At 40.8% G+C, this 72,089-nt stretch overlaps 1 protein-coding gene across 1 annotated transcript; it reads right to left on the bottom strand.

Moving 5' to 3' along the window:
- Nucleotides 1–26,964: 26,964 nt before the first annotated feature.
- Nucleotides 26,965–66,470, bottom strand: hrh2a (histamine receptor H2a). Its single transcript, XM_061930122.2, has 3 exons — nucleotides 66,396–66,470; nucleotides 33,088–34,410; nucleotides 26,965–27,140 (listed from the first exon to the last, which is right to left on the bottom strand). Exons 2-3 carry the CDS (start codon nucleotides 34,091–34,093, stop codon nucleotides 26,965–26,967), a joined length of 1,182 nt encoding a protein of 393 aa, XP_061786106.1. The 5' UTR covers nucleotides 34,094–34,410; nucleotides 66,396–66,470.
- Between the last annotated feature and the right edge of the window lie 5,619 nt (nucleotides 66,471–72,089).

Here is a 72,089-nt window from a genome sequence, read left to right as displayed (position 1 = left end):
CTAGTGTGCCGTGAGATACAGTCTCATACTTGCCAACCCTCCCGGATTTTCCGGGAGACTCCCGAAATTCAGCGCCTCTCCCGAAAACCTTCCGGGACAAATTTTCTCCCGAAAATCTCCCGAAATTCAGGCGGAGCTGGAAGCCACGCCCCCTCCAGCTCCATGCGGACCTGAGTGACGTGTCAACAGCCTGTATTCACGTCCGCTTTCCCACAATATAAACAGCGTGCCTGCCCAAACACGTTATAACTGTAGAATGATCGAGGGCGAGTTCTTGGTTTCTTATGTGGGTTTATTGTTAGGCAGTTTCATTAACATCCTCCCAGCGCAGTAACAACACACAACAACAGCAGTCATGTTTTATTCTACCGTAAAGCAGTTTGTCTGCCGTAAACAGCAATGTTGTTGTAATATATTGAGTTGGAGGCAATAACCAGGCGAGGTGATGAAGTACGTCTCTTTACTGTAGACTTCAGAACAGACTCACACACTTGACGTCAGGTGCGCAACACCACGTAAATCGTTGGCCAACCAAAAAGTAACCCCAGTACGCTATAGCCAACATTCACCAGGAGATGGCAACAGACAAACATAGATCACTCTATTACATTCCTCCCCTTTTAGAAATGTAGAAGTTACTCAAAATAAATAAACAACCCAACCAAAAAATGCAGCAGCTCAATTAAAAAACTGTACTTAAGCCACATTCTTTTCTTTTTTTTGAGTACTGAACTCTTAACCCTCATTTGTAAACAATAACATGCTTATTATACAAACAGTATTTGTACACCTTTAACACAGATTTTTATACTGTCTTCAGAGATTCAGTTTTTTTGGTGGTACTCGAAACCTTTCTGGGTACCTGCGAAAGGGTGTTCAGCATGGTTTGAAAAATAGTGACAGAGAATAGAACAAGGATGGACAATTCAACCCTTAACTCAACAATGAGTAGATGAGTGTTATGTGTGTGTATATGTGTAAATAAATGAACACTGAAATTCAAGTATTTCTTTCATTTATATATATATATAATAAAATAAATACATACATAGCTAGAATTCACTGAAAGTCAAGTATTTCTTTTATATATATATATATATATATATATATATATATATATATATATATATATATATATATATATATATATATGTATGTGTGGGGAAAAAAATCACAAGACTATTTCATCTCTACAGGCCTGTTTCATGAGGGGGGTTCCCTCAATCATCAGGAGATTTTAATGGGAGCATTCACATACCATGGTTTATATAGGGCACAGAGTGGGTGGGTACAGGCTGGCGTAGGGGCGTGGTGATTGGCTCATGTGTTACCTAGGAGGTGTTTCCGTCTGTGGCGGCATGCTGTTACAATTTCGCTGCGCTTGTTGAGGGATGACAGGTCTGGACGGTAAATAATAAACAGTTTCTCTTTCAAGCATAGGTTGCATCTTTTATTACCACTATTGTAAGGTGTGCTGGATGCAAGAATTTGCTATGTTATTGAATATTCAACATTATTGTCTTTGAGGTCCCAAATGTGTTTGCTGAGTTCTGTGGTATTCCGCAGGTTTGTAAGCACCCCCCGTTGAGAGGGCAACGGGGGGTGCTTACAAACATCAGTTGTCTACCAATCTAAGGTAACACGCAAGGACATTAACACATCCGACACATATGTAGGATTAACCGAGGGAGAGTTCAAAACCAGATGGAAAAATCACAAGGCTTCTTTCAGGAACCAAAACCTGCGGAATACCACAGAACTCAGCAAACACATTTGGGACCTCAAAGACAATAATGTTGAATATTCAATAACATGGCAAATTCTTGCATCCAGCACACCTTACAATAGTAGTAATAAAAGATGCAACCTATGCTTGAAAGAGAAACTGTTTATTATTTACCGTCCAGGCCTGTCATCCCTCAACAAGCGCAGCGAAATTGTAACAGCATGCCGCCACAGATGGAAACACCTCCTAGGTAACACATGAGCCAATCACCACGCCCCTACGCCAGCCTGTACCCACCCACTCTGTGCCCTATATAAACCATGGTATGTGAATGCTCCCATTAAAATCTCCTGATGATTGAGGGAACCCCCCTCATGAAACAGGCCTGTAGAGATGAAATAGTCTTGTGATTTTTTTCCCCACACATACATATATTGCGCTCTACTACGGTATCGAGCACTATTTTTTGGATAACCTTATTAAGACATATATATATATATATATATATATATATATATATATATATATATATATATATATATATATATATATATATATATATATATATATATACATATATATATATACTGTATATATACATATATATATATATGAAATACTTGACTTGGTGAATTCTAGCTGTAAATATACTCCTCCCCTAATAGCCATGCCCCCAACCACCCCCCCGCCCCAACCCGACCACGCCCCCCACCCTCCACCCCCAACCCCACCTCCCGAAATCGGAGGTCTCAAGGTTGGCAAGTATGCAGTCTGGTGTGCCGTGGGAGATTATGTAATTTCACCTATTTGGGGTAAAAATATTTTTTGCAAACAAGTAATTATAGTCTGCAAATAATGTGCCGTTGTTGAGTGTCGGTGCTGTCTAGAGCTCGGCAGAGTAACAATGTTATACTCTTCAATCAATCAATGTTTACTTACATAGCCCTAAATCACGAGTGTCTCAAATGGTTGCACAAGCCACGACGACATCCTCGGCTCAGATCCCACATCAGGGCAAGAAAAAACTCATCAATACTCTTCAATATCAGTAGGTGGCAGCAGGTAGATAATTGCTTTGTAGATGTCGGAACATGGTTTGTCGTGATCCCAATATGCAGATGACAGTTGAAGGCAGCATGCAGGTGAAAATGTATCTAATGCTAAAACCAAAAATAAACTAAAAGTGAGTGCCCCTAAGAAAAGGCATTGAAGCTTAGGGAAGGCTTTGCAGAACGGAACTAAAATTGAACTGGCTACAAAGTAAACAAAAACAGAATGCTGGACGACAGCAAAGACTTACAGCGTGTTGAGCAAAGATGGCGTTCACAAAGTACATCCGAACATGACATGACAATCAACAATGTCCCCACAAAGAAGGATAGCAACAACTGAAATATTCTTGATTGCTAAACCAAAGCAGGTGCGGGGAATAGCGCTCAAGGAAGACATGAAACTGCTACAGGAAAACACCAACAAAACAGGAAAAGTCATTATAATAGGAGCGCAAGACAAGAACTAAAACACTACACACAGGAAAACAGCAAAAAACTCAAAATAAGTCACGGCGTGATGTGACAGATGGTGACAGCACTTTGAGTCAAGAACTATAGTGATGCATGCTTGGTTATGGTTTAAAGCAGACCTGGGCAAATTAAGGCCACATGCGGCCCCTGAAGCTTTTCAATCTGGCCCGCTGTACATTACCAAATAATTGTTTTATATCTTTAAAATGGAAAGTGTAGCTGCCAATATGATGTGCAGTCATGTTTTCTAATAACCGTAAGTCTTCAACTATACTAAGTCTTTCAATGGTTGGAATCTGCGCTTTTGCATGATATACTAGTTACTATGGTAACCTAATTAGTTACTACGGTAATCTAATTAGTTACAATTATCATCTAATTAGTTACTATGGTAATCTACGTCACAGCAGCTCAGACGAGGCACCAAGCAGTGTGGGCGGGAAGCGTTTCCACAGACGTGGAAGGAGATTTTCAAAACAAAGTTCTAAAGTTTAGTGATATATCAGATGTATCAGATTGTAGGTGGGTTTATTTTGTACCCTTCGCGTTCATATTTCACTGTTTGTTGCATTTCTGTTGCGTTTCACTTGATTGTAAAATATGTGGATGGAAAGGGGGTGTGACATTCATATTTTGTCAATATTCAGTGTTTTATCCTTCATAGAAAATTGTAAAATTCCATTACGTTTTTTAAGGCAGTCTGTCATAATGTTTTTAGCATTCAATTAGACATTATTGTGAGGTTTTGTATTAGTGTTCTTAAAAATAGACATTTTTTTCTCCAAACGTGGCCCCCGAGTCAAAATAATTGCCCAGGCCTGGTCTAAAGTCATACCCAACAATTGCAACAACGACTTTTTACTCTCAATATCGGCTGCCGAGTTTCATTTTTTAATGATTTCTGCTGGTGGTGTACCTCCGCATTTTTTCAATGAAAAAAATGTGCCTTGGCTCATAAAAGGTTGCAAAACACTGCATGGGATGACAATGGAGGGATGTCTGCATGGCATCGTAACACTTCAATGCAATGAATTATTGCCAGACTGACAATAAGAAGAACAAATCACGTGTGAGCGGTTGAATTTCCAAAGCAGTGGTGTACCTAATAGAGTGGCAAGGAAGAAAAGGGGAATATTTTATGACCGCAATAAAAGGTAACAACTACAAATGTACCCTATAAGTGCCCTGAAACAAGGTTTATGTGGAGAAAACGGCAAACGCTTGCAGAAAGCGCTTCATGTTCAGAAAGTCTCGCAAATTTTCTCCAATGCACACACACTATATTTTACAACGCTTTAAACTTTAACAGCGACTACTTCATGTGTGCGGCTAGGGATGAGCACCGAATTCGGTACTTTTATAGGTGTCGAACCAATCCTGTCAGAATTCTGCACTTGGCATGAGAAGTGAGGCTCCACTTTTCAAGCCAGCTCGTTGGTAATTTGCATTGAAGTGAATTGTGAAGTGAAGCATATTTATATAGCGCTTTTCTCTAGTGACTCAAAGCGCTTTTCATAGTGAAACCCAATATCTAAGTTACATTTTAAAGCAGTGTGGGTGGCACTGGGAGCAGGTGGGTAAAGTGTCTTGCCCAAGGACACAACGGCAGTGACTAGGATGGCGAAAGCGGGAATCGAACCTTAAAATGGACTCTAAAAGACACAGGCAGCCAGTGGAGGGAGGCTAAAACAGGAGTAATGTGCTCTCTTTTTCTTGTGTTAGTTAAGTAAATATTTCGGTCTCCCCTAGAGGGGGGGGGGGGGTCCTCTCCAAGGTTTCTCATAGTCATTCACATCGAGTCCCACTGGGGTGAGTTTTTCCTTGCCCTTATGTGGGCTCTGTACCAAGGATGTCGTTGTGGCTTGTGCAGCCCTTTGAGACACTTGTGATTTAAGGCTATAAAAATAAACATTGATTGATTGATTGATTGATTGATAAATACAAACATTGAAAAAGTACAATATTTTGGGTGGATATTTTTCAATGCCACTCTTGCTATCTTTGTACAGTGTCGTTGTATTTCTGTGTTTCACAGGTTTTTATTCTTTTTCAGCAATGCTTCTCTTTTTTACGGTCTCAAATTAATGGCTTTTTTTTAAAGTGGGCACTACTGTGTATTAAATCCCATCAATCAAGTGTACAAAACAGTGTATTTTTCGGCGCAGTTAACATTCAATAAACCCGCTTCAGCAATTAAAACATATCTTCTGTGGTACTGTCAAAATTAAAAGAATTGTATAAAAAGCTAGCGTGCCTGAATGTAAACAAAATGCCATGGGTGGATCTCCACCTGACATCCACTGTAATGATACCAAGTACAAGAGTGTATCTAGTCGATACTACTATGATTACATCAATATTTTTTATCGTCACAAAATATTGTTTTCTTTAAAAAAAAAAATCATATTATATTCATAAACTCAGGACACATGAGAACTTAATTATGACCAATGTACGATAATGTAACTATTTGATATCGGATCGATACCTACATTTGTGGTATCATCCAAAACTAATACAAAGTATCAAACAAGAGAAGAATAAGTGATTATTACATTTTAACAGAAGTGTAGCTAGAACATGTTGAAACGAAAAATATCAGATATTAACAGTAAATGAACAAGTGGATTAATAATCATTTGTAACAGCTTGTCCTTTATAATTTTGACAAAATAATAGAATGATAAATGACACAATATGTTACTGCATACGTCAGCAGACTAATTAGGAGCCTTTGTTTGCTTACTTACTACTAAAAGACAAGAAACAGATGTTTAATGTACCCTAAGATTTTTTGTTAAAATAAAGCCAATAATGCCATTTTTTTTGTTCCTCCCATTATTTAAAAAAAGTATCCAAAAGTGTTGAAATACATTTTAGTACCGGTACCAAAATATTGGTATCGAGACAAGCCTAATATATCTATATCTCTGCTTTAATAGCATTAGAATGTAATAATATCTATATCTCTGCTTTAATAGCATTAGAATGTAATAGGGACACTGTCCCTTTAAGACATCCGGGTATTGTTAGCGTCAAGCAGTCAGCCCGACGAGGATCACAGAGCCAACCCAAGGAGGAGAAAAGTTGAATAAACAGTGATTTATCCTCCAAAACTATACCTAGACGGCCAATGACACATAAGAATCATATGTGTATGAATGAGACTCGACTTTTGGTGAGTTTTAATATATTTATTTCATTGGAACTATGTTTATATTGTGTGTTTGTGTACTGCAATTAGTGCAGAACTGATGGAATGTGGGCCGACCAGTGGTGAATTGTAACAAATGTAATATTTTGCACTTTAACAAAAACATGAATATCGTGAACATTTTTTTTTGTGTAAACTAGGTACATGTGTACTTATTGTTACGTGTATGACTGTGAGGTTAACTCTAGTTTGATAAGCCGAGTCGACAACGCGGTGGTAATATTAGCCGCCATTTTAGGTTAGCCGCCATTGTTCAAGAAGAAACATACAACTTCAAAAGTGTGATAATGTATTATTTACAGAGTGTGCAGAGAACGGTGTGACTTATTTGCTTCATGACCTGTCATGTAGGTTTTTTGTCCTGTTGTGAGTTGTTGAATTGGATTGGAGCCGCCTGTGAGCTGTGGGAAACACATCTTCAGTGGACACAAGATGGCGCCGAACCCATCGAGACATTTCTAGAACATTCGCCGCCATTTCAGGTGGACCTGTTTGCTCCCAATGTGGTAGGACCATTGAACCTTATTTCTTTTCTCATCTCAGCCAAGGTTTGAAAAATTTAATTTGGACTTTAGTAGGGCTGCAACTAACGATTCATTTGATAACGATTCATCTGTTTATTATTACTTTAATTAATCGATTAATAATCGGATTAGAGAGACAAACTACATTTCTATCCTTTCCAGTATTTTATTGAAAAAAAACCCAGCATACAGGCACAATGTTCTGGACATTGGGGGTGCAGCATACACCAATAATAACGCAGAAATGTAACTCATCAGATCAGAACTGAATCAGATAATGTACACGTTTCTGTTGTGAATAATAAAGGATTCATTTTAGGCTGCCTCTGAGTAATAGCATGAAATATTCCAGCACCTTCATAACGTTTAGTTACACTAAAGCGCCACTCAAATCTAAATATATTTATATAGCTTTATCGGGCCCGGCTACATTGATCCATTATGAAACCAACCTGAGATATTTCCGTCCGTTATGTTTATTTCGAAATTGGTAACCGTGCGATTTCTCTCTCAAAACGGAGTCAAATGTGCCGGAGACAACATTATCAGCCCCGCGTTGCAACAAAGGCATAACGTTAACGTTACTCATAAAAAAAGCTGAACTCATGAATGCCTGTTGCCACTATGCACTTAAAAAGTTACGTACCGTGAGTTCTTCCCTTCATCCATGGCTCCAACATATTTCTTCTTCAGGTGCTCCTGAAGCAATGTTGAACTTCTGTGCCATTTTGCAGGAAACGGTATTCTTTGAAGTCTTTAAAGTAAAGACACTTTAGACGACCTAGGTCGTACACTTTTCTCCATTGAAGCAATAACCTCAAGATGTTTTTCCGCTGAACTATCCGTACTGTTTTCCTGCGCCATTTTTCGAATGTTTCCAGCATAGGAGACGACGTCGTCACGTGAGCTAGCTTACCTCCACGTAGCCTCAGCGCCGCCCTGGCGCTGTTTTGTACTGTTTTTGTACTTATTTTGATTATTGTTTCTCAGCTGTTTGTAAATGTTGCAGTTTATAAAAAAATAAAAAAGGCCTTCGCGCATGCGTATAGCATAGTTCCAAAGAAACGATGACTAAATTAATCGCCAACTATTTTTATAATCGATTTTAATCGATTTAATCAATTAGTTGTTGCAGCCCTAGACTTAAGATTGCCTGAAAAAATTAAAATAAACAATAGGTAACGCAAAAGCAAACTAGGAAACAAATTAGGAATTGTTTACCTGTGTCGACGTATTCGTTTAATCTGGAACTAGAAGATGTTTAAAGAGGACATGATGCGTAAACTTAAAATCAGAAGTATTTATTCCCTGTTGGATACAATTATAATACAATTTGTCTGAGCGCTGTCTGTCCCTCGTAGCATTGAATACGGGCGACTTACACAGGGCTGTCCGAACGCGCCCTACCCCTTGCGCTCTTACAATATATAACACAATGTATGAATATGCAATGAGGTGTCTGCTTCCAGGCGTGGAATCTTCCTCTGCCTTCCTTCCCACTGTCGATTTTTGAGAAAATTAAAGAATTTTAAGTGTGCCTTATAGTCCGAAAAATACGGTACACTTTCATGGCCTTACAGTACAAATTGATAAAAGTCTTTAAAATCCACATTTATTAAAAAAATATCCGAGCTCTTTGAAGAGAGCTACAACAAGGAGGTCTGAAGAGTCACATGCAGGTAATGTAAGTACAACAACCAGTGGTATATATCTAGAACGTGTATATATATCTCACATATATGTCTTTCTTTGTGTGTTAGTTTGAAAAATGAAAAATGTGGTCTTTTAGGCTGTGAAGTTGTGTAATTAACTGAACAGTGGGCCCAGGACATCGATTAAAGTGCACTGTACAGGTATCTTGCTTAATGAATTGGCAGACAAGCTCGCCTATGGCCTACAACAAAAGTAGTGTAAGTGTAAGCGGTCTTGCTCTTGCTCCACTGTCTTTTATAGTAACAGTAATTCTGTCGAGTTTGAGAAATTTTGAAATATTAGCTTTGGCCTACTTACTGTTGTGGATGTTCGGATGGTTAGCCTGTAGACAGTGCGTCCATGTCTTCTCTTTCTTCAGATGTAGAAGACATATTTTATTGAGATGTGTAACAATACAGTAAGGATGTAACATATAAGAATTTTATATTACGGTTATTGTGACCAAAATGATCATGGTTATCATTATTTTTGTGGAATTGTTGAATGTGCTCCAAAAGTAAATATACACACACCCTAAAATCTTTTGATCGAGTTATGTTTTAAACATAACTGAAATATAGACTGTAAAAGAACCCACTACTTTGCACGTCTTGTGTTTTTTATGCTTCACTAATATTGTTTTAGTGTTGGTATTTATTTTGTTTTAATGGCTGAACTTTTATTGTTTTAAATATTGGTTTGTACTGTAAAACTAATATTTATTTAAATGAAAAGTGTGACATGAAAATAAATTACAGCATAATTATGTATTATTTCTGGCCGGGGCCTTGTGTCCTACTCTGTTCAGCTGTCCTCAAACGCACCGTAGAAACACTCTCTTTCCTTCTGAGGAAAGATCAATCATCATAATTACGTCCTAAGAGAGCACAGCTTGTAGGTTCAATATGTACAATTGAATAGCTTAGTTGCCCAGACATTAATGTGTTTGTATAAGTTTAGATTGGGGTATGTTGTTTCTTAATAAAGAAACACGTTAATGTTTTCATGTTAGCATTTAAAGGGGAACTGCACTTTTTTTTGGAATACTAATTGTCAAGTTTTACGGTGGTTATCATCAATACTGTTTATCGTTACATCAGTAGTGAAAAGTGTACCTGTCACTCAAAGTCAGCTAGGGTACAGAGAGTCTATCTCCATAACACACACTGTTTTTTGACTGGGGTCAGAGGAAATCAGTTGCATAATTGGCCATGACGCATGGGCATGTCATTTTTATGGACGCTGTAGAAAATAAAAAGGGAGTAACAAACATGAAAAGCAAAACAAATGTTCAAGAATACACATTTTTGCTTGTTTTGTGTTTTTTTTAAACAACGTTACGACTTTAAAAAGGGTCTGAATACTCGCCAAGTTGGCAACACATTCTCTGTCAGACCAGCCATGCAAGCAACATTTTACCGTAAGCGAGGGCAACAACGCCAAATTAATTTGTGGTCTAAATGTATCTGTGGCGGACCGCCACAAACAAATGATTGTATGGGAAACACTGATACATATAACAATTTCACCAACAAATGGTCCATACGGTCTTCATGTCTGTCACTTGGATATTTGAGCAGAAAGATTCTTGAAGGGGCTGAGCAGAACTCAATAAACGGATGTGAAGAAGGCTTTTTACAGACAGTGCAATAAAAGAACAAATAATTTAAAGAGATTAATCAGCCTGGAGGAGAGTGTGCATTAGAACAAGTTTTTTTTAAATATTGTACAGTTGACATTTGAATGTAAAAAAACGAGAGGCCTGGATGTACCATGCATTCGAAAAGTGTCCAGACAAAGTTCTTAATCAATGAATACACCAACTGGGAGCAGGACTAGACACCTTATTTCCTGCTGAATCTTAAACCATATCACAAAGACATTCTGGAAAATGCTATGCTTAAAGCTTTCTGAAAACAGTTTGGAGAAGCCCCTTTTATGTCAAAACAATATTCATTAAGTCATGATTGGATGAGCTTAGAGTGTGGAAGAACTTCAGGTGTATTCTTTAACCTATACAGTGAGTGCAAACAAGTCAGTCGTTTTAAATACAAGTACATATTTATTAAAATCATTTTATAACTGAGTACCGCGACCCCGAGAGGGACAAGCGGTAGAAAATGGATGAATGGATACTACATTCTAATACAGTAGATCTCATCATCTATGAAGCAAGAGATAGCTTGTAATTCTTCATACTACCACTCGAGAGCACTCTTGATGAAGCATCCAAATGTACAGTACTTTTTTCGGTCACGTTAGTTCCTCCAGGCATACATATCGGGAGACTGTTGCTGCCATTATTAGTGATGACGTGATACAGTAGCAAATAAAATGTAAAGAAGGTGTCTTTTTGTTGTATCACCTCTTTTGGGATGAAGTGTGCATTGGTGCTTCGGTCTGATGAGGTCTTCCATTTGACTCGATTACCTACTGACTGCTGTGTGTGCTAACAGGCCTCTCTGTTGTGGCTTGTGCTGCTGCCTGGCTCCTCAATCCATCCCCTCTGGTATGGTTGCATATTTGTGATGTCAGGAAACTGGGCACGCCCTCTTGTGTACAGAGAAAAGAATCATGGCACGTCAGTCAGCTGTGTGGCCTTTAACAGTGTTATGTCCACGGGGAGGGAAAATGACAAGCTTTAACACAACAAATCTGATAAGTCACTTGGTCATCGCAGCGGCGATGACCAAGAAGAACGCGGAGTTGGAATATAATTACAACATTTTATGTACATATTTATATACAGATTTGAACAATTAGTGATTCACTGAAATATATTTATTAATTGTGGTTTTTACAAAAAATATATCTTATAAAATATAAAAGCTAAAATGTCTCTTAAAGCTCTGCCCCTTTAATTAGTGAATACTAAATAATTTAACTTTAGCCTACTACTACAACCATATTATTTACCAGCAACATGAAGTGAAACAGAGGCAGAGGTGTCCTGCCACAGTCAGTCAACCTCCTCCTCCTCCTCCTCCTGCTGCTGCTGCTGAACAGGTCACACCTGTGGTCCGAACTGTAGGCCTACCTCCTCTCCAAGTCGAGCCCCTTTCGGCCGTTGAAAATATTTTTCTATACTCATCTGTGTGAAGGAGTGAACATCCAACATTAGAATTTATTACTAACGAGCAGAAGCGCTCTATGTACAGTGCCGTCTAACCTTAAGCGGCAGCAGCTCAACACATGCAGGGTTCAACGTTAAGGTTTTTTTCTACTTGCCTGACTTCTCAAATCTACTTGCCCCAATATTTGTACTTGTCCTGCCTAGGTTTTTTTCTGGCTGTGTAGTGCTCATGGCTTATATCTTAATAGAATCCTTCCCGTTGACTATTTACAACACTACACAGTATTTATTATTATTATTATTATTATTATTATCTATAATTGCATTTAAATGGCATTGCATACATGTACAATTAAATGCTATTTCACATTATTTGACCAGTAGCAGTTACGCTCATCTGAACAGGTCAGCCACCTGTTTAAAGCCCAATCACAGTTGAAATCTTGAAATGAAGGGCCTTTAATGGCCAAAACATTAATCTGGACAACATTTTAACAGCTGGTTGGCTCAGATTTTATTATTTTCATTGCATTCACATGCTGCAGTGGACAGTGGACAATTTAGCTTCAGTCCATGTGTGTTTATTGACAACATGGTTATAACCTGGACACGTTAGCTCGTCGGTATTGTAACACGTGACTGTTACTACGAGCGTCTGCCCCGGGCCACGAGTCAAACAGCGGCTGTGTTAATGAAGCAGCGTCAGGCTGCTCACCGTCAGTGAAACGCTCGGTGAAATCACGGATTAACGTTAAATATATGACGAGCCGCGAGCGATGCAGCTATAACCTATCTACTAGTGATGGGTTGATGAAGCGTCATGAAGCGTTTTGACACATTGCAAAACTGTATTGATACTGTGTCGATACTGTGTCACTAAATAATGACATCTGCTGGACATTAAAAATCCCTACAGGCAACCTATGGATCGACTCAACTGACACTGATTTTATGACCTAGTACAGTGGTTCTCAAATGGGGGTACGCGAACCCCTGGGGGTACTTGAAGGTATGCCAAGGGGTACGTGAGATTTTTTAAAAATATTCTAAAAATAGCAACAATTCAAAAATCCTTTATATATTTATTGAATAATACTTCAACAAAATATGAATGTAAGTTTATAAACTCAGTGAAGCACAAGCTCAGGTTTGTCACTAAAATGTCTGTCAAAAAGAACTGTGAAAAGAAATGTAACTATGCAATATTCAGTGTTGACAGCTAGATTTTTTGTGGGCATGTTCCATAAATATTGATGTTAAAGATTTTTTTTTTTTGTGAAGAAATGTTTAGAATTAAGTTCATGAATCCAGATGGATCTCTAATACAATCCCCAAAGAGGGCACTTTAAGTTGATTATTACTTCTAGGTGTAGAAATCTTTATTTATAATTGAATCACTTGTTTATTTTTCAACAAGTTTTTAGTTATTTTTATATCTTTTTTTTCCAAATAGTTCAAGAAAGACCACTACAAATGAGCAATATTTTGCACTGTTATACAATTTAATAAATCAGAAACTGATGACATAGTGCTGTATTTTACTTCTTTATCTTTTTTTTTTCAACCAAAAATGCTTTGCTCTGATTAGGGGGTACTTGAATTTAAAAAAAAAATCACAGGGGGTACATTGCTGAAAAAAGGTTGAGAACCACTGACCTAGTATATACAGTAATATAAACCAAGTCATTGTATTTCATTTCATCTTTTTTAGATACAGTCAATAAAAAATGTGAACATGTATCATAACATGGAAATCTAAGAGAACGTGTTGTGAATGAGGATGCTTGTGGACCTGGAAATTATTATTTATTTATTTTTACACATTTTTATTAAAAAAAAAACAGTTTTTCCAACGTATTCAATTTTAGACGCTTTCTCTTCTTAGTTATTATTTCTCCGGCTGTAGAAAAGACCCGCTCACAGGGCACAGAGGAGGCGTCCCATCACTACTATCTACCTATAACATCTGTAAAAATGAAGCAATGCTACCACGCTAGCAAGCGTTAGCTAGCCGGCTATGAGCCACCAAGCTGCTAACTGTCGCCAAAAGGCACCATTTAAGTTTTTTTCCCCATGGCATCCTGGATCAAGGCTTTCAGCAGCTTTTGGACGTTTGAGGTAGAAACGTAGGAAGCGCCATCATTATGAAAAGTAGCCGGCGAATATTTTGATGCCTTCCGTCCGTCCCTCTTCTTCTTCTTCTTCTTCTTCTGGCCCACCAGGTGAATTAAGTGCTATTGCACAGAGGTGTGGACTCGAGTCACATGACTTGGACTCGAGTCAGACTCGAGTCATGAATTTGATGACTTTAGACTCGACTTGACAAAATGTAAAAAGACTTGCAACTCGACTTAGACTTTAACATCAATGACTTGTGACTTCACTTGGACTTGAGCCTTTTGAATTGACATGACTTGACATGACTTGCTACTTTCCCCAAAACCCAAAGATGAAAAAGTTATTCGGGAGCGCTCCGTATTTTTCATTGTGTACTTGTCTATCAGCGTTGCGTGTGTCAGCTGGTGTGGTCTCAGTACAACAGCCAATCAAATTAGATCTACTTTGTTTTCATCACACAGCATTCATCCAATCAAATTGCAGGACAACCAACAAAGAAGACATGAAAATGATACCTAAAATAATTTTGTTTGGGTATAAAAATTACGAGGTGGTCAACACAAAACGGTTTGCAGTATGCAACACATGCGGTTCGAAAATGACTGATGGAGAGGCAACAACTTCCAACTTCGTCCGGCATTTGAAGTTGCACAAAGAACGGTAAGTTTTGAATGTAAGATAACGTTTATTGGCTAAGTAACGTGACTTTTATTTGCTGTGTAGTTAAATCAGTGAGGCTGTAAACTCACTGCTAACGTTATAACGTTATTGCAAACACGGGAATCTGTTGCAGTTCACTACCTTATTCATACTTTTTGTTCAGTGATTTTTTTTTAAGCAGGGTTATGTTAGTCAATATATCACACGTAACGTTAGACGGCGGTCAAAACGGTTTGCAGTATGCAACACATGCGGTTCGAAAATGACTGATGGAGAGGCAACAACTTCCAACTTCGTCCGGCATTTGAAGTTGCACAAAGAACGGTAAGTTTTGAATGTAAGATAACGTTTATTGGCTAAGTAACGTGACTTTTATTTGCTGTGTAGTTAAATCAGTGAGGCTGTAAACTCACTGCTAACGTTATAACGTTATTGCAAACACGGGAATCTGTTGCAGTTCACTACCTTATTCATACTTTTTGTTCAGTGATTTTTTTTTAAGCAGGGTTATGTTAGTCAATATATCACACGTAACGTTAGACGGCGGTCAGCAGCACCGCGTATTTTAGCCACCTAAAAAAAGACAAAAATAGTAAAATAAAGGTCAGTTAAAATGTATACTATATTATGAATATGTGTACCGTTTTAGCTAGCTTTCTGACATACTGTTGGTTGTTTACCTTAGTGGTCCCCAACCACCGGGCCGTGGCCCGGTACTGGTCCGTGGATCGATTGGTATCGGGCCGCACAAGAAATATATATATATATATATATTTTTTTAAATTAAATCAAAATAAAAAACACAAGATACACTTACAAGTAGTGCACCAACCCAAAACAACTCTCTCCCCCCTTTTGTTCTGGGCATTGAACATGAAGACTCTTCCTTCACTGTTCCGAGTGGCCATGAGAGTCTTGGCAGTGCCTGCCTCCAGTGCTCCAGTGGAGCGAGTTTTCAGCCATGGTGGCATCATACTACGCCCCCATCGTGCACAAATGACTGACAGACTCTTGGCTAATTTGGTCTTTTGCAAATGCAATGCAGCATAGGGCCCTGACATATAAAAAGTACAACTTTTTTGTTATGTTCACGTATATGTCATGTTTTTTCAATGTTAACACTTTTGTACAAATAAGTACATTTGCACTTTATTTTTCAATGTGTTTGTTCTGTAAAGGAATGAGTTAATGTTTAAAATGACTGGTTAATAGTGCTATTATAAAGTGCAATGTCAGCACAATTTTCTTTCCTGCAATTTAAAATGCACTTGTTTTAATAAATAAATACAGCGTTTGAAAAGCATACACAATCTGTGTTAATATATTAGTCTGTGGTTAAAAGGACTTGAAAGGACTCGAAACTCAAAATGCAGGACTTAGGACTTGACTTGAGACTTTCCAGTCTTGACTTTGGACTTGACTCGGGGCTTGCCTGTCTTGACTCGGGACTTGACTCGGACTTGAGGGCAAAGACTTGAGACTTACTTGTGACTTGCAAAACAATGACTTGGTCCCACCTCTGCTATTGCATAGTGCATAGTAGGCTACCGCCACCTACTGCACCTGAGGTGTAACTACAAGCAACATTCACAGACAGTCCCATTGCTTTTATGAGCGGTCGAGCGAGTCAAAAGCCGAAAAATCCATTTGTGGCGGACGTAATTCTTTCGTGGCGGGCCGCCACAAATAAATGAATGTGTGGGAAACACTGCTCTCCGTCATCTGTTCATATGACAGATGACAGAGTTGGTTTTGTATGGCAGAAAATGACCCGTTTTGCCGGATAGTAGTTTTTTGCAAATTTTTTTATGGTGTGATTACGGTCTACAAACAGTTTTGCTCATAAAAAGTGATCAATGGACACATGTTACAATAATTGAAAAGTGTTGTTTTATCAGTTGCGGCCCCTTGTCATCACCTGTCAATCACGGAGTTGCATTGCAATGTCAGACATAATAAATTATGTGTTTATTTTTTGTTTTTGTTGGATTTTATTTTGTGCGTGGCATTAATTTACTGTGTGCTGTAATTTGCTGGACAATATGGACGAAAAAGTATATCTCGATATATTTTTACTTACACTCAATATTCGATATATTATCCGGTGAAAATATACATATAAAGATATTAATTTTTGAGCAAAATTCACCGAAATTGAAGTGAATTACAACTGTACTGTAAACAGTCAATGGCACTTGTATTAACCTAGTTAGTCAAGATGGGTATTACCAGCACATAAAATAAACTGTTTAAGTAGCACAGAGTTACATAACATAAATAAAATAGAAAAACAAAGAATGTATACATAAAATAGAAAAATATTCTTTCTACGTAAAATAAATAACATAGCTGTGCAAATAATACAAAATGTATCAAACTTGGATAAAAACAATATTTGCAGGCAGGCACTTTTTCATTCTCAGTCGACAATGTAATGGACTGTCACACACATATACGGTTCTGTGGTCCTACTAGACCACATTTCTGTGGTCAACGCGAAGTAAGTGTGTAGAGGTTGCCCTCTAGTGGGTTCCTCGGACCACCACACACTGCCACGAGAGCCCGCTTTCAGGGTACAACACTGTTTTATTGTTATCAATGTTGAGAGCCGTTTGCTTTCCAGAAAAATTTATTTTTCTCTGTCCGTGTCGCTCCCTCTCTCTGGCTCCCACTGCACCTACAACCCCGTGTCTCGGTCCGGCTGCTGCTAATAAGGGCAACAGGTGATTAGATAACAAGGCCCACCTGTGCCATCTACTCACCTGTCGCTGTCTTCGGGGCCGGTCCTTGCACACTCCGTTCCGTGGCAGGCCCGCAAACCACGCCCCCCTCCACAAAGTGACTTTACTTAATTGTGAGGCTACGATCTTCCTCACTTCGGCGTACATTTTTGGCTACATTTCTCGTGCAAAATATGGCAACTGGTACCCAGGGTTAAGGACTTTGATGAGGTGAACAAACCCGTCACTTTCGAGGGTGGAAATGGGGAGTAGATCTTTAGCAATGTGATATGCGATCGCTCTGGTTATCTGTTCCCACCTTTTGGTGGTTTTCTCATAAGGCACTACGTGTGATACCGAAGCTTGCAGTGTACATTGTTTTAGTGCTAGGGACGTGGAAGTTTTATGCACTTTTCGTACTGTATTGCGTGTCACTGTTGTAGGTGGTGGAATAAGTTTGTTGTGCTCAAAGTTTTTGGAGCCACATGTTTCTGACACTCCCTACAAAACACATTCTCCTGCTTTTTGTCCAGTGGATTAAATCCGAACCACCGCCACACAACCGAGCCAGAAGCATACCTGCCAACTTTTGAAACTCAAAAAGCCTTGTAGACAGTATCCAGGGGCCCTAGGCCCCGGTAGCTCCAGGACAAAGTCCTGGTGGGAGGGTTCAGCCCCTTGACGCAAAATGAATTTCAGCATTCAGACAGGTTAGATTGTGGCTAAAACCTTCACATTTGTCATAATCAGAGTGTCATGATCTGTGGTTTGGACAGTTCCTGTTTGCGCTTCCTTGTTTGTTTTGTCACCATGGCGACTCATTGTGTTCACCTGTCTCTGATTAGTGCTCACCGGCTTCCCGAGCACTAATCAGAGGCATTATTTAAGCTTGTCTTTGCTAGTCAGTCGGCCTGGCTTCATTGTTTGCGTCACACCTATGCCACGTAAGTTTTGTTTATTCCATGTCCTAGTCTATGCTAAGTCTTAGCTTCATGTGTTTTAGGCACGCTTGCCTTTTTGTTGTTTTGCCTGCATTTTGGTAGTTTGGTGATTGATGTTAAATAAACCAAATCCTACCTTTACGCCTTCGTCCGGAGCCGTCCTTTTGCATCTTGGGAGAACAACCGCGCAGCAAGCTGCGACCCGATCGTGACAGAATGAAGCCAGCTATCCGTTCTTCCGCAAGGGGCCATGAGGTGATGGAGATGCGCCGGCGAAGAGGGAAGCCAGCCAGAAAGGCTTCGCCTTGTTCTGAGGACGCGTCGTTCCCCCAAACTCCTCCTCCGGACAGCAGCACGCCTCAAGCAGCCAACTCTTCCCCTCAGTTGTTTGGTAATCCTGTGTCTCATTTTGCCAAACAATTTTTAGATTGGGCTGCAAGCCAAATTAACTCTGGCAACAACTTCACTCCATCCACTTTGAATGACGTCACTCCGCCCACTTCCGAGGACGTCACTGAACCGGCGCGCGGCTATGACATCACTCCGCCGGCGTCTTCAAAGGAAGTCAGGAATCAGAATTTTCTTTTTTTGCCTTCTGTCTCCCTTGGTCAGCCACCTCCTAAAGACTTTATGCCAAAAAGAAAGCATTATCAGAATTTTTTTTTGGACATTAGGTCTAGTCAATCCCAGTCACATGATTTTCGGACTCCGCCCCTAAGGACTCTAGCCCCGCCCACGACACAGACTTTTTCCTCCTGTTCTCCCACACAATCGAAACGATTCCAGGCCGCGGGGAGCGCGTCTGGTATCCGCCCCTTGAGGGGGGGCTACGGCCGGGAGCTGTGCTGGTAGGGTGGCTCAGCTGCGCCCAACCAGGCAGCAACCTCCAGCCCGCCCGCCACCACCAGTCTTTCGGCCTGCCAAGCCGCAATCTCCGGCCCGGCCATCACCACCGGTCTTTCGGCCTGCCAAGCCGCAACCCCCAGCTAGGCCACCTCCACCTGCACCAAGGCTAACACCAAGTCCAAGGCTAGCACCAAGTCCAAGGTTAGCACCTGCACCACCACGCCAAGCTCCAGTTCCACCACCACGCCAAGCTCCAGTTCCTGCACCATGCCAAGCTCCAGTTCCCGCACCGCGCCAAGCACCAGTCCCCGCACCACGCCAAGCACCAGTCCCCGCACCACGCCAAGTACCAGTCCCCGCACCACGGCTAGCACCTGTCCCCGCACCACGGCTAGCACCTGTCCCTGCACCACGGCTCGCACCTGTCGCTGCACCACGGCTAGCTTCGTCTGCTGCTACTACGCCTGACTCGTCTGCTTCTACCACGCCTGACTCGTCTGCTGCCGCTTCCACGCCTGGCTCGTCTGCTGCCGCTTCCACGCCTGGCTCGTCTGCTGCCGCTTCCACGCCTGGCTCAACTCCTGGCTCGTCTGCTGCCGCTTCCACGCCTGACTCGTCTGCTGCTTCCACGCCTGACTTGTCTGCTGCTACCACGCCTGACTCGTCTGCTGCTTCCACGCCTGGCTCGTCTGCTGCCGCTTCCACGCCTGGCTCGTCTGCTGCCGCTTCCACGCCTGGCTCGTCTGCTGCCGCTTCCACGCCTGGCTCGTCTGCTGCCGCTTCCACGCCTGGCTCGTCTGCTGCCGCTTCCACGCCTGGCTCGTCTGCTGCCGCTTCCACGCCTGGCTCGTCTGCTGCCGCTTCCACGCCTGGCTCGTCTGCTGCCGCTTCCACGCCTGGCTCGTCTGCTGCCGCTTCCACGCCTGACTCGTCTGCTGCCGCTTCCACGCCTGACTCGTCTGCTGCTGCTTCCACGCCTGACTCGTCTGCTGCTTCTACGCCTGGCTCGTCTGCTGCTACCACGCCTGGCTCGTCTGCTGCTGCTTCCACGCCTGGCTCGTCTGCTGCTGCTTCCACGCCTGGCTTGTCTGCTGCTGCTTCCACGCCTGACTCGTCTGCTGCTGCTTCCACGCCTGACTTGTCTGCTGCTGCTTCCACGCCTGACTCGTTTGCTGCTACCACGCCTGACTCGTCTGCTGTTACCACGCCTGACTCGTCTGCTGCTACCATGCCTGGCTCGTCTGCTGCTGCTTCCACGCCTGGCTCGTCTGCTGCTGCTTCCACGCCTGGCTCGTCTGCTGCTGTTTCCACGCCTGGCTCGTCTGCTGCTGCTTCCACGCCTGGCTTGTCTGCTGCTGCTTCCACGCCTGGCTTGTCTGCTGCTGCTTCCACGCCTGGCTCGTCTGCTGCTGCTTCCACGCCTGACTCGTCTGCTGCTGCTTCCACGCCTGACTCGTCTGCTGCTGCTTCCACGCCTGACTCGTCTGCTGCTACCACGCCTGACTCGTCTGCTGCTACCACGCCTGACTCGTCTGCTGCTTCCACGCCTGGCTCGTCTGCTGCTGCTTCCACGCCTGTCTCGTCTGCTGCTGCTTCCACGCCTGGCTCGTCTGCTGCTGCTTCCGCGCCTGGCTCGTCTGCTGCTGCTTCCACGCCTGGCTCGTCTGCTGCTGCTTCCACGCCTGGCTCGTCTGCTGCTTCTTCCACGCCTGACTCGTCTGCTGCTGCTTCCACGCCTGACTCGTCTGCTGCTGCTTCCACGCTTGGCTCGTCTGCTGCTGCTTCCACGCCTGGCTCGTCTGCTGCTGCTTCCACGCCTGACTCGTCTGCTGCTTCCACGCCTGACTTGTCTGCTGCTACCACGCCTGACTCGTCTGCTGCTACCACACCTGGCTCATCTGCTGCTGCTTCCATGCCTGGCTCGTCTGCTGCTGCTTCCACGCCTGGCTCGTCTGCTGCTGCTTCCACGCCTGACTCGTCTGCTGCTGCTTCCACGCCTGACTCGTCTGCTGCTGCTTCCACGCCTGACTCGTCTGCTGCTTCCATGCCTGACTCGGCTGCTGCTACCACGCCTGACTCGTCTGCTGCTACCACGCCAGGCTCGTCTGCTGCTGCTTCCACGCCTGGCTCGTCTGCTGCTGCTTCCACGCCTGGCTCGTCCGCTGCTGCTTCCACGCCTTGCTCGTCTGCTGCTGCTTCCACGCCTGGCTCGTCTGCTGCTGCTTCCACGCCTGGCTCGTCTGCTGATGCTTCCACGCCTGACTCGTCTGCTGATGCTTCCACGCTTGCCTTTTTGTTGTTTTGCCTGCATTTTGGTAGTTTGGTGATTGATGTTAAATAAACCAAACCCTACCTTTACGCCTTCGTCCGGAGCCGTCCTTTTGCATCTTGGGAGAACAACCGCGCAGCAAGCTGCGACACGATCGTGACACAGAGTCAACTTTTGACACACAAAACAACTGCAAAACCCATAAAGAGTACAAACAATGTTTATTCTATTAGTTAACCTCCTATATCTGAATAGACATTTTTGATTTGTAGCATGAAATAACAAATATCTTGCAGTCATTTTGTTTGTTTCAAAATGATTCAACTATTCAATGTCAAAATATAAACAGAAATAATGAACAAAATGTCAGCTACTGTCTTGTTCTAAAACATCAATGAAAATGAAATCTAGCATTTATACAGGCTATACTGTAGCAAAAGTCATCACATGTGTGTTCTTAATCGTGGAATCGTGTATTCCACGTCTTCCATGTCGAGAGCAGTTTTGATTTGTGCTTACATGGTAAACAACTAAAATGAATGTGTTGGACATTGTTTTATTCAGACGCATACATTTGTCCAAATGTAGCCAAGTAGATGCATTGTGGGTTTCCTGGATGTTGTCTACATTGCTAAAAGAAAAAAATCTAAGAAAGATAATTGTTCTAACACTATATTGAATCGCTCTGTTTTTAAAATAAATAGTTTTTGAATTGGAACCCATGTATGTAGATGTGTATCGAATTGTCCATCACAAAAAGATGTACAACACGACCTCACATGTGTTTGAATAAAACATTTTTTTATGCAAGTCAACCATGATGGCGTTAGCTGGCAAAATAAACGTTTACCTTGTTTAGGCTTGTTTGCTGCTCTTAAATATGCAGGATGATTTCTGGTAGTGTTGTATCACTGATGTAGTACTATTGTGAAATGTCAGCTCTGTTTCAACATTTCACCACAATATCTGTCTTTAGGTTTTAAATGATCGCAAAACCTCTCATATTCCATGAGATCTTTGCTGTCTATCAACATTGTCGTTTTTCTGAGCCACCCCTTTAGCCGCACTCCATTAGTCCCGCCCCCTACCCGCACACACAGGCTACATTACCGGCAGTGCAAGCTAGATCACCAAGTAAGCGCACTTCTCTCGCGTGTGTTGAAGCAATACAATGTCCGTGTATTTTACTCATTCAACAAATCATTGAAGCAACAAAGTACTAATCGAATGAATTGATTTAATTATTGATTCGTTGCAGCCCTAAACACAACATTACACTGTAATGCTCCTCTCATTCAGTAAGATAACAAAAATATTATATACATCTTAAGTACAGAATAATTCATTGCAGTTCCACACCAGTGCAGTACTGCAGTTACAGTACAAAAAAACCCCTCCCAAATATTAATAAGATTAATTAACAATAAATACATCTTTATAAAGACATCATTTTGTACTGAATCTCATTAGTGTGTAAGTGTACCTAATGCAGTATCTGCTGCATGTAAGCTATACAGGAAACAAACAGTGGTACCTCGGCTTTCATGCACACCAATTTTTGTATTATTTGGTTTTCACCAAAAATGTTCACCAAAATATTTACCCCGTTTACATTTACCGAGACGGTTATTGTAGGGCTCAACATTTCACACAAGAAACTTGTCCCTTCGCCAATGTATACGATTCCGTGGAATAAAATGACCAAAAAACCCCCAGAATCAAAGTCTGTACTTTTTAAAAATTGTATACAATAATAAAGTAAGCCATTATTAAGGGTCAAAGAGTTGCTAGTTTGGGAACTTTCATTAAGAAGGTGAGAAACACTATTAAAATTGTCTCTCTGCTCATTAGCACCTTCACCAACAATAAAGGTAAAAGTGAGGTCAAATGTACATGCATTTTTCATTTGTCACATTCACATCAGGGTTTCCCCGAGATTGCCAAGATACCTTTGGTGGTGGGGGCGTGGTCAATGTGACGTCATTGTTTGCTGTGATGCATATATTTTCTTTAAAAAGGCAAAACATATGTGAACATACATTTTTGAAACAAATCTGTTATTTTTAATTATAGTATTAACATATATTTTTTCTTACATAATATAGTTTTGCTCTTTTTTTTTTCAATTGTTGCTGCTTATTATACAATGTAAATAGCTGAGAATTGTTTTCCTACAGATATATTTAATCATTTTAGTCACTCTTTCTTTTATTAAAACCGTTTAGCAACAAATCTAGCATCTATTTCTGGTGTTATTGTGGACTGTACTTGCGTTTATAGACTCTTTACTTCTGTCAGTCAATGTCCGCGACAAAAAGCGAGCTACAGAGAGCCTGACGTCACACTTGCTTTGCGCTGCTGATTTGATTTGATTTGATTTGAAACTTTTATTAGTAGATTGCACAGTACAGTACATATTCCATACAATTGACCACATTTTTCAACTTGGTTGGGGTCAACGTTAATCAATTCATGGTAAATGAGCTGGAAGGCTTCCTCTCCTAAAAAGCTGCCACTGTCATCTTTACATTTTGAAGATAGCTGTACGCAGGTATATCTCGGATACATTAAAGTATGTCTATAGCGCGGACATGCTGCCTCTGCTCCAGACGACCTTGTGCAAATTTCTTATGTCATCACAACATCCGGTTTTTGGCAGTTTTATTGATCAAAGTATGTATTCTTTCGGCGGCCAAATTTTCGGTGAATAGTGCGCTAATAATAAAGTATATATATTAAGGGTATAACGGTACGTGTATTTGTATTGAACCGTTTCGGTACGGGGGTTTCGGTTCAATTCGGAGGTGTACCAAACAAGTTTCCACACGGACATATTAAGTAGCGCACCGCACGTTGTGTAAACAATGCACACCGAGGCACAACACACGGCATGCTAGCTACGACCGGGCTACGACAACATGTAAAACCAGAGCTGGAAGACCCTCCTGCCTCATTAAGATCTCCCGTTTGGGAACATTTCGGCTTCGCGGTGTTCAGCAGCAGTAGGGTATGCTTCTGGCAACACGTCAAACATGCTCACCTATTTTGAAGCGGCACCACCCCCATGTGAACATCGCTTCGACGAAGATAAAGATGAGCAAACAGCTCCCCACCGCATTCAAGCAGCCTCTCCTCGGCGAGTCAGGCAGGGCTAAAGCAATAACAAATGTTTTTATAGCAGCAGATTTAAGACCATATTGCATTAAAAACTAGATTTTCACCCACTTCCATGGTGGAAGAACAATGAGCCCATACTGTATATCCTCTTACTGCCAAGTTAGCCAGGCACTACCTCGCCATACCTGCTACCTCCACAATGTGGATAAACTGATTTTTCTGGCAAAAAACATGAAGATTGAGTGAAAGTCACCAGGGTTAAAGGCTGGGGGGGGGGGGGGGGGGGGGGGGGGGTTAATCTGAGGCTGAGTTGACTTGAAACTGTTTAATGTTGCACTTTTTATATGTAGAAGAAAAGTTTTGTCATTTTATTTAATCTGAGCAACAATTTGAGGCAGTTTAATGTTGATTAACGTGGACCCCGACTTAAACAAGTTGAAAAACTTATTCGGGTGTTACCATTTAGCGGTCAATTGTACGGAATATGTACTGTACTGTGCAATCTACTAATAAAAGTCTCAATCAATCAATCAAAAAAAGCACTTTAAATGTATAAAGGTTTTGTTAAGAACCCATTCTGAGCCTTATTTTATTTAGTTTTTATTTTATATATGTTGACCACATTAACCCTGGCAATGGACCATGTGTGTATATGTATGTTATTGTTATGCTTAGCATTCATGATTGCCTGCTGTTGCACTTATCAGCCTAGTGGTGGCTCACATCCATCACACACAGAGCTATTTCTATTTTTGGGCAGAATTATTATAGTGTTCCCAATGTTAAAAGGATAAAGCCATTGTTTACAAATTTGTTAAATAAATAACCAAAAAATGTATATTTTGTTGTTTTCTTACTGTACCGAAAATTAACCGAACTGTGACCTCTAAATCGAGGTACGTACCGAACCAAAATTTTTGTGTACAGTTACACCCTTAATATATATCGATTCATACTGTAACTATCTGCTGGTGTTAAAGTGTGTTCGTGTGTTATGTTCATTGCTCCCGTGGCCTTGAGTGCACCGTGTTTGCGGAGGATGAGGAAGTGTTGTGTGTGTCACGGACCACGGAGGCGGATGTGTGTGCACAGAGGAATTACTTGTTGGAACTGGGCCCGTCGTTAGCATAAGATTGGCAATAAAAGGCAAAAAAGCGTCGTACTGTCTGTGTCTTTTTCTGGACATTACAATACCTTAACTTTAATTTATTTTCACGTTAAAAAAAAAAACAATAGTGAAGGTGTGGCGGCTAATATTTTGTCGTGGCGGGCTCCCACAATCAATCACGTTAAGGTTTCTGCATGTAAAACTATAATTATTCTCCATGAAATGTGTTTGTGTTAATATTTTTGTGCGCATTAGGTTTTCATACGATTTGGTCTTTGTCTTACCTTTGGTACGGATTACTACTGCACAAAAACCGATGTACCACTGTGTTATTTGCTTGAACTAATACAGAGGTCAATATGAGCAAAATATTAAGAGCCGATGTGAACCAGGTGAAGTATCTCCACTGTTCTTGGAACAAAGGTCTTGGCTTGATAAGAAAGTGACCATATGTACAGTGTGGATGACCCTGTTGTATGTCACAGTTTATTTGTTCACACAGACACTACTCGCTGTGGGGTTGTGCCTACTACAGTATAGGGCTGGGCGATATATCGAGGTTGTAAGATATATCGATATATTTTTAAACAAGATATGAATTAAGAAAATATCGTAATATCGATCTAATTTATTTCACGTTAAAATGACCAAACACCGCTTATTTGTTGTGTTCCTTGTTCTCCCCGTGGGCTACTAAACTCCCCTTCCTCCTTCCAAGACGTGCTTGCATGTATAAGAACATCCATGAATGGTTGGTTGTTTACTATGATGAGTCACGATTGGTCAGGACAGGCCAATCAGAGGCAAGATAGGGCGGGTCATCGAACCAGGAAGAGAAATCACAAAGTGCCTGCCTGCAAATGTATTTTTTTAATCCGAGTTTGCTACATTTTGTATTAATTACACAGCTATGTTATTTATTTTACGTAGAAAGAATATTTTTCCATTTTATTTATGTTATGTAATTCTGTACTGTTTAAACAGTTTCTGTGCTGTTAATACCCATCTTGACTAACTGGGTTAACAAATGTGCCACTGACTGTTTACAGTACAGTTGTCATTCACTTCAATTTCACTGAATATTGCTCAAAAATGAATATCTTTATATGTATACTTTCACCGAAAAATATATTGAGATATATATCGAATATCGAGTTTAAGTAAAAATATATCGAAATTTACTTTTTCGTCCATATCGCCCAGCCCTACTACAGTACAGTATGTGTACTTACTGTACATTGTGTTGGTGGACTTAAGTATTGTTGCAAAAGAAGCTTCCAGTCAGAGAGGCCGTAAGGTTGATTTGATCGTTTTGTTTGGTCTGAAATCATTTAGCAGAAGATCATTATGACCAGAGTTTATCAACTACAATGATTAAAACCTAATTTGATTTAATTTTTGACTGATACAGTTAGGTCTTTTAAAAAAATAGTTTACCCTTCATCGCCGTCGACGTCTGTGTCAGTTGCACCAATTGCAATCTGAATTATGGCTGAGTTTGTTCTTCTGTTTGTTTCTTGGAGCATAAAGTTCTGATCCATGTGAGCCGCCCTGCAGCTGTTGGGCGTGTGTCCACACAGCAGCGTCACCTCCATGAGCTGTTCTCTGGCTGGTATGTGGAAGAGGACCAAACAAAGGTAGAGATCATTATTTGGGGAAAGACAAACTTGTGTTTTAGTCACCTTCCATCAAGTGAAACTTTTTAAGCACATATTCTTACATGTTTTTACAGACATCATTTTTAAATACTGTATTGGGTTTAAATATTATTCGACACAATGGCAGCTGAGAATTAAAAGGCAAGGCAAGTTTATTTCTAGAGCACAATTTGTACACAAGGTGATTCAAAATTATAAGACTGCAAAATAATATAGTCATAAAAATATTCATAATTCAAATTAAAATCATTAAATGAAACCATCATAAAAAACAATCATAATTCAAAGTAAATTCTTAAAATACAATCATCATAAAACAATAATAATCAAATTAAAATGAAATAATTTAGATAAATTACTTTCAGTTGTCATATGCACAGTTAAATAACGGTGAATTTAGCCTGGATTTGAACATTGCCATCGTTAAGTCCTGCCTCACATTTTCTGGAAGATATTCCAGATTTTAAAAGCATATAACTGAAATGCTGTCTCACTAGGTTACGTAATGACTCTGGTTCTCAGAGCCTGAGATGGTTCATTTGGTTCTAACAATTTCCCTTGTGGCTCATTAAAGTTTGTCCATGTCTAAGTCTTACATGTCAGACTTGCAAAGGACCATGAAAAGTCTTGTACACAAGCAGAGCTGTTTTAAAGTTTATTCTCTAGCTATTCTCTTAAGTTGCAGTCGTCCCTTGCCACATCGCACTCCAAGGTTGTGACTTCACATCAGATTTTGTAAAGCATATTCTATGTATTTCAGCCTAGATTAAGCATTTTCACTCAAAAAATGGCTGAATGAACTAAAAACATCAATACTACCATTGACCACTAGATTAAACCACTGATTGGCTCAGCCATTTCAGCCTTTTTGAGTGTGAAGGTGACTATGTGGGGTCATTTCATGTAGAGAGCTCTCAGTGTACAAAAATAAACTTATAACGTTGTAAACAAGTTTTAAATGCACTTGCTATGAATGTAATCGATTTATAATTATTAATTCCTACTTTGTGGAAATTCATTTACCACGATCAGCCCTGAAAATAAAATTAAGCGCTATAAACATGGATTCTTCTTAAATCTTGTCACAAACCGGAATGGGTAAGTATTTGGACCTAGGGCTGGGCGATATATCGAATATACTCGCTATATCGTGGGTTTGTCTCTGTGCGATGTAGAAAATTACTATTTCGTGAGTATTCAAGTATACGTTCTCAGGCAGTTGCTTTTAGCTGCGGGCATTACACTACAGTCTTTTCTCACTCATTTTTGTCTCTCCTTCGCACAGAGACGTAAAACAAGCACACCTTGTTTTACGTCACATAATGTCGCGCGTGCAACGTCATACGTCCTCGCGGAACAGAGAGGTAGCAGAGAGGAATGTACCATAGGTAACGTTAGCTCTGGCAGGTGTTGCCAGCGGAGCGGTGCGAGTGGTAATACGAGAGAGAGAGAAGGTGCGAATCTGGTAACAAATGGAGGAACAATTAATTCCCAAGAAAAATAGCACGGGGTCCATCGTCTGGCGGTGGTTTGGCTTCAAGCGGGAAGATGTTGAACAGACAACCGTAACCGCCTACTCAGTGGCCTAGTGGTTAGAGTGTCCGCCCTGAGATCGGTAGGTTGTGAGTTCAAACCCTGGCCGAGTTATACCAAAGACTATAAAAATGGGACCCATTACCTCCCTGCTTGGCACTCAGCATCAAGGGTTGGAATTGGGGGTTAAATCACCAAAAACGATTCCCGGGCGCGGCAACGCTGCTGCCCACTGCTCCCCTCACCTACCAGGGGGTGATCAAAGGGGATGGGTCAAATGCAGAGGACAAATTTCACCACACCTAGTGTGTGTGTGACAATCACTGGTACTTTAACTTTTTAACTTTAATATGTAAAGTATGCTACAAAAAATAGCAGCACTACTAATTTGTTGCATCATTTGAAAAGTCACCCGCTAAAGAATAAGGAGTGCTTGAAACTCCTCATGTCCACATCTCCGGCCGGTGCCACACCCAACAAAATGCCGAAGCAACCAGCACTGACCCAATTGAGCCTGCCGTCTTCCATTTCCAGATCAACACTGTATGTAAAAAATACGTCCGCAGTGACCTACCACATAGCGAAGGACATTCACAATTTGATTTCCTATAATGCAGCTCATTTTTATTTTACAGTTTTTGAAATATCTTGTGTGACATCATGCACAAAAGTGCACTTTATTTGTTTTAAAATATTGTAGTGGTGTTCTGTACAAAAAGTGCACTTTAATTTAGTGTTGTTTTGATATGTCATCTTAGTGACATCATGCACAAAAGTGCACTAATAGCTTGTTTTAAAATTTATCTGACAATCTTACACTTTCTGTTTTGAAATTACAAGAATGTTTGTGCCACTGCTTAATAACTGTTTAATAAATACAGTTGTGGTAAATTGACTTAGTTGTCATTTCCCTCTCTGCATGAAAGTTTAAAATGAGCATATATTAATGCAGTATGAAGAAGAATGTTTTAATGTAGACACATAGAATCATCATACTGCTGTGATTATATGCATCAAGTGTTCATTCAAGGCTAAGGCAAAATATCCAGATATATATGGTGTATCGTGACATGGCCTAAAAATATCGAGATATTAAAAAAAGGCCATATCGCCCAGCCCTATTTGGACCTCAAATGAGAATATGACTAAGCCAAACTAAAGGGAGCACACAGGTGTGGAACTCTCCCCCATAATACATAATAAGATAGCTATGCAAAAAGTGTTAGCGGAAACAAAGTAGAACAAAATAATTGGACAAAGCCACTAAACGATCAGGTGTGTGGAATTGTGGCTGCGCCCCCGGAAACCCAAAATGGGCTGTGCAGAAAAAAATTTGATCACTGTAGAAGACTGGCAGGGCAGCAGACAGGAAGAAGCATGACATTTCAGAAAGATAGATATCAATTTTAGACCATATGTCTTTATTTTATTTTTTTTAGGAATAATTGTTTTATCAGCAATAATAAACCTTTCGTGATTTTGAACAGCAGGGCAGGCAATTTTCAAATATATTATAGATTATGGCAAATGAGTTATCAGTAGGTTGTATCAATTCTAAAATCATTGGTCCACACATTTCTGGTGTTACGATTGTCGATATTAGAGCTTTGAGTATCAGCACAAATAATAGAACATAGAATTATTTTGTGGATTGTTAGAAAAGGTGTTATTAGCGTAAAATTACTTAGAAAATGGTGGTAGATATGCAGGCATGTGAATTGTCCATTAAAACGCGAAAAAATCCACGTTTTTAAACATACATTTTTGCGTTAAAATATCACTACCTGTTTTTTAAATGAAATTCTAATAAAAATATGATGTAAAGAAAGTGTTAATATTTTGGTTATTGTCCGATTTTTAACCAGCCCCAAAAGTGTTAAGATACAAGTAAGCTAGAAACAAGCGAGGTTGTGAGCTAAACGTAACAAGACGAACATGGCGAATACACTATGTTATTATGTCATTGCAGTTTTCAACTTTCCCCCTCAGGAATCAGTCAGTTGGCGAAAACTTGCTCCGCTGCCAGTTCTTTTTTGTCCGTAGCGTCCTTTGTGGTTTAAAGTTGTGTTGCTGCTTTATAGTATGGTGTTGCTGCGTTTGTGTTTCTTGTGGCTTTTGCAATTGTGCTGTCGCTGAAAGTATTTGTGTTGTTACTTTACAATATTAACTTGTCGGGGTTGCATTTATTGTGACCTTTCTCAACCACAGTAGGTATCCGCCATTCTTGTTCTGATGACTGATGGCAAAGACACCACAGACTGGCAGACAGACTTGAATCATGCTTAATGTTTATAGTATTAAAAGTGCTATTGCAGTAAGCAAGGTTGTGAGCTCATTATAAACAAAGGACGAACATGGCAAAAGTTAACTGGATGTCTGATGTTTCGAAAATTTATGCGAGAGAAAATCCCTGGAAAAAAAACTGTTGATAAAACACAACTAAGTCTTGTGGTTGACAAGATTGATACAGCTGGCTTTGCAAGGAAATAAATGATGACAAATGTGGCCGTGTTGCACTCAAAGATCATGTTGCTGAATTGAAACTGCTTTAAATTCAGAAGACAAACAATGCTTTATCTCTTAAGCATGTTCATTTATTATTCATAATAGATGTAAAGTGAAACTTGAATTGCAAAATTAAGATAAACAGTTACATTATTTTCTTTTGGTGTATCATCTGTTCAATATTTTATATGTATCAGCTTTAATGAAACATTTTAAATATGAACAAGATAATCACTGTGAAAATTGGGTCTTCAATAATTGTTAGGATGTAATTAAAATGCATTTTTTTAATATTTTGTCTACCTTTCAGTGATGCATGGCTATTACCACAGCTGATTATTCAATCTCCCTGACTTTATATATTCATTGATATATATTCATAAATGTTATATAGCTATATTGGTAGTGTTAATTTAATGTCAATTTGTTGATGGTGGTATATTTTGTTATTATTTTGTCTATCTACAAAACAGTTCACCTAAAATGTTGTGGTGCATTATTACATGGAACAAGTAAGTGTCAAAATGACAGCTAAAAACAGTATAGTGTAGAAATACACCCAATTGTAGGAAATGTGGTTATGATTTTCCTATTTTTCCCGTCAGTTTTCCACTTTTTTTTTTTCATCAAAGGGTGCTCACATGCCTGGATATTAAAACACTAACCTATTTATTAACTGGAATTGACCAATGCTGTGGGCTTTGTACCGAGGATGTCGTTGTGGCTTGTGCAGCCCTTTGAGACACTTGTGATTCAGGGCTATATAAATAAACATTGATTGATTGATTGATTGAATGCTGTCTTTAACTAAATTGAAGTGGAGTGTTAATATTTTTGCTGGTGACATCTAGTGGTCACAATAATTCAAGTTAAACTCATGATGTAGTTGGATGATGCAGGCACATTTGTTACCAAATACTTTCTCATATGCTTCTGCTTGGGAGACTTTCTATCTGTAAGTATTATGTAACTATAATTATTTGTTACTTGTTTGTTTATATTAACACATGCTTTAGACGGCAATATTGTTCAATTAAGGCATTTATTACATATTTGTAGATTGTGTGTTGTGTGCTTAGCGGTAGTGTAGCTGCTAGTAGCCTATAGTCTACCATGTTTACCTTTTGTGAATGACTTCAATAAAATACAAGAAAATACCAAAGTTGTGTGCTTATTTAGGACATGTAGCTGTTAACTGGATGTCACGCTTTGCACAAGTACACATGCTGCAGCAGTGCAGTTTTTGCTGTTATCGGACCGATATCGATATCTGATCACGACACCCCAAATAACAATGATACCATGTTGACCTAAACATAAGACTCCAATATAATCATGAATCGACAGATTTAGGGGTCTAAAGATTTATCCATCTTAGAAAATTACCTCTACTTATAAGTGTCCCAACTTGTGTGTTTTGAGATAAGCGCTATCTCTCGGACGTTAAACAAATATACAAAGGGCGTACATTTATCCATGAAAATATGTTGAGGCTGTTAATGGTGTGTTTGACGGCAAAGCAGCTAAAAGGAGTGATCATAGTCCACCGTGGAATAATTATTATATTACTTCAATAAACTATTGTATTTGTTATACTACACTCTATTCTTTTTCATGCGATATTTATCTAAAAGTTTGTTTTTCTTTTTAAAAAGCATGTTTAAATTCGGCTGTTTTGGGGGCCAAACATTGATGACATTTATTTTAATTTACTTTCAATGGGCAACGTTAATTTAAGATAAATGTTTTGAGTTATGAGCTCCAACACAGAACCAAATTGTAAATTGAGGTACTATTGTATCTTATATTTTGGATCCTCTTATATTCAGGTTAATATGGTACTTGGGTTGGTTTGGTTACCTGTTGTCACGGTGGCAGAACGATGCCTGCACCTCCACGCGCTGTAAGTGGGCCATCGGCATCTCAATAGGTGAGCATAGGCCGACCTGAAGTCCCTGTTCAGTGCGCCATAGAGGATGGGATTGAGGGCGGAGTTGGTGTAACCCAACCACAGGACAATGGAGAACTGTGGCACTTTGTTGGGGTCGGGGTGCTCTTGCAGGCCCAGCGCTGTGAAGAGGATGAAATAAGGCAGCCAGCAGACCACAAACGCCCCTATGACTGCCGCCAGTGTCACTGTGGCCTTGTGCTCCCTGAGGGCCGACGCTGGGATACTTGAGACCACAGTGGTGATGGTTGATTGGTTGCTCCTGCAGCTGTAGCTGGTGACGCACGTAGGGCGAGCGCTGATGATGCGCTTAATTTGTGCCCGAGCGATGCGAAATATTCTGAGGTATGTCCAGCACATAGCCAGCAGAGGCAGGTAGAAGGTAAGAAGGGAATCTGTTAAAACGTACGGCCTGTTAAGCTCGAAGCGGCACGTCCTCTCTGGACCACGCGGCCCGTAGTTTTGCACGGTCCCATTCACCGTGTTCCATCCCATGTAGATGGGCAAGAACGACACGGACACCGACACGGTCCAGACGCTCGCCATAGCCACTACTACCTTCCAAGGCAGCACCAGTGAGGTGTACCTGAGGGGCATGGTCACTGCCAAGTAGCGGTCCACGCTGATGGCCAGGAGGGTGAGGATGGAAGCGGTGCACAGCATGACGTCCATGGAGATGTAGAAATTACAAAAGACCGGACCCAGCGGCCAGTCGTTGGTGAGCTGCAGGTGAGCAGAGAAGGGGAGGACGACCAGGCCCAGCAGGAGGTCGGTCACCGCCAGCGACACGATGAAGCAATTGGTGAGGCATCGGAGGCGTCTGGAGGCGCAGACTGCCAGGCACACCAGAATGTTGCCGCTTATTGTCAGGAGAATGAGGAGGGTCAGGATGAGACCTACTGCTATTTGTGACAACATTGCTATACTTAAGTTTGTGACATTGTGTCTGTTTTAACAAGGCACCAACTTGCAAAGATAAGTTTGGATTCAAACTGTGGGTGCTTTATAATAATCACTTCTCTTGAAGGATTAATTCAATGACTTCCCAAATGTGATCCATGTGGGTCTTGTTCAGTGTAACTTAGAAGTAATCATTTTCTCGCTGGGCTGTCGTGTTCACATCAGGGTTCCCCGTCTCACTTCTATTCCAAGGATATGTCTTGTCAAAAGCTTGAGCTGGTGTTGGCTGGCTGAGTCAAAGCAGTTGACAGCATCTTCCATGGCTATACTACCATCTAGTGGACAGAGAGAAGCAAAGCATGAGGCTGCAATTCTGCATTTACAGTTTAGTTTGTCTGGATTTCTTGACAATGTTGATATGTTTGTAGTAATTTACAGAACTAAAATCAAACTCGTATAGTAAAGTATGAACTACTACAGGTTACACTTAAAGCAAGCAATCCTAAATTAGATCAGCACCAAAGTGAACACCTCTAACCTGAATTTTTGTATTTATTCCGATTCATTTATTTTTAGTTGGGAGAGACTTTAATTAGTGTTTGAATACATTTTTTGCTTAACATTTTTGTCCAGTACCTAACTGTGATATGACATTTTCATATCATTACATTCCCGAGTTCTGTGGAATGAGTTTGTTTGATTCAGCGTGTGTGGTACTTCATGCCTGAACAACTATTTTCCTTGTAAATCCTACTTTCTAGCTTAATAGATTTTTAGATTTATTGGTCCCCTCGGGAAAATTCATTTTCACTGCCGTACATTTAAACAATAGACATTACACATCACAAAACAAAAATAACAAAAAGACATCCTACATGACCAACACACATTTACAGGCTTGTCAGACAGGTCGGCCGGGCCTTGTTAAGGGCGGCTATAGCTGCAGGGATAAGGCCTTTCCTGAGGCGGGCCCTCCGGAATTTGATAGTTCTGTACCTGCGCCCTGATGTAAGTGGGATGATGTATTGGTGTAGTGGGTGAGTGATATCCTGGACTATTGTTTTTGCCAGTCGAATGATGGACCTGTGGTTTAAGTCTGAAATGTTGGGTGCGGGTAGGCCGATGATTTTAGCTGCTATGTTTGTAATGCGTGTGAGTTTGGTCCGGTTGGTTACAGAAAGCATGGTGAAAAAACATGTGGAACAGTACAGAAGGATGGGTTGAACAATGCTTTGGTAAAGTAATAACAGGAGATGAGGTGCAACGTATAGTTCTTTGAGTTTTCGGATGGCTGACAGTCTTTGTTGACTTCTTTTTTGAATGTCCGTGGTGTGCTGATCAAAGGTGAGTTTATTGTCCAAGGTTACGCCCAGGTATTTAAAAGTGTCAACTGTTTTAACTGTTTGTGTGTTTATGATTATGGGGTTCTGAGGTGAGGGGGGGTTGAACCATATTTATTTTGTTTTATTGACATTGATTTCCAGATAACTGGCTGTGCATGACTCTGAAATGTGTTATGATAGTCCAGGATGGATTGACTGTTGTAGAGGAGAGCGAGAATGGCTGTGTCATCTGAGTATTTTAAGTATGTTGTGGTGGGTGAGATGCTACGGCAGTCATTGGTGTAGAGTGTGTACAGGAAAGGGCTCAACACACATCCCTGTGGGACCCCGGTGTTGATGGTAAGCATCTGGGATGTGTTTGAGCCCACCCTTACTGCTAATACTTCAGTATCTAGGAAGGAACATAATTTCTTTTAATCACATCATCCAAAGCAAACATCACTAATTCAACCGAGAGACATTAAATGAAAACATTCTATATTGGACTGTGAAACCTCACATTTCAACTGTTTTCATCATTGAAATACACGTCTCACACTTTCACTCAAAATTTCTTGCTCAAACAAACGTGTGATGGGATTTTCTCTCAATATTTTTTGCCGCATGTGAACATGTAGACATTTATCAATGGAGGTGTGTGTTTTCCGTGTTCCCCAAACACTACCTGTGTTCTGAGAGCTACACAAGGAAAAATGGCCGAGAGCTATTCATTCTTTGAACATTTATTTTCATTGCCTATGTCAAACGGAACAAGTTGAACAGTTTTGCCCGAACAAAAACGCAATGTTGGGAATCCACAACTCACATGTTTATTTCACAATAATAAAAGCCACTATGAATGTCATACATGAGCTAACTCTAGTACTATGGGCAAAAGTAAGACAACAACGTACGCTATCAATGATATCAACAACTATTTACAAAAGTGCTGCTGAGATGCTGGAAGCACAAGTTTTCTCTTGACCACCAGGAATGCCTTGCACTTTGTAAATACAGTTACTGTTAGGATTTGATCACGGTGATCCCAGGATGCAGAGACGAGAGGCAATGTTGAATAATAAAAGGGGAATATTTAATAAGTCCAACAATTACAACAAAAAGCGATGGGGCAAAAAATGCACACCATGAATAATCAACAAAAACAGGTTCCACAGTGGTCGGCAGGGAGGTAGGCCAGGGCGCACTGAACACAGCAATAAGTCCAACACAAAAATCCTCTTTACCTCAGGGGGGGCTAGGAAGCAAGCACAAAGAGGTGAGGGATTACAGGAATAAGGAGTGGCAACATACCGGGACTGATGAAACGAAGCAGGCACATGCACGTGGGAGGTGCAGGAGACAATAACCGGCGAGGCCAAGCTGACCGTGACGTGCCTATATACCGGAGTGCTAATTGTGAGCAGGTGTGCATCAAGGTCCGCCCCTCGCCGATGACAAATCACTAGAAGCACAGGTGTAGACAAGAGGAGAAAGCAGGAAAAACACTAAAAACACAACAGTACCCCCCCCCCCCCCCCCCCCTTAATGGACGCCACCTGGCGGCTTAACTGGTTTCTCCGGAAAGTGATCATAAAAGGTAGTTAACAGTGAGGGGTCTAGAATAAGTGAACGTGGGACCCATGATCGGTCCTCGGGGCCGTAGCCCTCCCAGTCGACCAGATACTGGAAACCCCTGCCCCTTCTCCTCACAGCGAGAATAGCCTTGACTGAGAACGCGGGATGGCCATCAATAAGTCTGGGAGGTGGAGGAGGCACCTCTGGAGGACTCAAGGGACTGGTGGAAACGGGCTTGATTAGAGAGACATGGAATGAGGGATGTATCCTCAAGGATTCGGGAAGGCGTAGATGCACGGCGGAGGGATTAATGATTCGCTCAATGGGATAGGGTCCAATAAATCGTGGCTGGAGTTTCTTGGGAGTCCACTTGGAGAGGTAGATCACGGGATGACAACCACACCATCTGACCGGGCCTGTAGTCTGGTGCTGTGCTGCGGTGGCGGTTAGCGAGGCGCTGGTTGCGTTCTGAGGTGCGTAGTAGTGCAGACCGGGTATTGCGCCAGGCTTGATGTGCACGGTGCAGGTGGGCAGCCACAGAAGGGACAGTGACCTCGGATTCCAGAGAAGGGAAAATGGGAGGTTGGTAACCGTAGGCAGAGTGAAAGGATGACATGCCTGTAGCAGAGCTGATGAGTGTATTATGGGCATACTCGATCCACGGTAGATTGAACGCCCAGGAGGCTGGTTGCTGGTGACAGACGCAGCGGATGGCGGCCTCCAGATCTTGATTGGTGCGCTCAGTCTGACCGTTTGTCTGCGGGTGGTATCCTGAAGAGAGGCTTGGCGATGCTCCTAATGATTTGCAGAATGCCCTCCAAACTGCAGATGAGAATTGTGGCCCTCTATCCGACACCACATCCACCGGGATACCATGCAGCCGGAAAACATGGTGTACGATCAGTTCAGCCGTTTCAAGTGCAGAGGGCAATTTGGCAAGGGCTACGAAATGGGCCATCTTGGAGAAGCGGTCCACCAAAGTCAATATCACAGTGTTGCCCTTGGATGGTGGAAGTCCTGTGATGAAGTCCAACGCCACATGTGACCACGGGCGGGAGGGGATGGGGAGTGGGCGCAGAAGACCAGCTGGTGCCCGGTGTGAGGCCTTATTACGGGCACAAGTGGCACAGGCGGATACGAATTCCCTGGTGTCGGCCCTGAAGGTTGGCCACCAAAAGCGCTGGGACAGGAGGAAAATGGTACGGGTAATGCCTGGGTGGCAGGCGACCTTGGAACTGTGGGACCAGTTCAGCACTTCTGGACGGAGCTCTGGGATCACAAACAAAAGTCCCTGAGGGCAGTTCTTAGGAGAGGGGACGTTCTTGAGTCCCTCCTTAACACGGCCTTCAATGTCCCACTGCAACGCTCCCAGCACTTGTGATGGCGGAATGATCATCTCGGTCTTGACCTCTTCCTCGGGGCAGGAGTGCATCCTCGACAGGGCGTCTGGCTTACCATTCTGGGAGCCGGGGCGGAAGGTCATGGTGAAATTGAATCCGGCTAGGAATAATGCCCACCTTGCTTGTCTGGGATTGAGCCGTCGAGCAGTTCGAATGTAGGCCAGATTCTTATGGTCTGTGAATACCACAAAAGGGGTCTCCGAGCCCTCCAGCCAGTGCCTCCATTCTTGCAGCGCCAACACCACGGCAAGTAGCTCTCTATTGCCGATATCATAATTGTGTTCTGCTGGTGTCAGGCGGCGTGAGAAGAAGGCACAGGGGTGCAGCCTCTGGTCGGAGGTGGAGCGCTGGGAGAGAACAGCCCCCACGCCGGAGTCAGATGCGTCAACCTCGACAAAAAATTGAGAGGAAATGTTAGGGTGGACAAGAACCGGTGCAGAGGTGAACGAATACTTGAGTTTATCAAAAGCAGACTGAGTCTCTGAGGTCCATAAAAAGGGGAGCTTAGTGGAAGTCAGTCTCGTTAATGGTTCAGCTACTCTACTAAAATTACGGATAAAACGACGATAAAAATTTGAGAAACCTAAAAACCTTTGGAGGTGCTTTCTAGACGTAGGTGTGGGCCAATCAACCACCGCCTGGATCTTCGCTGGATCTGCTCGGAGTTGACCCCTCTCAACAATAAAACCCAAAAAAGGAACAGACTTGGAATGAAAAACACATTTCTCAGCCTTGACATACAGACGATTCTCGAGAAGGCGTTGGAGAACTAAGCGGACGTGCTGAATGTGAAGTTCAGGGGTCGGCGAGAAAACGAGGATATCATCCAAGTAAACTACCACGAAGCGGTCGAGCATGTCACGCAGGACATCATTGATGAGGGCCTGAAAAACAGCAGGAGCATTGGTGAGGCCGAAAGGCATGACCAGGTATTCAAAGTGTCCTAGTGGTGTGTTAAATGCAGTTTTCCATTCATCCCCTTGCTTAATTCTGACTAAGTGGTAAGCATTGCGGAGGTCCAACTTGGTGAAATGTCTAGCAGCGTGTAGTGGGTTGAAAGCTGAGTCGAGAAGCGGAAGAGGATACTTATTTTTAACAGTAATATTATTGAGGGCTCGGTAATCGATGCAGGGACGGAGTGTCTTATCTTTCTTTTCCACAAAGAAAAAAACGGCGGCTAGAGGAGAGTTGGAGGGACGGATGAGACCAGAAGCGAGCGAAGTGGTGATATATTCCTCTAGTGCATCTCTTTCATGTTTTGAAATGTTATAAAGACGGGATGAAGGGAGTGTGGCACCAGGGAGGAGATTAATGCAACAATCATAGGGACGGTGTGGAGGTAGCGACAACGCGCGGTCCTTGCTAAAGACCTCTTTAAGGTTGTGGTAAGCAGTTGGCACAACCGATAAATCAATAACCTCCTGGGTTACGACGCGTGTGGGAACAGAGCGAGGGCATGCGGACCGCAGACAGTGCGTATGACAAAAAAGACCCCAGTTAATGATAGTGGTCTTGACCCAGTCAATATGGGGATTATGTTTTGCTAGCCAGGTAAGCCCGAGCACAACAGGAGCCGAACGAGAGGGAATGATAAGAAAATTGATTGACTCAAAATGGTTACCAGATAATTTGAGAGATAACGGCTGAGTTTGATGGGTGACGCTCGCCAGGTGGCCTCCGTCGAGGGATCGGACCACTCTAGGTCTGGGTAATTTAGCAACGGGTATAGAAAAATGTTTAACAACAGACTCATCAATAAAATTGTCATCAGAACCTGAGTCAATGAGCGCCCTAATGTCCAATCTCTGGTCCTTATCCCAGGTAAGTATGCCCGTGAGTTGAAGCCTAGATAATGTCTGACCTGTAGATGGCAGTAGAGGAGCAGGGTCGGTCGCTGGAGGAGGTGACGCTTGGATGCGGCGAGGAGGTGACGCTTGGATACGGTGAGGAGGTGACGCTTGGATGCGGCGGCGGGCAGGACGAAGAGGACAGTGGGTGATGCGATGCTCAGCCTTGCCGCAATATAAACATAGCTGGAGACGAAGGCGACGATCTCTCTCAGCTGGAGCGAGACGATTTCCTCCGAGCTGCATTGTCTTCTCTTTGTATGATATCGGCGGGGTATCGACACTGGGTATCGGCGCAAATGCAGTTTGACGCGCTCCATGGCCACTCCCATTATATGTTGAAGTGCGGAGTCTCTCCTTTTCCCAGTCAACAAGGCGATTTTCAATCTCCACCGCCAGAGCGACGAGCTCATCAAGGTTGTCGGGAGTTTTAAGCGGGATCATCTGCTTCCGGACTTGGTCAGCCAGACCGAGGGAAAAGACGTCCACCAATGCGGAAGTGGGCCATCCACTATCAGCCGCAAGCCTTCGGAATTCGATGGCGAAGTCCGTGACGCTCCGCTGTCCTTGCTGCAGACGAAGTAATGACCGAGCTGCCTCACGTCCTGGCCTTTCGCGCTGGAAAATGTTCTTCATGGCTTTGGCGAACGCGGCGTATGAAGCACACACGGGAGATTGACGCCCCCATTCCGCGGTGGCCCAGGAGGAAGCCCTGCCACTCATATGGGACATGACAAAAGCCACACGAGCTCTTTCGGAGTAAAAAGATGTTGGTAGCAGTTCAAAAAAAATCTCACACTGGGTGAGGAAGGATCGCACGTCACCTGATTCGCCGGAGAATCGCTCGGGCTTGGAGAGTGGAGGACAAGCAGCAGGAGGGATGTCGTTAGGCAGCGGATTATCTGCGGGACGAAGATGGCGCAGTTGGACTGCTGGGTCGGCCGAGGGAGAAGTCATTGCCTGCAGCGCGGTGAGTACACTTCCCAGTTGTGTCTCCAGGGCATTTAGGCGAGAGTCTTGGCGTTCCCCAGGCAGGCTAAACTGTTCTTCCTGTTGGCGTAGAGTTCTTCTGACCGGTTCGGTCTCTGCGGGATTCATGATGTGGCCGGTTATTATGTTAGGATTTGATCACGGTGATCCCAGGATGCAGAGACGAGAGGCAATGTTGAATAATAAAAGGGGAATATTTAATAAGTCCAACAATTACAACAAAAGGCGATGGGGCAAAAAATGCACACCATGAATAATCAACAAAAACAGGTTCCACAGTGGTCGGCAGGGAGGTAGGCCAGGGCGCACTGAACACAGCAATAAGTCCAACACAAAAATCCTCTTTACCTCAGGGGGGGCTAGGAAGCAAGCACAAAGAGGTGAGGGATTACAGGAATAAGGAGTGGCAACATACCGGGACTGATGAAACGAAGCAGGCACATGCACGTGGGAGATGCAGGAGACAATAACCGGCGAGGCCAAGCTGACCGTGACGTGCCTATATACCGGAGTGCTAATTGTGAGCAGGTGTGCATCAAGGTCCGCCCCTCGCCGATGACAAATCACTAGAAGCACAGGTGTAGACAAGAGGAGAAAGCAGGAAAAACACTAAAAACACAACAGTAACAGTTAGTGTATAGTTGTTTGTTTAAGATTAGTAGTAGTTTATTCATATGGTGTGTTAACTTAGCATTTATGTGTTTTGATTGTAGATGCTGCATTTAATGTGTAGGCTAGGTTGTCGAGCCAATGGATGATAAGCACTTGCAAGCAATATGGGCTTGCCTCGCCAAATTTACCAGTTCATATTAGGGATGTCACGGTATGAAAATTTGTAACCCGGTTATTGTGACCAAAATTAAAACGGTTATCATTATTATCCCTGTATTTTTAAATGTGCTCAAAGTACTTACACTGAAATCTTTAATTAAGTTGTATATAAAAAAATTCCACAAACAACACATTCAAAATGATTTTCTTTGTAGAAGAAACAACACTGTTTCATGGACATTAGGTAGAAATGTAATGTGAATATGAAAGCTACAAAAGCATTATAAACAGAGTAATATGAAAATGTATAAAATAAATGTGAAAATTGTTAAAGATAGCACTTTATCTTTTAACTTTAATTAACTGCAACAATTATACAACCTCCCTGAGGTAATACTACTACGGGACGGCGTGGCGAAGTTGGGAGAGTGGCCGTGCCAGCAACCTGAGGGTTCCTGGTTCAATCCCCACCTTCTACCAACCTCGTCATGTCCGTTGTGTCCTTGAGCAAGACACTTCACCCGTGCTCCTGATGGGTGGTTAGCGCCTTGCATGGCAGCTCCCGCCATCAGTGTGTGAATGTGTGTGTGAATGGGTGAATGTGGAAATAGTATCAAAGCGCTTTACAAGTATAACCCATTTACCATTTATACAAGTATTTACCATTTACTACTTTTTAGTAGTAAATAGTGTTTATTTTAAATTTATTTTATTATTTTTGTGGTTGTGTGTATCAGAATACTGATGTTTGATGTTGTTTGCAGTGATGTAGCACTGCAATTGTATCATACTCTTAGTATGTAGTAAAGTATCTTATGTAATAAAGTAAGATAGTAGCTTACCCCTTAAATGTAGCTGAAGCGTAATAGGATTCGGGCTTGGCGGTATACTTGTATCACAGTTAATACTAGGGCTGCAACTAACAACTAATTTGATAATCGATTAATCTGTCGATTATTACTTCGATTAATCGATTAATAATCGGATAAAAGAGACAAACTACATTTCTATCCTTTCCAGTATTTTATTGAAAAAAAACCCAGCATACTGGCACCATACTTATTTTGATTATTGTTTCTCAACTGTTTGTAAATGTTGCAGTTTATAAATAAAGGTTTAAAAAAAAAAAAAAAGGAGCCTCTGCGCATGCGCATAGCATAGATACAACGAATTGATGACTGAATTAATCGGCAACTATTTTTATAATCGATTTTAATCGATTTAATCGATTAGTTGTTGCCACACTATGTCATTTTAGATGCTATATTGGTATACTGTGGCGGTGGGGGCGTAACTTGGGAGTGATCAATAAGATGTCGCCATATAATTTGCCAAATCTATAATGATACACGTATATTTTTTTAAAAGACTAAAAAATGTACATACATTTAAAAACAAATTTGTGTTATCTGCATGTTCTTATAGCGTTTTGCTCTATTTTTCAATTTTGATGCTTATTTCCACAATGTACTGTGTTGAAAATCCTTTTAGAGACAACTAGCAAGAAATCGAGCATCTTTTCCTGTAGTTTTGGAGACTGTACTCGTGTTTAGAGACTCTTCTGTCGCTCGATCTCCGCAGGCTACAGCAAGCCCCACTGGTGCCACACTTGCTCCAAAGGCATTTTCTCTCCTTGAAAGACCACCACTGTCCTCTTAATATTTGCAAATAATAGTCTATATTTATATTATATGTATATATATATATATATATATATATATATATATATATATACATATATATATATATATATATATATATATATATATATATATATATATATATATATATATATATATATATATATATATATATATATATATATTAGGGGTGTAACGGTACACAAAAATTTCGGTTCGGTACGTACGTCACGGTTCAGTTAATTTTCGGTACAGTAAGAAAACAACAATATATACATTTTTTGGTTAATTATTTACCAAATTTGTAAACAATGGCATAACATACATATACACACAGGGTCCATTGCCAGGGTTAATGTGGTCAACATATATCAAATAAAAACTAAATAAAATAAGGCTCAGAATGGTTTCTCAACAAAACTTTTCTACATATAAAGTGCTTTTTTTGATTGGTTAATTGAGACTTTTATTAGTAGATTGCACAGTACAGTACATATTCCGTACCCCATTACGTTTTTCAACTTGTTTAAGTCGGGGTCCACGTTAATCAACATTAAACTGCCTCAAGTTGTTGCTCAGATTAAATAAAATGACAAAACCTTTCTTCTACATATAAAAAATGCAACAATAAACAGTTTCAAGTCAACTCAGCCTCAGATTAACTTTTCTTTTCCCCCCAACCTGGCTAACTTGGCAGTAAGAGGTGGGAGATGTTTGCTCATCTTAATCTTTGTTGAAGCGATGTTCACTTGGGGGTGGTGCTGCTTCAAATGGGTGAGCATGTTTGACGTGTTGGCAGAAGCATGCCTTATCGCTGCTGAACAATGTCGGCAAACCTCCGTCCTCCGCACCGCGCAGCCGAAGTGTTCCCAAACAGGGAGATCTTAACGAGGCGGGAGGGGCTTCCAGCTCTGTTGTCGTAGCCCAGTCGTTGCTAGCATGCCGTGTGTTGTGCCTCGGTGTGCATTGTTTACACAACTTGCGTTACGCTACTTAATATGTCCGTGTGGAAACTCGTTCAGTACACCTCCGAACCGAACCGAAACCCCCGTACCGAAACTGTTCAATACAAATACACGTACCGTTACACCCCTACTGAACACATAAAACATTGGTGGACCAGGCTTGATAGCTCAATTACCATGAATTGATTAACGTGGACCCCGACTTAAACAAGTTGAAAAAGTTATTCGGGTGTTACCATTTAGTGCAGTGGTTCTTAACCTTGTTGGAGGTACCAAACTCCACCAGTTTCATATGCGCATTCACCGAACCCTTCTTTAGTGAAAAATAAAATGTTTTATTTTTATTTTTTTCAAATTCAAGACAAAGTTATATGTTTTTTTTACTAGTGCACAACATGAACCGTGCATGAACATCACCTTGTTCAAAGAACAAAACCAACACAGTGCATGTACTCACAACAAATTACACACTTGCAAATCAGATGGAAAATTAGAGGGAACATTGTTTGGGGGTATCCATAATACTTAGACTTAGACTTCTTTTTTATTGTCATTAAAATTTTAACTTTACAGTACAGATACGCCGATAAAGAGAATTTATTTACACGATTGATTGATTGATTAAAGGGGAACATTATCACCAGACCTATGTAAGCGTCAATATATACCTTGATGTTGCAGCAAAAAGACCATATATTTTTTTAACCGATTTCCGAACTCTAAATGGGTGAATTTTGGCGAATTAAACGCCTTTCTAATATTCGCTCTCGGAGCGATGACGTCACAACGTGACGTCACATCGGGAAGCAATCCGCCATTTTCTCAAACACCGAGTCAAATCAGCTCTGTTATTTTCCGTTTTTCCGACTGTTTTCCGTACCTTGGAGACATCATGCCTCGTCGGTGTGTTGTCGGAGGGTGTAACAACACGAACAGGGACGGATTCAAGTTGCACCAGTGGCCCAAAGATGCGAAAGTGGCAAGAAATTGGACGTTTGTTCCGCACACTTTACAGACGAAAGCTATGCTACGACAGAGATGGCAAGAATGTGTAGATATCCTGCGACACTCAAAGCAGATGCATTTCCAACGATAAAGTCAAAGAAATCTGCCGCCAGACCCTCATTGAATCTGCCGGAGTGTGTGAGCAATTCAGGGACAAAGTACCTCGGTAGCACGGCAAGCAATGGCGGCAGTTTGTTCCCGCAGACGAGCGAGCTAAACCCCCTATCGACCCTCGCTTCCCTGGCCTGCTGACATCAACTCCAAAACTGGACAGATCAGCTTTCAGGAAAAGAGCGCGGATGAGGGTATGTCTACAGAATATATTAATTGATGAAAACTGGGCTGTCTGCACTGTCAAAGTGCATGTTGTTGCCAAATGTATTTCATATGCTGTAAACCTAGTTCATAGTTGTTAGTTTCCTTTAATGCCAAACAAACACATACCAATCGTTGGTTAGAAGGCGATCGCCAAATTCGTCCTCGCTTTCTCCCGTGTCGCTGGCTGTCGTGTCGTTTTCGTCGTTTTCGCTTGCATACGGTTCAAACCAATATGGCTCAATAGCTTCAGTTTCTTCTTCAATTTCGTTTTTGCTACCTGCCTCCACACTACAACCATCCGTTTCAATACATGCGTAATCTGTTGAATCGCTTAAGCCGCTGAAATCCGAGTCTGAATCCGAGTTAATGTCGCTATAGCTTGCTGTCCTTTCCGCCATGTTTGTTTGTGTTGGCTTCACTATGTGACGTCACAGGAAAATGGACGGGTGTTTATAACGATGGTTAAAATCAGGCACTTTGAAGCTTTTTTTAGGGATATTGCGTGATGGGTAAAATTTTGAAAAAATCTTCGATAAATATAATAAGCCACTGGGAACTGATTTTTAATGGTTTTTACCATTCTGAAATTGTAATAATGTTCCCCTTTAAGTGAAACTTTTATTTGTAGATTGCACAGTACAGTACATATTCCGTACAATTGACCACTAAATGGTAACACCCCAATAAGTTTTTCAACTTGTTTAAGTCAGGGTCCACATTAATCAATTCATGAGTCTGGTGTCTTGACCGCTGCGGCGGAGGCTCTGCCGAACCCCTCACCGAACCTCTAGGGTTCGATCGAACCCAGGTTAAGAACCACTGATTTAGTGGTCAATAGTACGGAATATGTACTGTACTGTGCAATCTACTAATAAAAGTCTCAATCAATCAATCAAAGCACTACAGTAGCATAAATGCTACATTTAGCAATTATTTAGCTACAGAATGATGTTGAAGCACTAAGTTGCATTTACAGTTATTCCTTACTGCTGCTTTAAATATGTGTAATAATGCCAATTTCATGCAGACAAGTAAGTCAGTGTTTTCACATTCAAACACATGTTTTTTTTAACCTTAGTAACACATAAGTCAACTTGGAAAACTGATGTGTTACTTGCTATTCTAAGCATGCATAACCCCAAATAAACTTTGGTAATGCATTTGGCAGCCTCACATGGATCACAATGATGCCTTAGCATTGTGTAAGGGCTACTTTACTTTCAGGTGGTTTCTGCAGGAGCACGCCGGCCCATTACTGAATGGTCTCAATTGATTTATTGTTTAAATAGCCCCAGGACTGGTTTGACAGCCAATGTTGATGATCACAACATTGCCCCAGCAAATAAACAACTTTGTTTCCTTGCCTCCTGCCATGACGCAGAAGGAGTATTAAGAAACGGAATGTCACTTTGCATCATAGAGACTTCCCATTACTCAGTAAGTGCGTTGGAAGAGGGAAGAGCCCAATTAAGGTGGTGTAGATAAAAGGGTTGCCACAAAGGAAGTTTGAAAAGCGCCTTTTTACCAGACATAACCTAACTTTGAAGATTATGTTCTTTACCCATCAGTTGGTATACACCGCCATTTTTTTCAAGATTCTCCAAATACCATGTGCACGTTCTGAAACGCTTATTTTTTTTCACGCCAGCCAGCTGTGACTTTTTTGGGAGTATTTTCCATCCTCTGACTAATCATGCTCATTGTTTAATGTGTAAAGTAAAGTGATTAAGCGTGTTTCTGTATTACGTTTAAAGGGAATGAGTTAATTGTACAGCGCGCATCAGCGCAAAATTAACTTTGAAAATGTCGACAGGGTGTCAAATTATTGATTCATTCCCTCTTCCATTCATCCATCCATCCATTCATTGATTTAAACGTCACATCTGCCACCTGATTGGCGGACATGACAGGGATGCAAGTGCCTTGAAATTACACCCTTCAGCAAATGGTGTCTTTAAAAAAACATGCAAAGCCTTCTAAGAAAATAACCAAAATAGTTCTAAACGTACATTCGATAATGTTACATAAACAGGTATTGTTTTTAATATGACATACACAAGTATTGTTTTCACACCAGTTAGTTTCAGTGGCTAACATGAGTATTACCCAAATATCAAGAGTATTAACATGACATTTGGTGAGAAGGTTGAAGCCATAACATTTTGGTGCACACCTCATTTTCAATAGAACAATTTCTCTTATTATTTGCTTAATTAATGAACCACCTATAGACTAGGCTGTACTAGGTTCTTGTGACCATATGATAATGTACTATGTGGACAATTCCATTATGTGGTCCTGGGGTTACCGACGAGTTATGCTCCTACGACATGTAGGTAAAATTTTAGTGTACCGTATTTTTCGGACTATAAGGCGCACTTAAAATCCTTTGATTTTCTCAAAAATCGACAGTGCGCCTTATAACTCGGTGCGCCTAATGTACGGAATAATTCTGGTTGTGCTTACCGACCTCGAAGCAATTTTATTTGTTACATGGTGTAATGATAAGTGTGACCAGTAGATGGTAGTCATACATAAGAGATACGTGTAGACTGCAATATGACTCAAGTAAACAACACCAACACTTTAAATGTTCCATTGAAAATAAAGAACATTGCAGTTGCAGCATTTTGTTAATATGAAGGTGAAAAGTGTCACAAAGACGAGTATATGTTTGATTGAACTGTTTACAAAAGCCTACAATTCAGAAATTATTGATAGAACTGTTTCATGCTTGTATAAGGGTCTGTTGAATATGAAATCATATTCAACTTCATATATTAAAACAAAATGGGAGAAGGAAGGAGGGATAACTATATCTGAGGAAGAATGGACAATAATATGGAAATATCAATGGACTTGTACCAGCTCACCCAAGTGGAGGGAGTTTGGCTGGAAACATTTTATCAGATTTTTTTATTACACCTTCTCAGAAGTCTCACTATGATAACAACTCCCCTGCCTGTTGGAGAAATTGTGGGAATTTAAATGCAAATCACTACCATGTTTTCTGGGACTGCTCCACCATAAAGAACTATTGGAAAGAGATACACCAAGCTCTACAGGAGATTTTTAAATGTGAAATACCCCTCTAAAGTAAAGCTTTGTTTTTTGGACATATACCTCAGGACTGGCTGAAGAAAGATAAACACTTAATGAATATCCTACTGGTGGCTTGTAAAAAGAGCATTACTAGGAAATGGATATCCCAGGAGAGCCCAACTTTGAAGCAATGGATGGAAACAACAATGGACATATATAAAATGGAGAAGATAACTGCCTTTATTAATTATAAATTGGAGAAATTTACTTCATACTGGGAAAACTGGGTCAACTATGTCACGCCCCATAAACCTGACTTAAATTTTTCGAATTAGTGATTGTACTGCAAAAAAAAAAAAGGGACTACTCCCAAATGTGTATATGTATGTGTGTATATATACAGTATGTATATATTAGAGATGCGCGGTTTGCGGGCACAACCGCGGAGTCCGCGGATTATCCGCGGATCGGGCGGATGAAATAAAAAAAAATTAGATTTTATCCGCGGGTCGGGTCGGGTCGGGTGGTTCAAATTATTTAAAAAAATTAGATTTTAAATAGATTCAGGCGGGTGGCAGTTAAACCAATTCGGAAATATATATACATAGTTAAATGTTGTTACCCACATACGAAAAACGAGCAGGCACCTGCTGCATATGCCACAACAGAAGAAAAAAAAGAAAAAGAGATGGACACTTTTACGGAGCGGAGAAGGGACGCCTCGCCGGGGTCCGGGACCGAGGCCCCTTCCCCCGAGAGGGCCCCACCGGGAGCCGTAGCTGAGGTGATCCGCGAGAAGGGCCCGACGCACGTCCAGGGTCACCACCGCGCCCACCGCACCGACACCCCGCCTCGTCCGCCTTCGCCGCGGCCGGCGTCACGCGCAGCAGGTAAGCAGCTTACCTGCCCGCCACCCCTGTTGCCGGGGGCGCGTAACAGGGGTCACTCCGCGCGCAGTGCGCTCACGAAAGGGGTGGGGCTCACCCTGGTTGATATAGACAGCAGCTAGGACGGTGGCCATGGCAGTTGGAACCCGCTAAGGAGTGTGTAACAACCCACCTGCCGAATCAACTAGCCCTGAAAATGGATGGCGCTGGAGCGTCGGGCCCATATACCCGGCCGTCGCCGGCAGCGAGACGCGCTTGGAGGTGCGCTCAGCGCGGCTCCCATATGATTGCGCACTGGTGTGCGTCTGGGTCGTGACAGCGTGGCACGCGAATGTCTGTGCTGCATTGGATCAGTCTCCTTTCTTTAACAGGCAAAAGCTTTATAACCTCACTAATGCCTTGCATCGTCTATATTAGATATATAACAACGGGCGGGTGCGGGCGGATGGCGGGCGGATGCGGTTCTGATCAAATGTTAGATCGGGTGGATTGCGGATGGTTGACGACTTTCTGATGCGGTTGCGGATGAAATAATTGCCTATCCGCGCATCTCTAGTATATATATATATATATATATATTTATATATATGTATTTGTGTGTATATATATATGTATGTATCTGTTCATATTTTATTTTATTTTTGATTATTATTATTACTAATGTATCATTATTTATTTTCTTTTTTTTCTCTTTCTTCGTTTATTTAATCGATGTATTTGTAGATATTACTTAGTTTTTTTGTTGTTGTTTCTTTCTTTTTTGGGGGGAGGTGGGTGGTATGGATGGGATATAAACAAAAATATTTTGACATTTAGGGCAGGCAATAGATACATGAGTTATGTGAATATGATGTAATGGATAGGAATGTCTGATGCTGGATGTCAATAAAAATAAAAATAAAATAAAGGACATTACACATGGCACTCAAAAATATGTCAAAATGTTTTAGTATGATTTTGAAGCCGCACCGCTTGATGGATTGTCGGCCCATTACGGCTACCGTAGTCAGAGATACAAGTATTACTATGGTATGTACAGTATGAGGACTGCAAAATGGCACCCATTAGCAGACAGACTATCTGGCGTTTTGTTTCACAATATTATGCAAAACCAGCTTTTTTTACCTTCTGGTACCTGTTGATGGGTATTTGGGATCTACATAAGGTCTGAAAATTTGCGCACGTTCGCCACTGTAGTCCGTGTCGATACTGTAGTCGATAAACTTTTTCTTTTTCATTATCTTCTTGTTATGGGACATTCATCCTCTGCTGTTGCCATTTCTAATATAAAGTAGTGTAAAGTTCTAACTTATATCTCGCTATCAAAGCACTAAAACTACCGGTGTAGTGAGTTTACATAATTCACCCACGGATCTTTTGTTATTACAGAGTTCCGGTCAGACGGTTTTTCACGGGACACATTTCCGGCGTTGTTGTTGCACTAGTGAGCCACGGATGAGAGGATGCTGCTCCGTTAGCTCCATCTTTTGACACTTCTTCCACTCCACGCTACACCGCTACAACAAAGATGACTGGGTGGAAGAAGATGGTCTGTAAAACGTAATCTATGCAACATTTTGACCAAAGAACCACCATTACATGTTATGTAGACCACAAGGAAGTGTTTAGAGAAAAAAAATAAAAATTACCCCTTTTATGCGCCTTATAATCCGGTGCACCTTTTGTATTAAAAAAACTTGACTAGACCCGCTCATCGGCAGTGCGTTTTATAATCCGGTGCGCCCTATGGTCCGGAAAATACGGTACATGACATTTGGTGACGAGGTTGAAGCCATTACATTTTGGTGCACACCTCATTTTCAATAGAAGCATTTCTCTTATTTGTTTAATTCATGAACCACCTATAGACTAGGGAGTTCTCCTTAATACGCTGTATTTGCACAACCATTTTCTCCCTTCTTGTGATCATATGATGATATACTATGTAGACAATTCCACTACATGTGGTCTTGGGGTTATGCTCCTACGACATGTAGGTCGAATCTTAGTGTAAGTCAGAATTTATACCTGAACTAAAAAAAAGGCAGTTTCAGTATACATATTATTTTTCTGCATGCTAGCTATTATATAGTTATTATAGTATATTATTAGGTCCCTGGTCTCAGCCAAAAACCAAAGCAAGATCTACACCGGTGTCAACTATGTTTTTTGTAAGAAGAATGGAGATGATAAAGGTCATTTGAGTCTCGATGTTCTACATAGGTAGATTGCTGACACCTGCGCCCAGCTCAGCGAGGTGTTTCGCCTGCTGATAGAGTCGCAGGGCTTGCATGTAAAGGGTGCTCTTGAGAAGGTCTATTTCTGAGTGAGCCATTCTGTGTTTGGTAGGATCTTTTGTTACACTTTTTCTCGAAGGAGGCATCCCAAAAACACCCCAAAAAATTATATGACAAAAATGTTTTTTTTTCACACACAAACAAGTGATAAAAAAAGACGGCGATAATGGCATTATAGTTCCAACATCACAAAAAAATAGCAATTAACACTACACAGGGTAAGAAAACAAAAAAGACATGAAAAAAGCACAAATCAAACAAACGAGCCTCGAAACATAGTGCCGTATTTTTCAGAGTATAAGTCGCATTTTTTGGGGAAATTGATTTGATAAAACCCAACACCACGAATAGGCATTTGAAGGGCAATTTAAAATAAATAAAGAATAGTGAACAACAGGCTGAATAAGTGTACGTTATATGAGGCATAAATAACCAACTGGTATGTTAACGTAACATATTATGGTAAGAGTCATTCAAATAACTATAACATATAGAACATGCTATACGTTTACCAAACAATCTGTCACTCCGAATCGCTAAATCCCATGAAATCTTATACGTCTAGTCTCTTACGTGAAAGAGATAAATAATATTATTTGATATTTTACGCTAATGTGTTAATAATTTCACACAAAATCACTCCTGAGTATAAGTCGCACCCCCGGCCAAACTATGAAAAAAACTGCGACTTATAGTCCGAAAAATACGGTATTAGGACCGAGCAAAATACTAAAATTACGACAGACAATATCAAAACAACCTGGACTCTCATAACATCTGGGGAGTGCCACAGACTAAGGGACTCCATGCCACACCGTATTGCTGCAGTAATTCAGGCAAAAGGAGCCCCGACCAAGTATTGAGTGCTGTACATGTTCATACTTTTTATGTTCATACTTTTCAGTCGACCGGCATTTCTAAAGTCTTTTTTAAAAAAAATCATAGGTAATATTAAAATTTTCTGAGATACTGAATATCGGTTTTTCATTAGTTTTTAGTTGTAGTCATACAAATTAAAAGAAAGTCACACTTAAAATACATTATCTGTGTGCATTAAATGTTTATAATATACAAGTTTCACTTTTTGAATGAAATTACTGAAATAAACTTTTCGGTCGTAATATAATTTATTGTGTGTGTATATACATGTATATATATATATATATATATATATACACATATATATAAAAGTAAATAACCAAAACAACCAAATGTGTTTACCATTTGTATGTTAAAAAATGTAGTTAAAGGAAGTTTAAACGTATCAATTCTCACACCTACACTTAACAACAAATATCAATAATTTGCCTGTGTCCAGGTAATAATAATTACATTCTGGATAATCGTAATAACATTAATCACAGAACAAATAAGATACACTCAAGATTAATGATATAATAAAGCAATAATCAAGAGAAGACCAAGAACTTTCTTTATACTGCCTCTTCCTCAAATCTTAAAGATTCATGTTTTTATACTGTTTCTTAAACTTCTCATTGTCCATACGTTGTTTCAAATCATCACTCAGTCTATATTTACAATTAGTGTTTTTTACTATAACGAAAGAGACAAGCGGTAGCAAATGGATGGATGGATGGATGTTGAATTTATTTACTTTTTTCTGACATGAAGACCATGTTTGTCTAGTATTGCTAGACCTCTGCTTTTGTTTGTTCCTTACAAAGAGAGAGAGCTGAGGATACACATATTTCCTGTGTTGGTGACGGCTACTGTATGCATCTTCAAAATGTGAAAATGAACCATAGACAAAGCTCCAGACAGGTGCACCATGGGGAAGATAAGATACATGAAATATATATAGGGACTAACGAATGGTGCTCGCAAGGGGATAAAGCTCATTACGCCGCCACTGACCTCACGACACCTCTGTTATGTCACCTTGCAAGTTTCTGGTAGCTCTCCTGCACACAACAAATGCAGCCTGGCTATAAAAAGATTGTATGTGTGTGTATGTATAAATACATATATACATAAATATATTTATATTTAGAAGCACATGCATTTATTGTCCTTTTGTATCGATGTACTGCATATGGTGTCATTTCCCAACCAATCTCGGAGTAGACTTGCCTACGAACTGAAGATGCTAATAAAACGTTATTATATTATAAGCTCGGACACAGGCAATGTGTGTTAGTCCTGGTAAGGAGTCGGTTAAGATAGAATGAACCAGCGCCAGACTGGAAAATTCCTGCACACATAGGATTTCTCTTAGAATAATACATAAGTCACATGTTTTTTCTGTAGTGACTGTGCCAGAGGTAAACATGCATTCTACTGAGGTGGCAAATTATGACGCATTCAATCTATCGCAGTACCAAGCAAATAGTTTCAAGGTCCCCGTCATATAAATTCTTAGGTGTGATTATTTAAGTTGCACTACACAAAATAAACATAACGTTATTAATATCAGCACTACGGACCCCATTAACAAAAAAATCCTCAAAAGAGCCCACTACCTATAATTTGGTTTTTTTTAAACATCAGATTATTGTTTCCCAAAACATTATTAGTTAATTAGGGCATTAGAAACAACAATCTTAACGTCATTGGTCTCAGCGAAACTTTGCTAAAACCAGCGTTTTTATTACATAATGCCTTTGTCTCTATTTTTACATTTTCATAGAGAGAGGTATTTTTTAAGTTATGTACACACATTTACATGTACTAATGTGTGTACATGTACATGCTGTATCTGGACAGATCCCCTCAGAGTTTGAGCAGATGGTATAGGTATTAATTATACACCATAAAACATGAACAAAATGCGATGTCACATGAATGATTATCAAAGTAATTATTTGTGGAATGAAAAAAACACAAGTAATGTAAAAAATATATATGGCATTTACTTTTTGATATCAATATACAACACAAAGCAGCGCAGCCTGTGTTCAATTTGATGAGATGACAAAACATTTGAACAAGTATTGATGTTATTGCAACACTGACAAAGTTAGCAGTTAAATTAAGGGACGAGTGAGCATCCCAGTAAACAAACTAAAGACTTTATAAACAAGTTTTGGCAACGTTCCCGACACATTGCCTGCTGCATGCTAGCTCTCAGTTTCAGCAGCTGACGGATGGAAGGTAGTTGCACATTCAAAATGAAACCGCAACATCAAATATTTTTCTCCTCCAACAGCATTGCACTCTTAAACGCACACCGAGACTCCACTAAGCCATCTGTTCCGTTTACTCGTTCAAAGCAAAATCTGTGAAATCGCCGCCATGTTTTGTCGAGCCTAACGGCGCAAGTGCACATGCGCAGGCGCTGCGGTGGGTCAGTTTTCGGTAAGTAAGCAGTGTTGCCTAAAATTAATAATTTACGTTTTTCAGTAATAAAAAAATTAAACGGTATTACTAACCATCTGGAATTGTATAGTGGTTCATCAATATACCGTTTACCATTACATCCCTAGACTGAACTCTCACATTATTAACTGTATCCACTTGGCATCCATTGCACCGGTCACCCAGGGGGTGTGTCCCCACATCTGCGGTCCCCTCCAAGGTTTCTCATTGTATCTCATTGGGTTGAGCTTTTTCTTGCCCTGATGTGGGATCTGAGCCGAGGATGTCAATGTGGCTTGTGCAGCCCTTTGAGACATTTATGATTAAGGGTTATATAAGTAAATGTTGATTGATTGATTGATTTTTGTGCATCAGGGACATTATTATTAATGCTATGCTTAATTGTATGTTAATGTGATGATAACCTGTAGCTTAAGTATTACACAACCACTTTCAATGCTAATCTTCTTCATTTCCCTCATAAAATCTGTAGGACAGATAATCTATGTATCTATTTATTTAACTATCCTATCAATCTGTCCATCTACAAGTATCTATCCATTATCTAAAAACAATTAATTTCAGTTTTCTAATTATATTCTATTTAATGCAGCTTTATTTACTTTTACATATATTTTTATTGAGACCCATTTAAAGGGTATACAACAACTAATATATTAATTGAAAGTAAAATAATATATATTTAGAATATACTCTAGATCAGTGGTTCTTAAACTTGTTAGAGGTACCGAACCCTACCAGTTTCATTTGCGCATTCACCAAACCCTTCTTTAGTGGAAAAAAAAATGAAATACATTTTTCAAATTCAAGACAAATGTATATGTTTTTTTACTGGTGCACAAAATGAACCGTGCATGAACATCACCTTGTTCACAGAACAAAACCAACACAGTGCATAACCTCACAACAAATTACACACCTGCAAATCAGTGTGACTTCTGCTGTTGCCTTTGAGAAACCAGTTCAGATATGCGTGGCTTCACCTTGGCAAGCGCCACTTATGTCATTTTCACAACAGAGTCTGTTCCTTTTCTTCGTTTTTATGTCCATCATCCTCGAAAAGGATTGCTCGCAAAATATGTTGTAACAAATGGTATAAAAAACCCCAGGGCTTTCTTAGCAATAACTGGATACTTTTCCATTTGTCGACACCAAAACGTTGAGACCGTTGTTGTTCTGAAGAGTTGCTGTTGAACCTGGCTCTGCTGAATTTCAATGATTTCGTCGAGGTATTCATCATTGACATTTGCTCTCTCAACAGCAAACGTGAACGGCTGTCTCACCCATGCTGGATATGACTCTCTTTTAGGGAAATATCCGTCGAGAGACTTTGCAAGCTCATCTACGGTAAGTGCGTGGCAATTGTTTGCTTCAGTTCCATGGGTACAGAAATGTCTCTGATTTCAGACACATCTTCGATCTTAAAACAATATTTGTTGTTATTGTCATTGTAAGTGGGCCAAAACACTTATATTAGAAAATAATTTCATGGAAATTACAGCTGCCATTTGATTATAATAATAAAACATTTAACTTGTTATTTAGTCAGGTTTGGAACAGGTGTGTTGCTGGTGTGGCCACTGTGTATGTGCACGTCTGACGTCGCTCACATGTGCTCCACTGAATGCTCAAGGAGTTTTTGCGTTTGGTCACACATATGGAAAATTAGAGGGAACATTATTTGGGGGTATCCATAATACGCCGAAAGGGATAACTTTTAATTTACACGATGAGTCGGCTGTGTCTTGACCTTCGCGGCGGAGGCTCCACCGAACCCCTGAGGCCGGCTCACCGAACCCCTGGGGTTCGATCGAACCCAGGTTAAGAACCACTGCTCTAGATTAAGGCAAGGGTTCTAAATGTGTTATTTTCTATTAACTATTAAAAGTACAAATTACGCATTTAATTGCAATTTTCTATTTCTGTCCTACAGGCATTTACTTTCTCAGTGCCCTAATTCCTGGCACACTGTTGCACAAAATTCACTAAGGGTTTCATTACGTTAGGCTAACAACAAACGTTATGTCCGTCCATTCATTTTCTACCGCGTGTTCAATAAAAACTACCTGATGAAAGCATAGCAGAGGTTTTGTAGAATTGTACAGCAAAGACTTTGCTTATCACCAATGCACTGTAAGCTCAAGGTATTATCTGACTACGGAGCTAACATTGTCAGCAAAAACTCAGTGGAATAACGGCGTTCAGAGCCAAGATAAGTGAGCCCACATCTTACACAGTCACAAACTTGCTGGAGAAATGTTTTCAAGACACTGAAAGTGCTTGAGCTTACAACACATAACTTTAAAGGGGAACATTATCACCAGACCTATGTAAGCGTCAATATATACCTTGATGTTGCAGAAAAAAGACCATATATTTTTTTAACCGATTTCCGAACTCTAAATGTGTGAATTTTGGCGAATTAAACGTCTTTCTAATATTCGCTCTCGGAGCGATGACGTCACAACGTGACGTCGCATCGGGAAGCAATCCGCCATTTTCTCAAACACCAAGTCAAATTAGCTCTGTTATTTTCCGTTTTTTCGACTGTTTTCCGTACCTTGGAGACATCATGCCTCGTCGGTGTGTTGTCGGAGGGTGTAACAACACGAACAGGGACGGATTCAAGTTGCACCAGTGGCCCAAAGATGCGAAAGTGGCAAGAAATTGGACGTTTGTTCCGCACACTTTACCGACGAAAGCTATGCTACGACAGAGATGGCAAGAACGTGTGGATATCCTGCGACACTCAAAGCAGATGCATTTCCAACGATAAAGTCAAAGAAATCTGCCGCCAGACCCCCATTGAATCTGCCGGAGTGTGTGAGCAATTCAGGGACAAAGGACCTCGCTAGCACGGCACGCAATGGCGGCAGTTTGTTCCCGCAGACGAGCGAGCTAAACCCCCTGGATGTCTTGGCTCACACCGTCCCGAAGATGATCAAGAGAAGAATATAGACCCTAGCTTCCCTGGCCTGCTGACATGAGGGTATGTCTCCAGAATATATTAATTGATGAAAATTGGGCTGTCTGCACTCTAAAAGTGCATGTTGTTGCCAAATGTATTTCATATGCTGTAAACCTAGTTCATAGTTGTTAGTTTCCTTTAATGCCAAACAAACACATACCAATCGTTGGTTAGAAGGCGATCGCCGAATTCGTCCTCGCTTTCTCCCGTGTCGCTGGCTGTCGTGACGTTTTCGTCGGTTTCGCTTGCATACGGTTCAAACCGATATGGCTCAATAGCTTCAGTTTCTTCTTCAATTTCGTTTTCGCTACCTGCCTCTACACTACAACCATCCGTTTCAATACATGCGTAATCTGTTGAATCGCTTAAGCCGCTGAAGTCCGAGTCTGAATCCGAGCTAATGTCGCTATAGCTTGCTGTTCTTTCCGCCATGTTTGTTTGTATTGGCATCACTATGTGACGTCATAGGAAAATGGACGGGTGTATATAACGATGGTTAAAATCAGGCACTTTAAAGCTTTTTTTAGGGATATTGCGTGATGGGTAAAATTTTGAAAAAAACTTCGAAAAATATAATAAGCCACTGGGAACTGATTTTTAATGGTTTTAACAATTCTGAAATTGTGATAATGTTCCCCTTTAAAAGATTGAATTTAGCCAACTTGAATGTACTGTATGAATTGCAGAGCTGTGAATATTGTTGGCTAAAATGCAGCTGGAAATCATACTCAATGCATATAAATTAGTAACCTGACTCTCGCCAGATCCTTGTAATTCGTTGAGCTCCACACAAGGATCTGGGCTCGAGGGCATTGCAAATTCCTTCAAGATGGCAAAAAATAATGAACCAATCAGGATCGCTGGGCGGGGTTTCATAGATGTGACGTAGCGCCGAAGCGACTGTTTGATTCAAACAACAATGGCGGCACACAACGAGGAGTCGTGTGCTGACATTGATTCTGCCATTGCAACTGTTTTGCGACATCGATCGTCTACTGACATTGCTGCGTTGTTTCAGTAAAAGTTCTTTAACTTTTCGCTCTATCCAATTTGTCGGCTGTTGTGTTTTGGATTTGCCAGCGTCGCTCTCATCAACGTCACGGGTTGATTTGGATGTGAGTGGTTGAAGTAGCACGTCATTCAGGATAACGGACAAGTGGTTTATCCAATCACATACAACTATTTTTTTCACAAGGCCCCGCCTTCTGAAATACATCTCCTATTGTGTGGAGCTCAGCGAACTGCAAGGATCTGGCGAGAGTCAGGTTAATAAATTAGTGGATTAGATATGCAAAAGAATAAAAACTCGCCGCCACAAAAACCACAGCACCCACACGCCACCACTCGTGTGTGCTCTATTGCAGCGGTGTTGCAGAAATTAAGTTAGTGCATTTAAAGTTCCGGGCGTTACATGTGGTCTGGATTTTATGAATGTTTAGTTACACTCATTAAATGATTAATAATAATAATAATAGATTTTATTTTGTAGAAAGCACTTTACATTGAGCAAACAACCTCAAAGTGCTACAGTGTATTGAAAAAAAAATAAAAAAATAAAAAGATAATAAAAAAATAAATAAAAATAAAAACTAGAACAGCATAATAGCTAGAACTCGTATGCATATATCTATAAAAAGGCTTTTTTAAAAAGAAGGGTTTTTAAGCCTTTTTTAAAAGCATCCACAGTCTGTGGTGCCCTCAGGTGGTCAGGGAGAGCATTTCACAGACTGGGAGCGGCAGAGCAAAAAGCCCGGTCTCCCATAGTTTGATTAATAAAAGCATTAGAATATTAATCAAATATATTGTCCTAATTGAATCCAGTAGTTGGCAAACTTTTTCCACCAAGTACCATTTCAGAAAACTTGGCTCCCCAAGTACCACCAGAATGACCAACAATAAAACACAGTAGGCTTAAATATTCATTAAAACAATGCAGATCCACTGTAACATGACACAGTTTGAACAGTAACACTGTTTGAATATTTATTTAAGCAATTCTTTGGCATATGGAGCATGCGTACCACAGTTTGAGAATCACCGGATTAATCGTTGCAGTTCTAAAACTTTCATTCTCAAAGGTTTTCTTTAGCGCGAGACAGTCGTGACAGTATTTTTTCTTTCATTTATAAAGTTAGCTGCTAATTGTGACACATTTAGACTTTTATTTATTAAATATGTTTTTTAAAGTTAAAGTACCATTGATAGTCACACACACACTAGGTGTGGTGAAATTACCCTCTGCATATGACCCATTCCCTTGTTCCACCTCCTGAGAGGTGAGGGGAGCAGTGAGCTGCAGCGGTGGCCGCCCTCAGGAATGTATTAACAACAAATGCTAAATGATGGTTATTTTTGCTTTTAATTTCTTTCTTTTTGAGCCAGTGACATAGAGCAGCTTAAATTGGCCAACATTTTTTGCAGTCGCTAATTAATGCGGACCACCCCTGATATAACAAATATTTAACATGTCTCCCAATTAGTTGCTACCCTTGTCTTCCTGGGGTGGTGTTAGGTCAGGGGTCGGGAACCCAAAATGTTGAAAAAAACCATATTTGACCAAAATTAAAAAATCTCTCTGGAGCCTTAAAAAATTAAAAGCCTTGTCAAGACTTGGTCTTGGGTGTGTGCTTTTCCGGGATGCAACGGAAAGTTGGCTCGGGCGAGACTGGAATGAAGGTACATGATTTATTAATTATTATCAAAAAAAAAGGAATAAATGAAAGCGCGCACAGTGGCGGAGAATAAACTATGAAATCAAAAGACTATAGCAAAAAGTACAAACGAAAAACACGCACAATGGCGGAGAACAAACTATGAAACCAAAAAGGCTATAAACATGGAACAAAAACTTACTTGGCTTGGACAAAAATAGTTGCATGGAGAATGGACATGGAAAGAAGTATCAGGCATGGACAGAGCATAAATGTGGTGAGGTCGTCAGAAAGACAAACTGAAAAACACTGAACTTAAATACTACAGACATGATTAACGAAAACAGGTGCGTGACTCAAGACGTGAAACTTCCCATTTATTTTGGCCACAATGTTTTTCTTTATCCCCCACCTGGGGTTGTGTGGGCGGAAAAAAAGAAAAAAATTGTGACGGGGGCGGGACTTGAGTCTTGGGGGGCGGGGCATGAAATTTGGGACGTGGCTTGGACTGATTAGACCTGATTTCTAAAAACATGTTTTGATAATGTTTTATCAAAGACATGGCATTAGTTTTTAGCTGGAGGCGGGTGATTTAAAGAAAAAGTATTGAAAAAAAAATCCTGGTCTGTGATGTCATCATGGGGAAGCCGGGCAGACTGCTGCTTGCTTCCGCCCGGAGGGGGAAGCGACGTGTCCTGCTGGCTCGCGGAAGTTTTTCCCCGTCCTTGGCGACGTTTCCGGGACGGGAGCGACGCGCCGATCGGCACCAGCTTGCCTTCATTCCCCCACATCATCCCCCTGCGCTCCCTGGGGGAAAATTTTCGCGCAGCGTCTCTGCCTCCATGGCGCGCAGCATCTCCCAAGAAGCTTCATCCACATTGTCCAACTCGGCCAACTTACTTGCGGAAAAGCGGGTCTGCTGACGACCTACTGTCATGACTTGATCCTGGGTGTTTGCTTTTCCGGGATGCAACGGAAAGTTGGCTCGGGCGAGACGGGAATGAAGGTACATGATTTATTAATATATCAAAAAAAAAGCGCGCACAGTGGCGGAGAATAAACTATGAAACCAAAAGACTATAGCAAAAAAGTACAAACGAAAAAACACGCACAATGGCGGAGAACAAACTATGAAACCAAAAAGACTATAAACATGGAACAAAAACTTACTTGGCTTGGACAAAAATAGTTGCATGGAGAATGGACATGGAAAGAAGTATCAGGCATGGACAGAGCATAAATGTGGTGAGGTCGTCAGAAAGACAAACTGAAAAACACTGAACTTAAATACTACAGACATGATTAACGAAAACAGGTGCGTGACTCAAGACGTGAAACAGGTGCGTGACGTGACAGGTGAAAACTAATGGGTTGCTATAGTGACAAGAGTGCACAATGAGTCCAAACGTGGAACAGGTGAAACTAATGGGGTAATCATGGAAACAAGACAAGGGAGTGAAAAGACAGAAACTAAAGAGTCCTATAACTAAACAAAACATGACTTAAAACAAAACATGATTACACAGACACGACAAGCCTTATATACGTCTTATAATGAAGGCAGCACATGATGTAAGTGTCTATATTAACTATAGTAGCCTACTATCAAAATTACTATGTGTCGCATGCTGACACAAATCTTTGTTGACAGAAATGTTGACATCCATCCATCCATTTTCTACCGCTTATTCCCTTTGGGGTCGCGGGGGGGCGCTGGAGCCTATCTCAGCTACAATCAGGCGGAAGGCGGGGTACACCCTGGACAAGTCGCCACCTCACATTTATTCAACACATTTTTACAAAATTGGAAAACATTAGTAAAACGAAGGCTTCTCAGAGGGTGAGATAACTCCTGGAAATTACCGTCTTAGAATGACCAAAGGTATAGATGTGTGTGTCCATGGTAAAGAAAACGGCAGGCTGCCTTCTAGTGGATTTTCTTACAATCTTTGCAATCTGTGTAACATTTGCTGTGGTCTGGAACAACATGGCACACAAACAACTATCAGAAATGCAGCCAATATTACCAACATATATTGTGTCATGAGACATGCACATATAAATGAAATACACAGAGGACATAATTAAAAGAAATAAATGAGCTCAAATATATATACAAACGAGACATAATGATGTAATATGTAAATACAGCTAACCAAAATAAATTGTTAATATCGGTTAGCTTGCAGTCATGCACTGACCAAATATGCCTGAATAGCAACCCACACAAGTCAATAACATCAACAAAGCTCACCTTTGTGCATTCACGCACAGTATAAAACGTTTGGTGGACAAAATGAGACAAGGAAGGAGTGGCATAAAACACATCTTTTTGTGGCAGCGTCGGAGAAAGTTGTGCATGTAAACAAACAACGGTGAGTTCAGGGACTCCAGTAATTAGTAGAATAAAACGTTGCTCGCCAATTGATTGAGTTAAACAGTAGAATTTCTAATTATTAGGAAGCTTTGTGTCATGTTTGTCCTCTTAAAGAAACCATGTTAAAACTAAAAATTTATTTCCCCCCCACTTTTTTCCAATTTCATAAATTTTTGAAAACTCTCCAGGGAGCCACTAGGGTGCTGCTAAAGAGCCGCTTAGGCTCTAGAGCAGTGGTTCTTAACCTTGTTGGAGGTACCGAACCTCACCAGTTTCATATGCGCATTCACCGAACCCTTTTTTAGTGAAAAATATATACATATATTGTTTTTCAAATTCAAGGCAAAGTTATATGTTTTTTACTGGTGCACAAAATGAACAGTGCATGAACATCACCTTGTTCACAGAACAAAACAAACACAGTGCATGAACTCACAACAAATTACACACCTGCAAATCAGTGTGACTTCTGCTGTTGCCTTTGAGAGACCAGTTCAGATATGCATGGCTTCACTTTGGCAAGTGCCACTCTCATGTCATTTTAAATTATAAATGATGAAATAAAATAATTTATTTATTTTCACAGCAAAGTCTGTTCCTTTTCTTTATTTTCCACCCAGACATACAATACTAGTACACAGCTCATGAAAAACAATATTTTTTGTTATTGTCATTGTAAGTGGGCCAAAACACTTATATTAGAAAATAATATCATGGAAATGACAGCTGTCATTTGATTAAGAAAATAAAACATTTAATTTGTTATTTAGTCACTGAATGCTCAAGGAGTTTTTGCGTTTGCTCACGCATATGGAAAATTAGAGGGAACATTGTTTGAGGGTATCCATAATACGCCGATAGGGAGAAGTTTTTATTTACACAATGAGTCCGGTGTGTCTTGACCTCTGCGGCGAAGGCTCCGCCGAACCCCTGAAGCCGACTCACCGAACCCCTAGGGTTCGATCGAACACAGGTTAAGAACCACTGCTCTAGAGCCTCGGGTTGCAGACCCCCCGTGTTAGGTGGACTAAGGTAACCTCTCCTTTATCCATTGGCCACCATCAGTAATTAATTCCTCATTTAATGGTCCATGCACTTTGTAGAAAGCAGACAAGTTGAGACTGAATGCATTCTGCTGCCTGGTATGAAACACTACAGTACAGTAGTTTTTAGCATGTTAATGTCCAGCCTTGCTCCTTGTTTGCTTCTATACACTGTGGACATACGGTGTAGTGTAGCTTATCTACATATGTCCAACCTTTAAAAAAAATGTGGTACCATATTTTCTGGACCGTAAAGCGCCCCGGATTATAAGGCGCATTAAAGGGGTCATATTGTTATTTTTTTCTAAGCGTAAAAGACTTCCTTGTGGTCTACATAACATGTAATGGTGGTTCTTTGGTCAAAATGTTGCATAGATGAAGTTTTACACATCATCTTCAAGTCGCTTTCTGACAGTCGCTTCGGAATGCGTCGTTTTGTGGGCGGTCTTATTTACGTGGCTCTCCTTCGACAGCGTCTTCTCCCCGTCATCTTTGTTGTAGCGGTGTAGCGTGCAAGGACGGGAGTGGAAGATGTGTCAAAAGATGGAGCTAACTGTTTTAATGACATTCAGACTTTACTTCAATCAATAACGGAGCAGCATCTCCTCATCCGTGGTTCACTAGTGCAACAACAACACCGGAAATGTGTCCCGTGAAACACCGTCCGACCGGAACTCTCTAATAACTGAAGTTCCTTGGGTGAATAATGTAGACTCACTACACCGGTATGTTTTAGTGCTTTCATGGCGAGTTTACTGACAGATATAAGTACGAACTTTACACTACTTTATATTAGAAATGGCAACAGCGGAGGATGAATGTCCCATAACAAGAAGATAGAGAAAAAGAAGAAGCTTATCGACTACAGTGTCGGCACGGACTACAAAGGTGGACTTTTCAGGACTTATCCAGATCCCAAATACAGATCAGCAGGTACCAAAAGGTAAGAAAAGTTGCTTTTGCATAACATTGCGAAACAAAACGGCAGATATTATGTCTTACCTTATAAACACACCATAATAATACTCCTATGTTGAAGCACAGTACAATCCATTAAGCGGTGCGGCTTCATAGCTTACCAAAGTCCTACTAAAACATTTTGATAGATTTTTGAGCGCCGTGTGTATTGGTCCAATTTTTTCAATGGAACATATAACATTTTGATGTTGTGCACTTGAGTCATATTGCAGTCTACACGTATCGCTTATGTGTGACTGCCATCTACTGGTCACACTTATCATTTCACCATGTACCAAATTAAATAGCTTCGATGTTGGTAAGCACAACCAAAATTATTCCTTACATTAGGCACACGGGTTATAAGGCGCACTGTCCAGTTTTGAGAAAATGAAAGGATTTTAAGTGTGCCTTATAGTCCAAAAAATACGGTAAATAACGAATATGATCTACAGTAATGATGCCTCCCTCTCCTTATACTTAATCCTGGGTACGCTGTAAACAGTGTTTACTCTCGGCTCAACACTGACTCATCTTGCAGGTCAACACTTTCCCCTTCACATTGCTATTGATCCCACATGCTTGTAATGAATTCTTTTCAACTGCTTGAGCTGATAGAGCAGACTCAGTTGGTGTGTCGCACCACACGCACACACACACACACACACACACACGGGCGCACACACATGCAATAAGTGTTCTGTCCAGCTTTGCAGTGAATTATATAAGAACCGGCAGTAAGGTTCAACATGATAAACATTAAACAGGTAACAGAGGCGATGGAACTATGAAATATTTATGAACTTCTTATAAGACATTTTGTAATGCTGTCCATAGAAAATATTGTTCGGCTAAAGCTTTGAAAACCACAACGTCTGTTTGCTTTCAATATGGTATTGGATGTTGAAAAGTAAAAATGCAAAGCTCACCACATCGACAGCTGCAGCCTCATGTCTTGTCCTGGAGAGATGAGAGTTGAACTGCCGGCTGGCTTATGCATTTTGTGTGTGTGTGTGTGCGTGCGTGTGTTTGTATGGGTGTGTGTATGGCTGCCTAATGAGTGCGTGGATGTGTGGAGATGAAACTAAAGAGAACAAGGCAGCCCAACGCTATCTCCCTCCCTCACACTGTCCCCTCCTCCTATTGCTCTTCTCTCTCGAACTCTTTAAAATAATTTGATTTCTAAGTCATTTCAATACTTTCATTTATTGTACAAAATAACAAATTGCTACTGCAAGGCTTCAACAAAGTCACCTTTTTGTGTGTGCACTGTATACATTTCACCCACAGAAGACCATGACGTTTTACATTGACGTCAGTGAGATAATAGACCTGCTCAGTCGCCTCGTGGTGAGAGTGTCCGCCCTGAGATCGGTAAGTCGTGAGTTCAAACCCCGGCCGAGTCCTACCAAAGACTATAAAAATGGGACCCATTACCTACCTGCTTGGCACTCAGCATCAAGGATTGGAATTGGTGGTTAAATCACTAAAAATGATTCCCGAGCGCGGCCACCGCTGCTGCTCACGCCTCCCCTCACCTCCCAGGGGGTGGAACAAGGGGATGGGTCAAATGCAGAGGATAATTTCACCACACCTAGTGTGTGTGTGACTATCAGTGGTACTTTAACTTTAACTTTTTAATAGATCAGTGATTCATCAGGAACTACACGGGCGTATTGCACTTTTTACTTCCACTAATTGCATTTTTTTTAATTGTATGGGCTTACTTTCAATATGATGGACCTATCTACACTTTCTTAAAGGTTGCGCAAGATCAGTTAAAACCTATGGCTGCTAAAGAAAGGTCCCAAATTATAGTACCGTATTTTTCGGACTATAAGTCACAGTTTTTTTCATAGTTTGGCCGGGGGTGTGACTTATGTGTGAAATTATTAACACATTAGCGTAAAACATGGGTGCTCAATACGTCGATCGCGATCTACCAGTCGATCGCAAAGGTAGTATTGGTAGATTGCATTACATAAAAAAAAAAAAATTGCATTGCATTAAAAAAAATAAAAAAATTTGATGCCAGCCTATCATCCATCCCGTCTTTTGATTGATAAACAGGGCAGCCAGTCAGATGACATCTTCGTTTTTCTGACACTTAGGTCACTGCGCATGCGCAAACAACGGCGCTCAGTGCAGCAAAGCCCTCAGTTTTTTCTCTTAAGGGTATAAAAATGAGTGGGGGAGCTGGACCAAGTAAGAAGACAAAAACTTATCACTTTCATACGGAATGGGAGGAGGACTTTTTTTTCACGATGACATTTTCGAAGTGCGTTTGCCTCATCTGCCAATCTGCCATCGCAATACCAAAGAAGGGAAATGTGGAGCGGCATTTTCGGACTATTCATGGAAAATACGACACCGACTTCCCGCTGAAAAGCGAGCTGAGAAAGAGAAAGGTGAAGAACTGAAATCCCAGTTGTCCAGACAGCAGTCATTTTTCACACAACAAACTTCAAAAGCGAAAGTCGCCACCGAAGCATCATTCCGGGTGAGTCACATCATCGTTAATAACAATAAGTCCTTCCAAGACGGAGAGATGGTAAAGGAGGCATTCGTTGAAGCAGCTGACTCATTGTTCCGAGACTTTAAAAATAAGGCAGAAATATTACCTTCGATATAAAGAATCCTCAATATATTTAGAAATAAATATATGTATTGCATTTTTGTAGTAGGTACATCATTTTGACTTGATCATTTTATAAGTAGCTTGCATGCTGAAAAAGTGTGAGCACCCCTGATTCTTGTATTATCATTAAACACCTTTAATTTATTAACAATATTAACTATATGTGTTAAACATGCTTGCATTATCATTAAACACCTTTAACTTGTTAACAAAAACATATATTTCATAAATAAGTAAACATAAATTATATATATGAATGAGGTAGATCCCCACGACTTGATCAATTGAAAAGTAGCTCACCTGCAGAAAAAGTGTGAGCACCCCTGGCGTAAAATATCAAATAATATTATTGATCTCATTCACGTAAGAGACTAGACGTATAAGATTTCATGGGATTTAGCGATTAGGAGTGACAGATTGTTTGGTAAACGTATAGCATGTTCTATATGTTATAGTTATTTGAATGACTCTTACCATAATATGTTACGTTAACATACCAGTTGGTTATTTATGCCTCATATAACGTACACTTATTCAGCCTGTTGTTCACTATTCTTTATTTATTTTAAATTGCCTTTCAAATGTCTATTCTTGGTGTTGGCTTTTATCAAATATTTATATATACTATATATATCCATTTATACTGTAACTACCTGCCGGTTTGAATGTGTATGTTTGTTTGTAATGTTGTTCATGTTTCCCATGGTCTGTGGACACACTGTGTCTGCAGGGAATGAGGAAGTGTTGTTGTGTGAGTAAAACACGGAGGCGGATGTGTCTTAGTACAATATGTTGCCGTGGTGCATCGTCACAATCAAATACACCTCCATTACAGTTTTGTACAACCACTGACACATGTTTGTTAAAAGATACCGTATTTTTCGGACTATAAGTTGCTCCGGAGTATAAGTTGCACCGGCCGAAAATGCATAATAAAGAAGGAAAAAAACATATATAAGTCGCATTTTTGGGGGAAATGTATTTGATAAAAGCCAACACCAAGAATAGACATTTGAAAGGCAATTTAAAATAAATAAAGAATAGTGAACAACAGGCTGAATAAGTGTACGTTATATGAGGCATAAATAACCAACTGGTATGTTAACGTAACATATTATGGTAAGAGTCATTCAAATAACTATAACATATAGAACATGCTATACGTTTACCAAACAATCTGTCACTCCTAATCGCTAAATCCCATGAAATCTTATACGTCTAGTCTCTTACGTGAATGAGATCAATAATATTATTTGATATTTTACGCTAATGTGTTAATAATTTCACACATAAGTCGCTCCTGAGTATAAGTCGCACCCCCGGCCAAACTATGAAAAAAACTGCGACTTATAGTCCGAAAAATACGGTACAATCCATTAAGCGGTGCGGCTTCATAGCTTACGAAAGTCGTACGAAAACATTTTGATAGATTTTTGAGCGCCGTGTGTAATGTTCTATATTTTCAATGGAACATATAACATTTTGGTGTTGCACAACCAACATTATTCCGTACATTAGGCGCACTGTCAAGGTTTGAGGAAATGAAAGGATTTTAAGTGCGCCCTATAGTCAGAAAAATACGGTACTTTGATGACTGGAACAGCGCTGCTGTCATATTTGGCTAACCAACTTAAACTAAATAAAGAAGAAAGCTCTATACCGTCCATTAAATATATAGCTGGGAACATTACACACAATCCTAAGGGAATTAACTCTCTCTTTAGAGACTTCTACAAAAATTTACATACACCAGATTGACCCACCCTTTTCAGACATTGAGGCATTTTTTATTAATATGTTCTTACCAAAATTAAATTAAGGCAGGTATCGAATTTAGATCTACCTGTTTCAGTAACAGAAATTCAGGATGATCTTCAACAGATGCCAAACAATAAAGCACCACGACCTGATGGGTTCCCTGTGGAGTTTTATAAAATATTCTGATCACTGCTTGCTCCAACATTTACAAAAAGGGCTTGAGATATTAAAGAAAACTCATTCCTTCTTCCAAACATTAATTCGACTTTAATTAGTTTCTTGCTAAAACCCTGTAAAGACCCAACACTTCCGTCCAGTTACCGGCCAATCTCCTTGATTAATGTAGATCTTAAAATGATCTGCAAAGTATTAGCTCAAAGATTAGAACAAGTCACTCCACACCGTACACCCTGATAAACCAGGATTTATTGAAGGGAGACACTCGTCCAACAATGTTCGCAATTCACTCAATCTGAGAGACTATTCATAATCTAAAAACTGTTGTTTCATTACATGCTGAAAAAGTATTTGACAGAGTCGATTACAATTTTCTTCTATTTGCTTTCCCGAAAATTTGGATTCAGAGACTCATTCATAGCATAGATCAAGGTTCTATATTGTACTCCCTTAGCCTCTGTTAGAACTAACAGCCAAATCTCTCCAAGGTTTCCTTTGATGAGGGGCACTAGGCAGGTTTGTCCACTTTCTCCGTCACCGCTTGCCAGAGGTGTGGACTCGAGTCACATGACTTGGACTCGAGTCAGACTCGAGTCATGAATTTGATGACTTTAGACTCGACTTGACAAAATGTAAAAGGACTTGCAACTCGACTTAGACTTTAACATCAATGACTTGTGACTTCACTTGGACTTGAGCCTTTTGAATTGACATGACTTGACATGACTTGCTACTTTCCCCAAAACCCAAAGATGAAAAAGTTATTCGGGAGCGCTCTGTATTTTTCATTGTGTACTTGTCTATCAGCGTTGCGTGTGTCAGCTGGTGTGGTCTCAGTACAACAGCCAATCAAATTAGATCTACTTTGTTTTCATCACACAGCATTCATCCAATCAAATTGCAGGACAACCAACGAAGAAGACATGTCCAAACCACACGCCAGTGAACAAAAAATGATACCTAAAATAATTTTGTTTGGGTATAAAAATTACGAGGTGGTCAACACAAAACGGTTTGCAGCATGCAACACATGCGGTTCGAAAATTACTGATGGAGAGGCAACAACTTCCAACTTCGTCCGGCATTTGAAGTTGCACAAAGAACGGTAAGTTTTGAATGTAAGATAACGTTTATTGGCTAAGTAACGTGACTTTTATTTGCTGTGTAGTTAAATCAGTGAGGCTGTAAACTCACTGCTAACGTTATAACGTTATTGCAAACACGGGAATCTGTTGCCGTTCACTACCTTATTCATACTTTTTGTTCAGTGATTTTTTTTAAGCAGGGTTACGTTAGTCAATATATCACACGTAACGTTAGACGGCGGTCAGCAGCACCGCGTATTTTAGCCACCTAAAAAAAGACAAAAATAGTAAAATAAAGGTCAGTTAAAATGTATACTATATTATGAATATGTGTACCGTTTTAGCTAGCTTTCTGACATACTGTTGGTTGTTTACCTCAGTGGTCCCCAACCACCGGCCCGCGGCCCGGTACTGGTCCGTGGATCGATTGGTATCGGGCCGCACAAGAAATAATTTTTTTTTTTCTTTTTTTAATTAAATCAACATAAAAAACACAAGATACACTTACAAGTAGTGCACCAACCCAAAACAACTCTCTCCCCCCTTTTGTTCTGGGCATTGAACATGAAGACTCTTCCTTCACTGTTCCGAGTGGCCATGAGAGTCTTGGCAGTGCCTGCCTCCAGTGCTCCAGTGGAGCGAGTTTTCAGCCATGGTGGCATCATACTACGCCCCCATCGTGCACAAATGACTGACAGACTCTTGGCTAATTTGGTCTTTTGCAAATGCAATGCAGCATAGGGCCCTGACATATAAAAAGTACAACTTTTTTGTTATGTTCACGTATATGTCATGTTTTTTCAATGTTAACACTTTTGTACAAATAAGTACATTTGCACTTTATTTTTCAATGTGTTTGTTCTGTAAAGGAATGAGTTAATGTTTAAAATGACTGGTTAATAGTGCTATTATAAAGTGCAATGTCAGTACAATTTTCTTTCCTGCGATTTAAAATGCACTTGTTT

Source organism: Nerophis lumbriciformis, linkage group LG36 (genome assembly GCF_033978685.3).
Source record: "Nerophis lumbriciformis linkage group LG36, RoL_Nlum_v2.1, whole genome shotgun sequence".
NCBI lineage: Eukaryota > Metazoa > Chordata > Actinopteri > Syngnathiformes > Syngnathidae > Nerophis > Nerophis lumbriciformis.
This window is presented reverse-complemented; position numbering and strand designations above follow the sequence as displayed.

What these genes read in the sequence shown, in the direction of transcription:
- hrh2a (XM_061930122.2), bottom strand. Translation starts at nt 34,093, where the DNA reads ATGTTGTCACAAATAGCAGTAGGTCTCATCCTGACCCTCCTCATTCTC. An exon ending in TTCTGCCACCGTGACAACAG is followed by an intron (nt 27,141 to 33,087) that starts GTAACCAAACCA and finishes TCCACATACCAG; the next exon opens with CCAGAGAACAGCTCATGGAG.